General features: G+C 46.9%; 2 protein-coding genes across 3 annotated transcripts in view; one reads left to right on the forward strand and one right to left on the reverse strand.

Annotated features, from left to right (window-relative positions):
* Nucleotides 1-16,019: 16,019 nt before the first annotated feature.
* On the forward strand, nt 16,020-20,396 carry LOC143956563 (acyl-coenzyme A thioesterase THEM4-like). The gene is made up of 6 exons (XM_077466772.1): nt 16,020-16,056; nt 17,620-17,726; nt 19,386-19,524; nt 19,614-19,767; nt 19,904-20,014; nt 20,222-20,396. Exons 1-6 carry the CDS (start codon nt 16,035-16,037, stop codon nt 20,379-20,381), a joined length of 693 nt encoding a protein of 230 aa, XP_077322898.1. The 5' UTR covers nt 16,020-16,034; the 3' UTR covers nt 20,382-20,396.
* A 44,078-nt stretch (nt 20,397-64,474) lies between these two features.
* The window catches only part of MAP4K5 (mitogen-activated protein kinase kinase kinase kinase 5), a 211,938-nt gene continuing 204,323 nt past the window's right edge, over nt 64,475-72,089 (reverse strand). For both annotated transcript variants that reach the window (XM_077466776.1, XM_077466775.1), the window contains exons 28-32: nt 71,436-71,504; nt 71,236-71,328; nt 71,046-71,116; nt 68,326-68,381; nt 64,475-64,649 (exon numbers count right to left, since the gene is read on the reverse strand). In XM_077466776.1, coding sequence (XP_077322902.1) covers nt 64,562-64,649; nt 68,326-68,381; nt 71,046-71,116; nt 71,236-71,328; nt 71,436-71,504 — 377 coding nt within the window. In that variant the 3' untranslated portion in view covers nt 64,475-64,561. The remainder of the gene's footprint in view (nt 64,650-68,325; nt 68,382-71,045; nt 71,117-71,235; nt 71,329-71,435; nt 71,505-72,089) is intronic.

Genomic DNA, 72,089 nt, shown 5'->3' on the forward strand with positions numbered 1-72,089 from the left:
GCTTATCAGAATCTGGAAGCCCCCTTTAACAAGGGGACCCCCAGATCCCGGCCCCCCCCCTGTTTGAAATGGTAAGGGGGTACAAAAGTACCCCTACCATTTCACAAAGAAAGTGTAAAAAATGTTTAAATAAAACAAACACACTTTTTAAAAATTCCTTTATTAAAAATAAAAAAAAGATTCCAGCGGCGGTAATCCACTCTTGCTATCCAGCGACGGACGGTCAGCTCTCCATCGATGTCTAATGTCATCCAGCGCAGCGCAGCATCCTTCTTCTGTCTCCGTGGAGGAGACATTGCAGGCATTCCGGCGCTGACGTTTCTTATATACGGAGGGCGGGGCCACCCGTCACCTGACCCCGCCCCCCTCTGACGCAAGGGGAAACCCGGGGTTCCCCGTGACGTATGGGTGACCCCGCCCCCCTCTGATGTAACGGAAACCTGCCTGTGTTACATCAGAGGGGTGCGGGTCACCCCTACGTCACAGGGAACCCCGGGTTTCCCCTTGCGTCAGAGGGGGGCGGGGTCAGGTGACGGGTGGCCCCGCCCACCCTATATAAGAAACGTCAAGCCGCCGGAATGTCTGTAGTGTCTCCTCCACGGAGACAGAAGAAGGATGCTGCGCTGCGCTGGATGACATTAGACATCGATGGAGAGCTGACCGTCCGTCGCTGGATAGCAAGAGTGGATTACCGCCGCTGGAATCTTTTTTTTATTTTTAATAAAGGAATTTTTCAAAAGTGTGTTTGTTTTATTTAACCATTTTTTACACTTTCTTTGTGAAATGGTAGGGGTACTTTTGTACCCCCTTACCATTTCAAACAGGGGGAGGGCCGGGATCTGGGGGTCCCCTTGTTAAAGGGGGCTTCCAGATTCTGATAAGCCCCCCGCCCGCAGACCTCCACAACCACCGGCCAGGGTTGTGGGGATGAGGCCCTTGTCCTCATCAACATGGGGACAAGGTGCTTTGAGGGGTCACGGACCCCCAAAGCATCCTCCCAATGTTGAGGGCATGTGGCCTGGTACGGTTCAGGAGGGAGGGGGGGCCGCTCTCTCGTCCCCCCCTCTTTTCCTGCGGCCTGCCAGGTTGCGTGCTCGGATAAAGGGTCTGGTATGGATTTTTAGGGGGAACCCCATGTCAAATTTTTTTTAAATTTGATGCGGGGTTCCCCTTAATATCCATACCAGACCTGAAGGGTCTGGTTATGGATATTTAGGGGGAACCCCACGTCAAATTTTTTCTTAAATTTGAGGCAGGGTTCCCCTTAATATCCATACCAGATCTGAAGGGCCTGGAAATTGAATTTGGGGGACCCCCACGCTTTTTTTTTTATTTATTTATTTATTTTTTTATCAATGACTTTCAATGAGTGTTCTCTGCATTACGGGAGCCGACAATTCATAATAGCTGCGAGTGATTTTAAAGGACTTTTTTTCCTGCATAAATGACACTTTGTGCAGGGACAATTCTAAGCACGGGAAACATGCGCCCCTTCACAGGCATACTATAGACAATAGACATGTGCAGAGTAAAATATTTCGTTTCGGAATTTCGTTTTCGTCTGAAAACTTAATTTATTTAGTTACTCCCGAAATTCGTTTTTATTTATTTCGTTTTTCGTTCAAAAATTGCATTCGTCCGAAAATCCACATGAATTACGGTCGAATCTGTCTTGGAAGGCTTATGGTGTCTGTCGAATGTATAAAGAAGATTCGACGGAGCTAACTATATAGCATACTTTAGAACCCTATTAAAGTCTATGGGACTCCAACGTTCAAAATCTAAAGTGCTAATTTTAAAGGCTAATTTGCAAGTTACTGTCCTAAAAAGTGTTTGGGGACCTGGGTCCTGCCCCAGGGGACATGGATCAATGCAAAAAAAAGTTTTAAAAACGGCCGTTTTTTCGGGAGCACTGATTTTAATAATGATTAAAGTGAAACAATAAAAGTGTAATATTCCTTTAAATTTCGTAGGGGGGGGTTGTCTATAGTATGCCTGTGAAGGGGCGCATGTTTCCCGTGCTTAGAATTGTCCCTGCACAAAGTGTCATTTATGCAGGAAAAAAAGTCCTTTAAAATCACTGGCAGCTATAATGAATTGTCGGCTCCGTAATACAGAGAACACTCATTGAAAGTCATTGATAAAAAAATAAATAAATAAATAAATAAAAAAAAAGCGTGGGGGTCCCCCAAATTCAATTACCAGGCCCTTCAGGTCTGGTATGGATATTAAGGAGAACCCTGCCTCAAATTTAAGAAAAAATTTGACGTGGGGTTCCCCCTAAATATCCATAACCAGACCCTTCAGGTCTGGTATGGATATTAAGGGGAACCCCGCGCCAAATTTAAAAAAAAATTGACGTGGGGTTCCCCCTAAAAATCCATACCAGACCCTTTATCCGAGCACGCAACCTGGCAGGCCGCAGGAAAAGAGGGGGGGACGAGAGAGCGGCCCCCCCTCCCTCCTGAACCGTACCAGGCCACATGCCCTCAACATTGGGAGGATGCTTTGGGGGTCCGGGACCCCTCAAAGCACCTTGTCCCCATGTTGATGAGGACAAGGGCCTCATCCCCACAACCCTGGCCGGTGGTTGTGGAGGTCTGCGGGCGGGGGGCTTATCAGAATCTGGAAGCCCCCTTTAACAAGGGGACCCCCAGATCCCGGCCCCCCCCCTGTTTGAAATGGTAAGGGGGTACAAAAGTACCCCTACCATTTCACAAAGAAAGTGTAAAAAATGTTTAAATAAAACAAACACACTTTTTAAAAATTCCTTTATTAAAAATAAAAAAAAGATTCCAGCGGCGGTAATCCACTCTTGCTATCCAGCGACGGACGGTCATCTCTCCATCGATGTCTAATGTCATCCAGCGCAGCGCAGCATCCTTCTTCTGTCTCCGTGGAGGAGACATTGCAGGCATTCCGGCGCTGACGTTTCTTATATACGGAGGGCGGGGCCACCCGTCACCTGACCCCGCCCCCCTCTGACGCAAGGGGAAACCCGGGGTTCCCTGTGATGTATGGGTGACCCCGCCCCCCTCTGATGTAACGGAAACCTGCCTGTGTTACATCAGAGGGGTGCGGGTCACCCCTACGTCACAGGGAACCCCGGGTTTCCCCTTGCGTCAGAGGGGGGCGGGGTCAGGTGACGGGTGGCCCCGCCCACCCTATATAAGAAACGTCAAGCCGCCGGAATGTCTGTAGTGTCTCCTCCACGGAGACAGAAGAAAGATGCTGCGCTGCGCTGGATGACATTACACATCGATGGAGAGCTGACCGTCCGTCGCTGGATAGCAAGAGTGGATTACCGCCGCTGGAATCTTTTTTTTATTTTTAATAAAGGAATTTTTCAAAAGTGTGTTTGTTTTATTTAACAATTTTTTACACTTTCTTTGTGAAATGGTAGGGGTACTTTTGTACCCCCTTACCATTTCAAACAGGGGGGGGGGCCGGGATCTGGGGGTCCCCTTGTTAAAGGGGGCTTCCAGATTCTGATAAGCCCCCCGCCCGCAGACCTCCACAACCACCGGCCAGGGTTGTGGGGATGAGGCCCTTGTCCTCATCAACATGGGGACAAGGTGCTTTGAGGGGTCACAGACCCCCAAAGCATCCTCCCAATGTTGAGGGTATGTGGCCTGGTACGGTTCAGGAGGGAGGGGGGGCCGCTCTCTCGTCCCCCCCTCTTTTCCTGCGGCCTGCCAGGTTGCGTGCTCGGATAAAGGGTCTGGTATGGATTTTTAGGGGGAACCCCATGTCAAATTTTTTTTAAATTTGATGCGGGGTTCCCCTTAATATCCATACCAGACCTGAAGGGTCTGGTTATGGATATTTAGGGGGAACCCCACGTCAAATTTTTTCTTAAATTTGAGGCAGGGTTCCCCTTAATATCCATACCAGACCTGAAGGGCCTGGAAATTGAATTTGGGGGACCCCCACGCTTTTTTTTTAATTTATTTATTTATTTTTTTATCAATGACTTTCAATGAGTGTTCTCTGTATTACGGGAGCCGACAATTCATAATAGCTGCGAGTGATTTTAAAGGACTTTTTTTCCTGCATAAATGACACTTTGTGCAGGGACAGTTCTAAGCACGGGAAACATGCGCCCCTTCACAGGCATACTATAGACACCCCCCCCCTACGAAATTTAAAGGAATATTACACTTTTATTGTTTCACTTTAATCATTATTAAAATCACTGCTCCCGAAAAAACGGCCGTTTTTAAAACTTTTTTTTGCATTGATACATGTCCCCTGGGGCAGGACCCGGGTCCCCAAACACTTTTTAGGACAGTAACTTGCAGAATCTTTTCTCTCTGTCAAATCTTTTTTCTCTGTCGAATATTTTCTCTATATAATCTTGGACTAATAGAGGTAAGGTTAAGCACATTCGACCACAGGTTCTATAGACAGATTGTTATCGTCAGAGTCATGTCGAATCTCCTATTCTATATCGAACTGTTGTAACAATGAAAACGAAAATAAAGCATTTATTTATGTCGGATCTTTCGTTTTTCGGATTTTGTGCTTTCGTTATCGTTTGTCAAAACGAAAATAGCTGAAATTCGGACGAAAATGCATTCGGACGAAAACGAATGCACATGTCTAGTATCTGTTGGCCTTAGTCTAGGCGAAAGCTTTTGACTGGGTGAACCATGAGTATCTCTGGCTTCTCTTGGGGAGATACGGTCTGCCTGATCAATTCATCGATTGGCTCAGAGTTTTGTACAGGGGGACTGAAAGCTTCCCTCTTGTCAATGGTTGGGTGGGTCCTACCTTTCCGGTGGACTCTGGTGTTAGGCAGGGCTGCCCGCTGAGTCCCCTGCTCTACGTCTTTGCGGTTGACCCCTTCGTAAGGAGGCTAGACTGCGGACATCTGAGGGGGGTCCAGGCGGAGCCCTGCAGTGGCCCGGATAAGGCGGTAAGGGTGGTGGCCTATGTGGACGACGTCTCGGTAGTAGTGGCTAGCCGAAAGGAGGCCCAGTTTGTGGAAACACAGATTGGAGATTACTCCGAGGCGTCTGGTTCACTGGTCAACTGGACTAAGAGTGAAGTTCTCTGGTTGGGGAGGGAGGGTGAGCAGTTTGCCCTCCCGGACGTGTTCCCCACGCCCCGGCCAGAAATTAGAATTCTGGGCATCCTTTTTGGCCAGGGTGACTATCCCAAACTAAATTGGGAGCGCAGGCTGGTGAGTGCCACCCGAAAGGTTAATGCCTGGAAAGGCTGGAAGCTGTCACTGAGGGAAAGGGTGAGTCTGGTCAAAACCTATTTGCTTCCCGAATTCCTCTTTGTCAGCTAAGTTTTTCTTCTGCCAAGATCACTCTATGCGCGGTTCTGCGGTCTGTTCTTTCTGCTTTTGTGGGGAAACAGGCTGAATCTGATAAAGAGGGAGGTCACGTACCGACAGTGGAGGCAGGGTGGGTTGGACATGATTAATCCCACGGTTTTCTTTACCGTGGTGTTTCTTAAGTTCAACCTACAATCCAAGAGAATTCCGGCCAAGTTCTGGGATCTTGCATGGAGGGCGTTCCATGGACGGCTCTATGTGAGGTCGAACTTAAAGTACCGGAGTCTTGAGGACAGGGGCTGTCCTCGTCCCGAGTGTAGAGGGGCACTGGAGACCATGGACCACTTTTTGGTTGAGTGCCCTTTCAACTTGGAGGTTCTGGGGGAGGTTGGGGATGCCATTGGCTATCCCCGTCTCCGGGCCCTTACCTATTCTGAGAGGGTGTACGGCGACTTCAGGGTCCGGAGGGGTCATGAGTTATTGTCATGTTTTTAGTTAGTACAGTTTGCCTTTATTACACCTGGCACGCGCGGTGCTTAGTGTCCACTAGGGGCAAGTTCCTGCCCGTGCATGAGGTGGCGGGTGATATCTTTCGGGAATTGGTGAAGGTGAGGTATCTTGAAGGAGAAAGAACGGGCAGGGAAAAGTGTGCCAGATTGTGGAGAGGCTTTTCTTTCCGGCCACCTTGATGATCCTCCCCCTTCTTTTTCCCTAGGTGGTGGGTCTGTCTGTCCTGTCCCTCACGTTTAGTTTTTTGGGCAATCTAATTTTAAAAGCATGGTAGGCACTGATGGTTTCGTTACGTTCCTGTCTATAAAGGGTGTGTAGTGTATATAGATAGGTTGTTATTGTAGATAAACTGTTCTAATCCAAGTGACTTTTCTTTTAAGCTGGTGAAGAAAGCATGTTTTCTTTTCTATTTTATTAAGTCTGTCCAAGTTGGTTTTCCTTTCTTCTTTTCAAGAATGAGTATTTATGTCTTTGTTTTGTAAATACAACTGGCAGCAGTTTTTTCTTAATAAAAACCTCCACCTATATAGCTAGCGATCTTGCTCTTTTTAAATAGAGCTTGCAGTCAGCTGTAGGAGATTGTGCGTGCTGTCTGTGTGCCCTGACCGCAGAATACACCGTTATATCCACCTATATAGCTAGCTATCTTGCTCTTTTTAAATAGAGCTTACAGTCAGCTGTAGGAGATTGTGCGTGCTGTCTGCGTGTCCTGACCTCAGTATACACCGTTATATCCACCTACATAGCTCTTCTCTAATTGAGCCATCTGCCATCTGCAGGAGTGGGTGTTGTGTGTGCCTCCAGCACAATATACACTACCCAATTGCTGGTTTTCCCATCTCCCTTCAGGCCATTACCATGTCTGGAAGGCCAACAAGGAGAGGCAGACAGGCATGAGCCGATAAAAGATGGCAAGCAGGCTCCGTGTCTAGAGACAACAGTGCTGGTCGTGGACGCTGTGCATCGTCATCATCAGCACGTGGCCATGGGACACGCTTGTCCTTCTTTTCGGCAGCTGGACATGTTGAGTCGCAACATGCCGAAGACTTGGTAGAGTGGATGACCAAGCCCTCTTCATCCGCCTCATCCTCTCTCACCCAGGCTCAGGGTACTAGCAAAGCAGCTGCCAACGCATCGTCTTCCCTCCTCTCAATGTCATCATCAGTGACTCCTTCCCTAGACCCACCACGTCCTCCTGAGGAGTCTCCTAAACTCTTTGAGCACAGTATTGGGTACATGCTCCAGGAGGATGCCCAGTGTTTTGTAGGCTCTGATGATGATACTCAGCTAGAGGAAGGCAGTAGCGTGAGCGCAGAGAGAGGGGATGCTCAAGAAGGACAGCAATCTGGCAGTCATGTTCCACAAGCTGCAGCATACTGCCAGGTTTGCTCCAGCGATGAAGAGGGAGGGGATGATGAGGGCACTGACTCCACGTGAGTGCCTGGTAGGAGAGAGGAGGAGGCACATGTCCAACGAGGCAGGATGCCCTCCAGGGGCCAGCTTAGGGGCAGCACACCGACTGAATCATACCGCAGAGCTCCGCCTGTGCAGGGCGCTGCCTCTGCGCGTTATTCTAAAAGTTCTTTGGTGTGGGCCTTTTTTGAGATGAGTGCATCAGATCGCACTGCTTCTATTTGCAACATATGTCTCAAGCGTATCTCGCATAGCCAAAACATCAGCCGCTTGGGCACCACATGCTTGACCAGACATATGTTGACCTGCCATGCAGCTCGTTGGCAAGCGTACCTCAAAGACCCACACCAAAGAGCAAAGCAGACCTCTCCTTGCTCCTCATCAGCTGGGATCTCCAACCCCACTAGACCTTCAGTCCTCTCTGAAACCTGCTCTGAGAGGAATGAAGGTATAGAATTAGGTGTGTCACAGCCAAGTGCTTCCGGGCACTCTGCTAGCAGTACACCCACGTCCGATTATAGCAGGCAAATTTCCCTGCCCCAGCTGCTGGACCGCCGAAAGAAGTTCACTCCCAGCCATCCACATGTCCAGCGGTTGAATGCTAGCTTGGCTAAATTGCTAGCACTTCAACTGCTGCCTTTTCAGTTGGTAGACTCGGCCCCCTTCCGTGAGTTTGTACAATGTGCGGTTCCTCAGTGGCAGGTCCCCAAACGCCACTTTTTCTCACGGAAGGCGATTCCGGCTCTCTACCGGCATGTGGAAGGCAATGTCCCTGCCTCGCTGGACAGGGCGGTCAGCGGTAAGGTGCATATTACCGCTGACTCATGGTCCAGCAGGCATGGACAGGGACATTACCTGTCTTTCACGGCCCATTGGGTCAATCTTCTAGCAGCTGGGAAGGATGCAGGACAAGGTGCAGTAGTGTTGGAGGTTGTTCCACCACCATGTCTCCAAAATGCTACTATTGGTTGTGACACACCTCTCTCCTCCACCTCCTCTTCTTCTTCTTCCTCCATGGCCTCTTCCAGTGCTCTGTCCTCGGAGCCAGCGGTGCTTCGTAGGCATTCCAGGGGCTACGCAAGTACGCAGGCAAAACGATGCCATGCCATGCTTGCGCTGGTTTGTTTGGGGGACAGGAGCCACACTGGGGCAGATGTTTTGTCAGCTCTGCAGGGGCAGGCCGAGAGGTGGTTGACGCCACGCCAGCTTAAGCCAGGAATGGTGGTTTGCGACAATGGCACCAACCTCCTCTCCGCCCTCTGACAGGGACAACTGACCCATGTGCCCTGTGTGGCTCACGTCCTTAACCTGGCGGTGCAGCGGTTCTTGGGCAGGTACCCGGGCTTACAGGATGTCCCCGAAGCAGGCCAGGAAAGTCAGTGTGCATTTCCGCCGATCATTTAATGCCTGCGCTCGGCTGGCTGAGCCACAAAAGGAGTTGAACCTGCCCAAGAACCGCATTATATGTGACATGCCCACCAGGTGGAACTCAACGTTGGCCATGCTGCAGCGGCTGCACATGCAACAGAGGGCCATCAATGAGTACCTGTGCGACTACGGCACCAGGACAGGGTCAGGGGAGCTTGGTTTTTTTTCTCACCACGCCAGTGGGGCATGATCAGGGATGCATGCACTGTCCTGTCACCGTTTGAGGAGGCCACAAGGATGGTGAGCAGTGACAGTGCATGCATCAATGACACTGTACCTCTTGTCCACCTCTCGGAGCATACGCTGCGTGGAATAATGGACAGGGCACTTGAGGCAGAACAGAGGCAGGAAGAGGAGGACTTCCTTGCCTCTCAAGGCCCCCTTTATCCAGACAGTGTTCCTGCTGTGCCACCCATCACACAGGAAGAGGATGAGGAGGAGGAGGAGGATGATTGTGTCAGCATGGAGGTGGAGACTGGCACTCAGCATCAGCAGCAGCAGCAGTCTTGTAGGGATGATTTACAGTCCCAAGAAACCCGTGGACTTGTACGTGGCTGGGAGGAGGTAGCTGCGGATCATGTTGTCCTTAGTGACCCAGAGGACTCCGGACCGAATGCCTCAGCTAACCTACTCTGCATGGCCTCCCTGATCCTGCAAAGCCTGCGGAAGGATCCTCGTATTCTTCAGATCAAGGAGAGGGACCATTACTGGCTGGCCACTCTCCTTGATCCACGGTACAAGGGTAAGGTTGCGGACCTTATCTTGCCGTCGCAGAGGGAGCAGAGGATGAGACCTCTCCGGGAGGCCTTGCAGAAAGGTCTGTGCAACGCGTTCCCAGAGACTGGGAGGTTACAAACTCCTGGTCCTGGACAACGTGTTGCTGAGGCATCGGTCAGAAGAAGCGGTGGAGAAGGTGGCCGTCTGACCGATGCGTTCAGACAATTTTTTAGTCCGCAGCCCCAAGGTATGATCGGTTCCAGCAACCATCGCCAGCATCTGATTTACATGGTGCAGGAATACCTAGGGGCAAGGTCAGACTTGGACACCTTCCCCACCGAAAATCCTCTGGCTTACTGGGTCTTGAGGATGGATCACTGGCCAGAGCTTGCACAGTATGCAATTGAGCTACTGGCCTGTCCTGCATCCAGCGTTCTTTTGGAACGCACCTTCAGTGCTGCTGGTGGCTTTGTTACCGATCACAGGGTGCGCCTGTCCACCGACTCAGTTGATCGACTGACCTTCATCAAGATGAATCAGTCTTGGATCACCCACAGCTACCAAGCACCTGAAGCTGATGTAACCGAATATTTTTTTTTTTAAATATCACATCCCTTCAAGACTGCCTATGCTGATGCTGAGTGACTGTCCTGTTATGTTGATTATCTATCCTCCTCCGCTGATATGTTGGAAGAACATTTTTGGCTCTGGGAGATGCCACCAGCCCAATTTTTCAGGCCTTGTTTAACAGGGGCGTTTAAGTACAATTTTTGATGCAATGCTTTGTAGCAGGGCTCATTCCTGCACCACAACTAGAGTATATGGGAGAGGTTGCAGTGTCGTGGCACCAGCACCAGTGCCTAAGGCCCAATTTTTCAGCCCTTGTTTAACAGGGGCGTTTAATTACACTTTTTGATGCAATGCTTTGTAGCAGGGCTCATTCCTGCACCACAACTAGAGTATATGGGAGAGGTTGCAGTGTCGTGGCACCAGCACCAGTGCCTAAGGCCCAATTTTTCAGCCCTTGTTTAACAGGGGCATTTAATTACAATGTTTGCTGCAATGCTTTGTAGCAGGGCTCATTCCTGCACCACAACTAGAGTATATGGGAGAGGTTGCAGTGTCGTGTCACCAGCACCAGTGCCTAAGGCCCAATTTTTCAGCCCTTGTTTAACAGGGGCGTTTAATTAAAATTTTTGATGCAATGCTTTGTAGCAGGGCTCATTCCTACACCACAACTAGAGTATATGGGAGAGGTTGCAGTGTCGTGGCACCAGTACCAGTGCCTAAGGCCCAATTTTTCAGCCCCTGTTTAACAGGGGCATGTAATTACAATTCTTGATATAATATTTCACAGCAGGGCCCGTTCCTGTGCCCACCGAGAGTAACTGTGAGGACTTATAGTGTTCTGGCACCAGCACCACCACCACAACCACAAAAAGGCCCAATTTTTCTACCACTGTTCAACAATGGCATGTAATTACAATTCTTGATATAATCGTTCACAGCAGGGCGCTCCAGCACCCACCAAGAGAAAAAAGACGGACGGCAAAACAAATTATACAGGGGTGATAACCCTTCCCTATGTTTTCCAAAAAGCTTAAAAATAGATTTTTTTGACTGGAGCTACACTTTAAAAAATCTACCAGTTCAAAATTACAAACTGATTCTACTTAACACAACAAACCTACACAGTCCCTGTCTTGTTTGCACCGCCTGTATACTGCTGTTCTGAGTAGATAGGACCTGGGGGCCACACGTATTTCCTTTTTTAAATATGGGTACGGGGTTCCCCTTAATATCCGTACAAGACCCAAAGGGGCTGGTAATGGGCAGGGGGGGCTACCCATGCCATTTTTCTCAATGATTTTCCTCCATATTGCTGAAACCAGATATAACATTAAAACCGCAGGCAGTTTTAAATGACGTTATTTCCGTTAAATGTCATTTGTGCAGGGACTGTTCTAAACAAGGGAAACGCGTGGCACTTCACAGGCATACTATATACACCCCCCAGGCACAATATTTAAAGGAATATTTAACTTTTTTTTTTCACTTTAATCGTCATTAAAGCGGGAGTCCGCCGGGACTCCGCGTTTTTTTTTTTTTTAAAGCCAGCAGCTACAAATACTGCAGCTGCTGACTTTTAAAATAGTGACATTTACCTGTCCAGCGCGCCCGCGATGTCGGCACCCGAAGCCGATCTGTAGATCGTCTCTCGGGTGCTGCCGCCGCCATCTTGGGTATGGGAATCAGGAAATGGAGCCTTTCGGCTTCATTTCCCGGTTCTCTACTGCGCATGCGCGAGCCGCGCTGCGCAATAAGGACGGTCCCCGCTGCCTCTGGGATCTGTGTGTTTTCCCAGCAGGCAGCGGGCCACTTGCGGAAAGGGGCGGGCACTTGCGGAAAGGGGCGTAATATACGCCATTTTCCGCAGAGAGCTATCCCGGAAGTGGGTGCAGATACCTGTACTGTACAGGTATCTGCACCCCCCTCCCCCCTGAAAGGTGCCAATTGTGGCGCCGGAGGGGGGGAGGGTTCCGATGAGCAGAAGGTCCACTTTAGGGTGGACCTCCGCTTTAAAATCAGTGCTCCCGAAAAAAACATCACTTTTTAAAAACATTTTAGGCATTGACCCATGTCCCCTGGGGCAGGAGCCAGGTCCCCAAACCTTTTTTTAGGGCAGTATCTTGCATATTAGCCATTAAAATTAGCACTTTTAATTTCGAACGTTCGAGTCCCATAGACTTCAATGGGGTTCTAAAGTTCGTACGAATTTTGGGTCCGTTCGAAAGTTCTGGTGCGTACCGAACTGGGGGTGTTCGGCTACTGGGGAACCTTCCATACTGGTGTACCGTCGAATTGGGGGTGGAACCCCCACCTTGGCTCCCCCCCTAGGGGAGGTGCTGTGTGGGGGGGCATGCCAGGCAGATCTCTGGCCAGCTTGAAGCAAAATGTGATCAAAGTGACTGACTTTGAGCTCCGGTTTCTGGGGAACCACGTGGTGAAAACCCGCCAAAACTTTGCACACTTTTAGGGGAGACTCTTTAGTACCTATGGTGCAAATTTGGAGCCCCAATAACCTAAGGCTGACCTGTACTGACTCCCCAAAGATAGTAACCCTAGGACACCTAATTTTAACATTGGTGCCTATGTGAAAACTGGCCATGTTTGGGACCCGATTGCTCCCCCGTTTTAGGTCCAATGGGCCCCAGAAGAAAGTGAATCATTATCATCTATGGTTCGGGAAATATGGCCGTTTAAAGTTGAGCTCCAATTGAACCAACTTTGGAACTTTGAAATCCCATTACTGGGGAACCTTCCATACTGGTGTACCATCGAGTTGCGGGTGGACCCCCAACTTCGGCATCCCCCCTAAGGGGTATGTAGTATTGGTCCAGTGCTGCATCTGTCCCCTGCCAACTCTAAGACTGAGAACTGAGCGATGTTCATTTTGTTTGGGTGCCACGTGTCAGTTAAAGCGACACAGTGTTGAATAGCATAAAGTGCTCTGGTGAGGAAGGGGGTAAAATCTTCCGGGGCTGAAGTGGTTAAAGCCTTATGTGTTTTTTTTTTTTTAACAAACATGTTATACTTACCTTCCCTGTACAGTGGTTTTGCACAGAGCAGCGCCATCACGTGTTCACGTGTTCTAGGAGCATAAATTACACATGTAACTTGACTACCTATTACACTTTTGAAGGCCCTAGAGCACCAGGACAATGACACATGACACTGACGTGGCACTGATGACAGATAGCACTGATACGTGGCACTGATGACACGTGACACTGACGTGGCACTGATGACAGATAGCACTGATACGTGGCACTGATGACACGTGACACTGACGTGGCACTGATGACAGATGACACTGATACGTGGCACTGATGACACGTGACACTGATGTGGCACTGATGACAGATGGCACTAATATGTGTCACTGATGACACATGACACTGACTGAGCACTGATGACAGATGGCACTGATACGTGGCATTGATGACACATGACACTGATGTGGCAGTGATGACAGATGGGCACTTATACGTGACACTGATGACAGATGCACTAATAAGTGGCACTGATGACAGATGGCACTAATATGTGGCACTGATGACAAGTGACACTGATGACAGATTGCACTGATGACACGTGACACTGATAACAGATGGCACGTGACACTGACAGGTGGCACTGATGACAAATGGCACTGATACATGGCACTGATGACAGATGGCACTAATATGTGGCACTGATGACAGATGGCACTATGTGGCACTGACGACAAGTGCCAATTATGTGGCACTGATGACCCATGGCATTTATACGTGGCTCTGATGACAGATGGCACTGACAGGTGACACTGAGGACAGGTGGCACTGGGAACAGGTAGCACTGGGGACAGTTGGCACTGGGGACAGGTGGCACTGACAGGTGGCACTGGGGACAGGTGGCAGTGGGGACACAAGGCAGTGAGGACAGATGGCACTTTATTTTTGATTTTTTTTTTCACTTACCGCTGCAGCGGTTCATCTATCCCTCCTCACACGCTGTCTGTGTGAGGAGGGAGAGTCGGCGATGAGAGATGATCTCATATATTTACATATGAGATTATCTCTCATTGGACACGCCGATCGCGCTGTAAACGGCTGCTGCGATTGGCCATTTACAGCAATCTGTGCCTTGGACATGGCCAGCACAGAACTTCCCCGATGCGAGCTCGTGGGAGCGCACATATCGGAAGTAAACAGGAGGACGTCCAGGGACGCCCTCCCGGCAGTTAGTGTCCGCACTGTAGCTGTCTTTTGGCTTAAAAACGCTGGCGCAAAGTGGTTAAATATGTTTCAAAAAATAAATAATGGTACCTAAACACAAAAAAAAAGAAAAAAGATTAAATATAAAAAAATAAGGGTTTGTAAATAAAACAATCACATTAAAATAATAATAAATATAAAAATAAAAAATTTAAATAAAAGGGTATAAAATAATAAATAAAAATCATAAATATAATATATATAATATAAAATATACATAATAAATAATAAAAAAATAGAGATAAATAATTATTGAATTTCTCCCTCATAAATAACTGCAATTATTACAACACAATTATTCCAACATGTTTTTACATATATTATGCTGCAATCATTTTTTTTACAAAATCTGCAAATAAATAATTATACTATAAATAATTATCCTATAAATGTGATAAAATCAAGCAGAAAAGATTGTGAATATGTGATGTAACTTTTTGTTTATTGTCAATGTTATCATTTTCTTTTTGTGTGTTTATTTAAAAAACTTAAACACATTTCAAAAAATAAAAATAAATAAAGGTGTCTAAACACAAAAAAAGAAAAAGGATTAAATATAAAAAAAAAATATATATATATATATATATATATATATATATATATATATATATATATATATATATATATATATATATATAAATAAGATTACATAAAAATAAAAAATATAATAATTAGTAAATATAAAAATAAAAATGTAAATAAAGGGGTATAAAATAATAAATAAAAACCTTAAATATACATTTTTATTTTATTTTATATATATTATATTTAGGTTTTTTATTGCCAATGATAACATTGGCATATAAAATAACATTGACATATAAAATAATAAAAACCTTAAATATAATATTTTTTATTTTCTATTTATTTTCTATTATATATATTATATTTATATTTTTTATTTATTGTTATATTTTATATTTATATATTATTATATTTTTTAATTTTTTAATTTTTATTATTTATTATTATTCAGGCTGCTCTACAATAAAAATGTAAATAAAGGGGTATAAAATAATAAATCAAAACCTTAAACATAATTTTTTCTGTTTTCTATTATATTTCTGTTTTTTATTTTATAAAAAATATATATATATATTTTTTTTTTTAAAGAAGGAAAAAAAAAAAAAGCAGGCTGTGTGGATATTCCCCCACGAGGCTTGAACTCATGGACAACACGACCAATCCAACAGCCTCGCCGAGACGGCTTCTACCATGAGGCGCCACCGCTTCCGGCACCTGTATTGTGTTACTCTTTAAATCTTGAAGCATATATTCTCAGTGACGTCACTGGCTCAACACTGCCATCTACAGGTATTACTGAGAATTACACCCGCACGCTGTTGAGTAGAAGGGACGCTCTTTGCTCAGACCTGCGTATGTAGTGTCACATTTTGCTGCCTATCACAGGATGCTGCGGAAGTGACGTTGTTGCGTACTGCGCATGCGCGATGCGTTCCAAACACTCGCGCCGTGCGTTCCAATATAGTTTCGGCAATACAGTTCAGCGAAACCATCACATAATGTTACGGTGTTGTAAAATTTCATGCGACCCGTGATTTTCGCTCACCCCGTCACTTCCGGTGAGGCTACGTCATTCGCACAGCTGACGGCGGGCCTTTACTGCGCATGTGTCAATCCCCTGCCCTTAACAGCGCATGCGCTGTAGATTTATTCTCACGGTGGAGAAAAATTATAGCCTCGAGTGGGCGGAGACTTGCGGGTGGGCGGGCGGAGCTGAACAGATGCTCAGGACGTCAGCAGCAGCCCCGCCCACCCTAATAACATGCCTCTGAATATTAAGTGGTGGTGAAAAATCACACTCAAGTGGGCGGAGATTTTCTCCAGGCGGAGGCTTCAGGAAAATGTCTCCGGAATCAGGGACAGGTGTGAATAGAGACGAGTCCTGGAAGATGCTGATAAAAGGGACATTGGTGGAATGGAAGGGGTTTGGAGAGGAGGTGGGCAGGGGAGCTGTTTTGGTCTAAAGCAGCAAAAGAATCACAACTCCCAGCAGGTGAGGGGGGGCTGAGTTCTGGAGCTTGTGGGCTTTGCTGGGACTTTGTAGTTCAGTTCTAGGTGGAGGAAGGATACACAGAGCATGCTGGGATATGTAGTGCTCCGGTGTGGGGGAGGGGACATGGTGGGATATGTAGTGCTCCGGTGTGGGGGGACGGGACATGCTGCGATATGTAGTGCTCTGGTGTGGGGGAGGGGGACATGCTGGGATATGTAGTGCTCTGGTGTGGGGGAGGGGACATGCTGGGATATGTAGTGCTCCGGTGTGGGGGAGGGGACATGCTGGGATATGTAGTGCTCCGGTGTGGGGGGACGGGACATGCTGCGATATGTAGTGCTCCGGTGTGGGGGAGGGGACATGCTGGGATATGTAGTGCTCTGGTTTAGGGGAGGGGACATGCTGGGATATGTAGTGCTCCGGTGTGGGGGAGGGGACATGCTGGGATATGTAGTGCTCCGGTGTGGGGGGACGGGACATGCTGCGATATGTAGTGCTCCGGTGTGGGGGAGGGGACATGCTGGGATATGTAGTGCTCTGGTGTGGGGGAGGGGACATGCTGGGATATGTAGTGCTCCGGTGTGGGGGAGGGGACATGCTGGGATATGTAGTGCTCCGGTGTGGGGGGATGGGACATGCTGCGATATGTAGTACTCCGGTGTGGGGGGACGGGACATGCTGGGATATGTAGTGCTCCGGTGTGGGGGACGGGACATGCTGGGATATGTAGTGCTCCGGTGTGGGGGACGGGACATGCTGGGATATGTAGTGCTCCGGTGTGGGGGACGGGACATGCTGGGATATGTAGTGCTCCGGTGTGGGGGACGGGACATGCTGGGATATGTAGTGCTCCGGTGTGGGGGACGGGACATGCTGGGATATGTAGTGCTCCGGTGTGGGGGGATGGGACATGCTGCGATATGTAGTGCTCCGGTGTGGGGGGACGGGACATGCTGCGATATGTAGTGCTCCGGTGTGGGGGACGGGACATGCTGGGATATGTAGTGCTCCGGTGTGGGGGACGGGACATGCTGGGATATGTAGTGCTCCGGTGTGGGGGACGGGACATGCTGGGATATGTAGTGCTCCGGTGTGGGGGACGGGACATGCTGGGATATGTAGTGCTCTGGTGTGGGGGCGGGGACATGCTGGGATATGTAGTGCTCTGGTGTGGGGGTGGGGGGACATGCTGGGATATGTAGTTCCCCGGTGTGGGGGTGGGGACATGCTGGGATATGTAGTGCTCTGGTGTGGGGGAGGGGATATGCTGGGATAGGTAGTGCTCTGGTGTGTGTGTGTGTGTGTGTGTGTGTGTGTGTGTGTGTGGGGGGGGGGACACATGCTGGGATATGTAGTACTCCTCCAGTGTGGGGGATAATGTATAGATTGATGTCGGTGTCCCCGTCTCATCTCCTTCCTGTCTCCTCTCTCAGGCACCATGCTGTACGAAATCTCCAGGATCATCCAGGGCGGCGCTGCCGTCTGCCGCCACGCCTCCACCGCCGCCGCCGCCAGGGTAGAGCATGAACACCTATTCCCTGTGAGTACTGATTGGTTGGGGGAGGGGTTAACCGCCTGGAGTGTCCCCAGTGGGGGAGGGGCATGCCACCTAATGTGCGCGCTCTGCTGCCGGACGGAGCCCCATAGACACTATGCCTCTCTGGATATAAATTTGGATACATTTGTAGCCATTCGGATGTATCTGAATCTCGGAGATGAAATGGTAACACATTTTTGTTGAAATTTAATTTACGTTCATCGTTTTCTCACCCATTCCAAATTATTTATGTACGACTTGGATTCGGATCGTTTGGGGGGAGGGGGAGAAACAAAAAGGTCAACCGATTCGAATCCTGTGTCAAGAAATAGCTGGTTGCTAAAGGGGGGGGTGGCCGCCGCCGCCTCCTTAACAACCAATGAGTCATCAGCTGTCAGCGGGCTTCCCTACTGGCTGAAATGTAAAACACCCCACCCCCTTTGTGACATCAACAGCCCAGCGTTACCTGGTTGGTGATGTCACAGGGGCGGGGCCACCCCTTAGCCATGTAAGAACCGTCGGACATTCAACAGCGTGGAGCGTTCGAAAGGGGTTTTTATTTATTTTTAAATTTTTTGGGGTGGAAAGGGTAGGGGTACTACGTACCTCATACTCATTCACATAGTTGGAGGTAGTGTGGGATCTGGGGGGGACTCCTTTGTTTTTTTGCTAATACCCCCCCCCCCTTTCCTTGCCTGCCCCTCGGTCTGCATCGGATAAGGGCCTGGGGGGGACTTTTTATTTACTATTTTTGATCTATGTACACCATACTCATTCACATAGGTGGGTAGGGCGGGATCTGGGGTCCCCCCCCCACAACCACCAGCCAGGGTTGTTGGAAAGAGGCCCTTGTCCCCATCAGCATGGTGCTTAGGGCAGGGCCCTGGTATGGTGACCTGGTATGGTTTGGGGTGCGGGGGCACTTGCTCATACACCCCCCCTTCCCCCTTTCCTGGGTTGCATGCTTGGATAAAGGTCCGGACCCCTATGCTTTTTTTTTTTTTTTTTTTTTTTTTTATTCCTCTTCCCCATCGGGGGGGGGGGGGGGGGCTGGTGCCCATGCAGGGTTGGTTGTTGGGGGGGGGGGGGGGTTTGTTTGTTTTTTCCAGGATTTTCTATTGCCAGCACTCATTTGTTTTTACGTTTCAGCTGTCAGTGGGGAATCCCGCTGACAGCCAACGAGTCGTCGGTTGCTAAGGACGTGGCGGACGGCGCCCCCAGCCCGATCCTTAGCAACCAGCTATTTCTTCACACAGAATTTGAATCATTGATCGTGTGGTGTTTGTGTTTTGTTTTGGGTTTTGTTTTGTTTTGTTTTTTGTTTTTTTATTTTTTACGAGTTCAAATTGTTTTTCAAAAAATTGTGGAATCCGTCAGAAAATGAATAAACAAAATTAAAATTTTTAACTAAAATTCTGAAACCAAAATTTGGTAACGTAAGAAATTTGAATGTTCTGCACACACCTCTAGTGCCGCTCACACCCTGACCGCGGGACGGTGATCGCTGTCAGTGGGAGGTGATCCCAAACATCTGCTTCCTATAGGCTGAATATCCACCAAAGACTCCACCCAGAATGTCTTCTTTTTAACCCTCCCAATCATAGAAAAGCCAAAGCGAAGGGCACAGGTCTGACATCTGTTCATTTATTTTTAAATCTGCAGGCCGCCCTCCAACCGCGGGACTACGCCGTGCCCAACCCCACCTGGAACCCCGAAACCAAGAGGCTGTACGAGGAGCTGAGCCGAGACCCGAGCTGGAGGAGACTTCCCTCCTACGAGGAGTTCGCTGGCAGCAGATCGAGTACAAGAATAAGAATAGTGTTTGGCTGTGGTGGGGGATGACATTAGAGTGTAAGCTCCTCTGGTGACCTCTGACCTCCTCCTGTACAGGTATGAGCCTGGAGGCCGACGGGGAAACTCGTTTCTTCACCAGGAACCTGGACCAGGAAGGAATCGGCTTTGAGTATTGTATGTTCTATAACGAGGCGGAGAAGAGGACAGTCTGCATATTCCAGCCCGGGCCCTATCTGGGGGGCCTCGCAGGGTGAGCGTTATTTTCTTTTTTTTTTTTTTTCTTTTTTTTTTTTCTTCGCAGAGCCTACCCTAACCAGAATCCTTTGGTTCCTCGGGCTCTCCTTGTTCTCCTTCCACCTCTCGCGTCCCCTCTTGCCTTCTTCTAGGTACACACACGGGGGCTGCATCGCCACCATCGTAGACTCCACCGTGGGGGCGGGAATTGTAAACAGCATCGGACCGGCTATGACCGCCAACCTGAACCTCGACTATCGGAGGTAAGCGCCCAGGGGGGAGAAGAGGACCTACCTGACACTACATGGTTGTCAGGAGATTGTACAATCGATGGCCGGCGGTGATGATGTGGTAGTGACAGGGGAAGAATAATATTGGGGAGACTCTCGCGGGGGGGGGGGGTAGGAGTTGTTGATGTTCTGAAGCTGTGATAGCAGAGAGGTGTAATGAGGTTCTCTTTGTGTCTGTAGTCCGATTCCTCTGGGATCCACAGTTCTCATAGACAGCCGAGTGGAGAAGGTCGACGGTCAGAAAGTCTACACCAGATGCCAGGTCCGCAGTCATGACAGCGCTGTGCTTCACAGCGAGGCCACCGGTGAGGACTACTGCTGGGAAATCTTCATTCTGTAACTCCATTCCTTCCTCTCTTGTCTCTCCTGTCACTCATCTGTGGTTTCTGATCTGTCGCTCCTGTCATTGCTCTTCTGTCCCTCCTCCTCCTCTGCCATTCCTGTTTCTTGTCTGCTGTTCCTGACTCTGCTCCTTTGTTGCTCCTCTGCCGGTGCTGGCGTTGCTCCGCTGCCATTCCTGTTTCTTGTCTGCTGTTCCTGTTGCTGCCCCTCTGCCATTCCTGACATTGCTCCTCTGTCCCTTCTTGTTGCTGCTCCTCTCTCCTTCTTGTCTGCCGTTCCTCTGTTGCTGCTCCTCCTCTGTCTCTCCTGTCATTGCTCCCGACGTTGCTCCTCTGCTGTTCCTCTTCATTGTCTGCTGTTCCTGACGTTGCTTCTCTGCCGTTTCTGTTATTGCTCCTCTCTTCCTCTGTCATTCCTGGTGTTGCTCCTCTGTTGTTGCTCCTCTGTCCCTGCTGTTGCTGCTCCTCTCTCCCTCCTTCTCTGCCGTTCCTAGCATTGCTCCTCTGCCATTCCTCTTGTTTCTTGTCTGTTGTTCCTGTCGCTGCTCGTCTGCCGTTCCGGTCGTTGCCAATCCTGTCATTGCTCCTCTGCCATTCCTTTTTGTTTGTTTCTTGTCTGCTGGTCCTGACACTGCTCCTTTGTTGCTCCTCTGCTGTTCCTGTTGCTGCTCCTCTGCCATTCCTGACATTGCTCCTCTGTCCCTCCTTGTTGCTGCTCCTCTCCTTCTTCTCTGCCGTTCCTCTGTTGCTGCTCCGCCTCTGTCTCTCCTGTCATTGCTCCCGACGTTGCTCCTCTGCTGTTCCTCTTCATTGTCTGCTGTTCCTGACGTTGCTTCTCTGCCGTTTCTGTCATTGCTCCTCTCTCTCCCTCCTCTGCCATTCCTGGTGCTGCTCCTCTCTCCCTCTTTCCCGTTCCTGGCTTTGCTCCTCTGCCATTCCTCTTGTTTCTTGTCTGCTGTTCCTGTCGCTGCTCCTCTGCCGTTCCTGTTGCTGCTCCTCTTTCCTTCTCTGCCATTCCTAGCGTTGCTCCTCTGCCACTCCTGTTTCTTTGTCTGCTGTTCCTGTCACTGCTCCTCTCTCCCTCCTCTGTCATCCCTGTTGTCTGCTGATCCTGTTGCTGCTCCTCTCTCCCTCCTTCTCTGCCATTCCGGTTTCTTGTCTGCTGTTTCTGTTGCTGCTCCTCTCTCATTCCTCCTCCTCCTCCTCCCTCCTCTGCCTTTTCTGTTGCTCTTGTTGTTGTTCTGACAATTTACACTTTTTTTTTTTTCTCTCCTCCAGCTTTGTACGTTATGTTGAAGTCAGGAGAATCTGAAGCCCGACTATAATTTGCACATCTCAGACCTCAAGAAATGTTACAGATTCTGTTGGTTGGCAGCTGCACTTTGTACTGTAATGTATCCTGTCTGTCACTAGAGGGCAGCAGATCCCGTACCATAGAAACCCTCCTGGGAGAACTTTTTTATAATGTACTCACCGCTCTCTTGGATTGATCTTTTGTAGCGGTCCCTTTTTTCTAGGTGCAATGACCTCAAACCCGCCCCCACCATGTACCCGTTTTTGTACAGCCCTGTTCTTTGCCTCCTCCCAACCAAATGTAATTAATAATCGTTCATAATTATTGTATGTGACGTTTATTTAAACTGAATAAATACAGAAAATATTTTCACAGCATTTCAAGTGTTGCAAATACCTTCATTGTATCTTCTTCATCCTGGGGACCGTTCCTCCTCTCGCTTCATCCTGGGGACCGTTCCTCCTCTCGCTTCATCCTGGGGACCGTTCCTCCTCTCCTCATCCTGGGGAACATAACTCCTTTTGCCTCTTCGAGGGAACCATTCATCCTCTCTCCTCATGCTGGGAACCATTCCTCCTCTCTTCTCACCCTGAGGACCATTCCTACTCCTCATGCTGGGGACCATTCCTCCTCTCCTCTTCTCACCCTGAGGACCATTCCTACTCCTCATCCTGGACACCATTCCTCATCTCTCCTCATCCTGGACACCATTCCTCATCTCTCCTCATCCTGGACACCATTCCTCATCTCTCCTCATCCTGGACACCATTCCTCATCTCTCCTCATCCTGGACACCATTCCTCATCTATCCTCATCCTGGACACCATTCCTCCTCTCTCCTCATCCTGGAGACAATTCCTCCTCTCTCCTCATCCTGGAGACAATTCCTCCTCTCTCCTCATCCTGGAGACAATTCCTCCTCTCTCCTCATCCTGGAGACAATTCCTCCTCTCTCCTCATCCTGGAGACAATTCCTCCTCTCTCCTCATCCTGGAGACAATTCCTCCTCTCTCCTCATCCTGGAGACAATTCCTCCTCTCTCCTCATCCTGGAGACAATTCCTCCTCTCTCCTCATCCTGGAGACAATTCCTCCTCTCTCCTCATCCTGGAGACAATTCCTCCTCTCTCCTCATCCTGGAGACAATTCCTCCTCTCTCCTCATTCTGGAGACAATTCCTCCTCTCTCCTCATTCTGGAGACAATTCCTCCTCTCTCCTCATCCTGGAGACAATTCCTCCTCTCTCCTCATCCTGGAGACAATTCCTCCTCTCTCCTCATCCTGGAGACAATTCCTCCTCTCTCCTCATCCTGGAGACAATTCCTCCTCTCTCCTCATCCTGGAGACAATTCCTCCTCTCTCCTCATCCTGGAGACAATTCCTCCTCTCTCCTCATCCTGGAGACAATTCCTCCTCTCTCCTCATCCTGGAGACAATTCCTCCTCTCTCCTCATCCTGGAGACAATTCCTCCTCTCTCCTCATCCTGGAGACAATTCCTCCTCTCTCTCTCTCCTCATCCTGGAGACAATTCCTCCTCCTCTCTCTCTCCTCATCCTGGAGACAATTCCTCCTCTCTCTCCTCATCCTGGAGACAAGGATCCTGGATGAGGAGAGAGGAGGAATTGCCCCCAGGATGAGGAGAGAGGAGGAAGGTTCTCCAGGATGAAGAGACACAAGAAAGGGTCTCCAGGATGAGGAGAGAGGAGGAATGATATCCAGGATGAGGAGAGAAGAGGAAGGTTCTCCAGGATGAGGAGAGAGAGGAGGGATGGTCCCCAGGATTAAGAGAGGTATCTCCCCAGCTGGACACAGACACCAGTTCAACCTAACAATGGTTATCCCCATCTTGTCCATGCCATGTACAATCACCCCCCATCCTCTCCATGCCATGTGCCATCTGTTATCCCCCATCCTCTTCATGCCATGTGTCATCATCCCCCATCCTCTCCATGCCATGTGTCATCACCCCCCATCCTTTTCTTTGTTCTTCTCCTGTTAGACACATCCTGAGCCCGGAAGTCCCATCTTCTCCCCCATACCTGAAACTAGACAAGAGAAGTTGGCATTGTCCTCCACCTGAGGCTGGGGACCCCTGAGTTGGTGGACACTTTGGGGGGGGGGGGGGCAGCCTTGTATATGGGGATTCCACCATTCTATGGATCGGGGGCCCCTGTATATTGTTCTCTGCAGCCTTGTCAGCCGGTCCCAGCCACATTGCTACCCATTAATAGACGCTCACAGACCAGCACCTGGTAGAGACGTGGCAGGAGGGACTCCTAAGGGTGAGTGATGGCATGTAAACCTGCAAGACCTAGTGAACCCCTAGAAGAGTGAGTGTGGCTCCACCCACCATATTCTGGGGTCACCGATGAGTCCGGACTCCATATTCTGGGGTGTGGGGTCACCAGTGAGATCAGCCTCCATATTCCAGGATCACCAGTAAGCCCGGCCTCCATATTCTGGAATGTGGGGTCACCAGTGAGATCAGCCTGCATATTTTGGGGTCACTGATGAGTCCGGACTCCATATTCTGCACTGTGGGGTCACCGCTGGAGCCAGCCTCCATATTCTGGGGTGTGGGGTCACTGGCCTCCATATTCTGGGGTGTGGGGTCACCGGTGGAGCCGGCCCCCATATTCTGCACTATGGGGTCACCGCTGGAGCCGGCCTCCATATTCTGGGGTGTGGGGTCACTGGCCTCCATATTCTGGTGTGTGGGGGTCACCGGTGTAGCCGGCCTCCATATTCTGGGGTGTGGGGTCACTGGCCTCCATATTCTGGTGTGTGGGGTCACCGGTGTAGCCGGCCTCCATATTCTGGGGTGTGGGGTCACCGGCCTCCATATTCTGCACTGTGGGGTCACCGGCCCCCATATTGTGCACTGTGGGGTCACCGCTGGAGCCGGCCTCCATATTCTGGGGTATGGGGTCACTGGCCTCCATATTCTGGGGTGTGGGGTCACCGGTGGAGCTGGCCTCCATATTCTGGGGTGTGGGGTCACTGGCCTCCATATTCTGGGGTGTGGGGTCACCGGTGGAGCTGGCCTCCATATTCTGGGGTGTGGGGTCACTGGCCTCCATATTCTGGGGTGTGGGGTCACCGGCCTCCATATTCTGGGGTGTGGGGTCACCGGCCTCCATATTCTGCACTGTGGGGTCACCGGCCCCCATATTCTGCACTGTGGGGTCACCGCTGGAGCCGGCCTCCATATTCTGGGGTATGGGGTCACTGGCCTCCATATTCTGGGGTGTGGGGTCACCGGTGGAGCTGGCCCATATTCTGGGGTGTGGGGTCACTGGCCTCCATATTCTGGGGTGTGGGGTCACTGGCCTCCATATTCTGCACTGTGGGGTCACCGGCCCCCATATTCTGCACTATGGGGTCACCGCTGGAGCCGGCCTCCATATTCTGGGGTGTGGGGTCACCGGCCCCCATATTGTGCACTGTGGGGTCACCGCTGGAGCCAGCCTCCATATTCTGGGGTGTGGGGTCACTGGCCTCCATATTCTGGGGTGTGGGGTCACCGGTGGAGCTGGCCTCCATATTCTGGGGTGTGGGGTCACCGGCCCCCATATTGTGCACTGTGGGGTCACCGCTGGAGCCAGCCTCCATATTCTGGGGTGTGGGGTCACTGGCCTCCATATTCTGGGGTGTGGGGTCACCGGTGGAGCTGGCCTCCATATTCTGGGGTGTGGGGTCACTGGCCTCCATATTCTGGGGTGTGGGGTCACTGGCCTCCATATTCTGGGGTGTGGGGTCACCGGCCTCCATATTCTGCACTGTGGGGTCACCGGCCCCCATATTCTGCACTGTGGGGTCACCGCTGGAGCCGGCCTCCATATTCTGGGGTATGGGGTCACTGGCCTCCATATTCTGGGGTGTGGGGTCACCGGTGGAGCCGGCCTCCATATTCTGGGGTGTGGGGTCACCGGCCCCCATATTGTGCACTGTGGGGTCACAAATTATAAGATCAAAAACAGGCAGTGGTAAAAAAAAATAAAAAAAAATCTTATAGTAAGTGCATATAGTGGCTCTCCTACTCCTAATATATTCATTGTGGCCAAAATTGGTGTGTTTCTTGCGTAGGACCGCTGAGCCTTGTTGTTCACAGCTTGAAGCCATGATTTTTCTTCACCAGTGAAGAAAATCTTGGGGTGGGCGGGGACGTTCTCACCATCTGTTCAGCTCCGCCCGCCCACCCGCAAGTCTCCGCCCACTCGAGGCTATAATTTTTCTCCACCGTGAGAATAAATCTACAGCGCATGCGCTGTTAAGGGCAGGGGATTGACACATGCGCAGTAAAGGCCCGCCGTCAGCTGTGCGAATGACGTAGCCTCACCGGAAGTGACGGGGTGAGCGAAAATCACGGGTCGCATGAAATTTTACAACAACGGAAGTGATGTTACACACAACACAAACACTGGGCCACGTTGTTGCGTACTGCGCATGCGCGATGCGTTCCAAACACTCGCGCCGTGCGTTCCAACATAGTTTCGGCAATACAGTTCAGCGAAACCATCACATAAACACTCGCGCCGTGCGTTCCAACATAGTTTCGGCAATACAGTTCAGCGAAACCATCACATAATGTTACGGAAGTGATGTTACACACAACACAAACACTGGGCCGTTCGTTACAACACTAATACTTCCCTTGTTACCTAGTAGGTTTTGCATTGCTGGGACTTGTAGTGCCTATCCTGAGCTACATGCTTCAATGTTCAGTGTCCTCATCCTTATCCCCGAGCTTCAATGTTCAGTGTCCATCCTTATCCCCGAGCTTCAATGTTCAGTGTCCATCCTTATCCCCGTGCTTCAATGTTCAGTGTCCTCATCCCTATCCGCGAGCTTCAATGTTCAGTGTCCTCATCCCTATCCCCCTGCTTCAATGTTTAGTGTCCTCATCCCTATCCCCATGCTTCAATGTTCAGTGTCCTCATCCCTATCCGCAAGCTTCAATGTTCAGTGTCCTCATCCTTATCCCTGTGCTTCAATGTTCAGTGTCCTCATCCTTATCCCCGAGCTTCAATGTTCAGTGTCCTCATCCTTATCCCTGTGCTTCAATATTCAGTGTCCTCATCCCTATCCGCAAGCTTCAATGTTCAGTGTCCTCATCCCTATCCCCGAGCTTCAATGTTCAGTGTCCTCATCCTTATCCCCGAGCTTCAATGTTCAGTGTCCTCATGCTTATCCCCGAGCTTCAATGTTCAGTGTCCTCATCCTTATCCCTGTGCTTCAATGTTCAGTGTCCTCATCCTTATCCCCGAGCTTCAATGTTCAGTGTCCTCATGCTTATCCCCGAGCTTCAATGTTCAGTGTCCTCATCCCTATCCGCAAGCTTCAATGTTCAGTGTCCTCATCCTTATCCCCGAGCTTCAATGTTCAGTGTCCTCATCCCTATCCCCCTGCTTCAATGTTCAGTGTCCTCATCCCTATCCGCGAGCTTCAATGTTCGGTGTCCTCCTCCTTATCCCCCTGCTTCGATGAGGACACTGAACATCGAAGCATGGGGATAAGGATGAGGACACTGAACATTGAAGCACGGGGATAAGGGTGAGGACACTGAACATTGAAGATCGGGGATAGGGATGAGGACACTGAACATTGAAGCATGGGGATAGGGATGAGGACACTGAACATTGAAGCACAGGGATAAGGATGAGGACACTGAACATTGAAGCTCGCAGATAGGGATGAGGACACTGAACATTGAAGCACGGGGATAAGGATGGACACTGAACATTGAAGCTCGGGGATAAGGATGAGGACACTGAACATTGAAGCATGGGGATAGGGATGAGGACACTGAACATTGAAGATCGGAGATAAGGATGAGGACACTGAACATTGAAGATCGGGGATAAGGATGAGGACACTGAACATTGAAGCACAGGGATAAGGATGAGGACACTGAACATTGAAGCTCGAGGATAGGGATGGGGACACTGAACATTGAAGCACGGGGATAAGGATGGACACTGAACATTGAAGCTCGGGGATAAGGATGAGGACACTGAACATTGAAACATGGGGATAGGGATGAGGACACTGAACATTGAAGCATGTAGCTCAGGATAGGCACTACAAGTCCCAGCAATGCAAAACCTACTAGGTAACAAGGGAAGTATTAGTGTTGTAACAAACGGCCCAGTGTTTGTGTTGTGTGTAACATCACTTCCGTAACATTATGTGATGGTTTCGCTGAACTGTATTGCCGAAACTATGTTGGAACGCACGGCGCGAGTGTTTGGAACGCATCGCGCATGCGCAGTACGCAACAACGTCACTTCCGCAGCATCCTGTGATAGGCAGCAAAATGTGACACTACACGTACAAGCTGTAACTCGGAAGGACCCTAGCGTCGCTTAGCAACCACCCGTCCTTGGCAACCGGAGTGCGACCATAGTAACCCACAGACTGCAACATGGCTGAGGGAGGGGAGCCGATCGTCAGACCCAGAAGGATCTTTATGAATAACCTGGATACGTACGCTGCCAGGAATATAGGAAAGGTGAGGGGGGTGGGTCGGCATGTACAAAGCAGGCGCAAGTCAGGCGCTAATAGGAGTAAAGTAGGCGCAATCCGGGGCGTTAATATAGATGAAGTAGGCGCAATTCTTTTTTCTTTATTGAGTGGCATTTAGTTTACACCAGAATGCCGGCTTGGAAGCCGCACGTTTCCTGCACCACAAGCTTGTCATTAACATTATTACAATAGACATGCTACCAAAGTACAGCACGAATGAAAAACTACAAATTCTATAAACACGTTGGGGTGAGGGAGGGTGGGGTAGAGGGGGCTGAGTGGGGATTCACATGGAGGTGAAATAATTGTGTAATCCTGAAAAGAAGGGAAAAAAAGAAGGAGAGCTAATACAATGTCTGTAATTTCACCCTGGGACTGTCTACAAGTCAAAATTGTATAACCCCTAAGTGTAAAAAATAAGGTATAAATAGTACAACAGAGTACCATCATCAAAATCGATTGAAATAGATAAATAAAGGGGCCTGTCCCCAACTGGTCCCTCAGAACAAAAACGGAGTATGGACTATTGCGGTACAGATAGAATTGATCAGGGGCGTTGCTAGGTTGCAGAAAGACCAGGGGCTTCAGCCTGAAGTCCGAGTCTGGCACCGGGGGGTTATGTTACACACACTGACCTACATTGAACCACCTGACACCCACTGACCTACCGTCAAATGAAGCCACTGTGCCCATCAAATGCAGCCATAGAGTGAGAGAGAGGAAGGAAGCGAGAGAGAATGAGAAAGAGGGGAGGAAGAGAGAGAGGGGGAGGAAGAGAGAGAGAATGAGAGAGAGGGGAGGACGAGAGAGAGGGGGGAGGAAGAGAGAATGAGAGAGAGGGGAGGAAGAGAGAGAGGGGGAGGAAGAGAGAGAGAATGAGAGAGAGGGGGGAGGAAGAGAGAGGTGGGAGGGAGAGAGAGGGGGGAGGAGAGAGGGGGGAGGAAGAGAGAGAGGGGGAGGAAGAGAGAGAGGGAGAGAGAGAGAGGGGAGGAAGAGAGAGAGAGAGGGGGAGGGAAAAGAGAGAGGGGTGGAGGGGAGGAAGGGGGAGAGGGGGTGGAGGGAGAGCAAGGGGAGGGAGACAGAGAGGGGGAGGGAGAGAGGGGGGTAGGAAGAGAGGGGGGAAGAAAGGAGGAAGAGAGGGGGAGGAGGAGGGAGGGAGAGAGAGAGAGGGGGAGGAAGAGAGAGAGAATGAGAGGTGGGGGAAGAGAGAGGGGGAGAGAAGGAGAGGAAGAGAGAGAGAAAGGGAGGAAGAGAGAAGGGGAGGGAGGGAGAGAGAGAGAAGGGGAGGAAGAGAGAGAGAGGGGGGAGGGAGGGGGAGGGAGGGAGAGAGAGAGAAGGGGAGGAAGAGAGAGAGGGGGGAGGAAGAGAGAGAGGGGGGAGGGAGGGAGAGAGAGGTGGAGGAAGAGAGAGGGGGAGGGAGAGAGGGGGGGAAGGAAGAGAGAGGGGGAGGGAGAGAGGGGGGAAGAGAGAGAGAGGGGGAGGAAGAGAGAGAGAGGGGAGAGGGGAGGAAGAGAGAAAGAGAAGGGGAGGAAGAGAGAGCGAGAGAGTAGGGGAGGAAGAGAGAGAGAAGGGAAAGAGAGAGAAGGGGAAGAGAGAGAGAGGGGAAGGAGGAGAGAGAGAGGGGGAGGGACAGAGAGGGAGGAGATAGAAAGGGGGGAGGAAGAGAGAGAGAGGGGGAGGAAGAAAGAGAGAGAAGGGGGAAGAGAGAGAGAGGGGGAGGAAGAAAGAGAGAGAAGGGGAGGAAGAGAGAGAAGGGGAAGAGAGAGAGAGGGGGGAGGAAGAGAGAGAGGGGGAGGAAGAGAGAGAGGGGGATGGAGAGAGAGAGGGGGTGGAAGATAGAGGGGGAGGGAAAGAGAGGGGGAGAGAGAGGGAGGAGAGAGAGGGGGAAGGAGAGAGAGAAGGGGAGGAAGAGAGAGAGAGAGAGGGAGGGAGAGAGAGGGAGGAAGAGAGAGAGAGGGGAGGGAGACACCAGAAGCTCCTTAATTTAATTATCTTCTCTTCTATCCGTCCCACTCCATGCCACCCCGGCCGTTACGCCTGCTGGCTGCGTGAGCGAGGAGGGGGCTTTGCCACACCGTCTCCATTCATGGAGAATCCAGAGCCGCCGTTCTCGTAAAACTCCTACAGTCATTCTCAGGCTGCAGCAGCATATCACTCCGCAATTTATAGTGCAGTGGGCGGGGCCCAATCGCCTGATTACACAGCTGGAAAAATGCGGCTGCCGCCACCGCTGCTAACACTCCAGCTATTGAGCCCACATTTGGGGCTCCAGCCTCAATAGCCCCGTATTAACGACGCCTATGTAATTGATGTAGATTGACGTGGGTAAAAATGATATAGAATTTTATTAATATAAAACCAATATAAGATCAAGCAAGACATATATTATTGGATACATAAAAATGCATGGGGAACAATCAGGAAGTATCACAAGTATAATGGTCCCCAAGGGGGAAAGATCACATTGGGATAACTGTCCACAGATGACATATCTGTTCTTCATGCTGCCAGCTTCCACTTCTGCACTCACTACAGCCGGCCTTACACTTCCTGCATCACATGGCACAGCGAACCATAGGGATCAATTCTGTAAGATCGTTCAGAAAACTGAGCGACATCTAGTGGCGGTAGATGGAACAGCGTGCAGGCTTTAGATGCATTAATAAATTTTCTCCAGCAGAGGTCAGTGCTGTGCCCAGAGAATTCCATACTAATATAAAGTATACACTATCAAAAATTCCTCTAGGCTTTATACTCACCCATAAGTTAACCACTGCAATACCAGTGCCCGTTCCTTCCCAGGACAATTTTCAGCTTTCAGCACTGTCGCCCTTTGAATGACAACTGCGCGGTCATACAACACTGTACTCAAACTAAAGTTTTATCATTTTCTTCCCACAAATAGAGCTTTCATTTGGTGGTATTTGATCACCACTGGGGTTTTTTATTTTTTGCTAAACAAACTAAAAAGTGGGAAAAAAAATAGGTTAATAAATATAAACAAATAAAAGTAATATAAAAATAAATAAATATATATATAAAATAATAATAAATATAATGAATAAAAAAGTATATACATTTTTTTAAAAGGGATACATTTATGAATAAATTTAAAGAATAAAGATTAAAGAAGTGTATAAAAATAATAAATAATAAGGATAAATATAATAATGAATAAATATAAAAAATAAGTACAAATGAGGGTGTAAAAAAGTAAAATAAATGCATATAAAAAATAAAAAGGGTGTATAGAAATAAATAAATATAATAATGGATAAATGTAAAAATAAATAACGGTGTATAAAATAAAAATGGGTGCGTGATGACACGAATAATGAATAAATGTAAATAAAGGGGTATAAAAATAATAAATAAAAGCCTTTGTAAATAAAATAAAATAAAATTTGTAAAAAAAACAAAAAAAAAAGAGAGACTGTGTTTCACTGTATTGTCCAGGCTGCTCTACACCGACTATTCACAGGCGCGATCCCACTACTGATCAGCACGGGGGTTTTGACCTGCTCCGTTTCCGGCCTGGGCCGATTCACCCCTCCTTAGAGCAACCTGGTGGCTCTGAGCTCCCCTGGGGCCACCATATTGATACCGAACTTAGCGTGGACACCCGATCGACATAGCGCAGGGTAGACCAGAACTCCTGGACTCAAGCAGAAGCAGGATTGTCAGTGACATCATCGGCTCAGCACTACCATCTAGAGGCAGCATTGGGAATCACACCCACATTTTACTGGGCTGAATATAGCACAAGCTGTAAACTATCTAAATCAAGGCAGCAGCAACTGAGCCGCTAATAGGGGTCAAGTAGGCGCAATCCGGGCGCCCATAAAGGTAAAGTAGGCATAATCCAGGCTCTAATAGGGGACAACCCAGGCGCTAGTAAATACTAGGGGACAAAAAAGGGTGTAGAAAAAAATAAATAAATAAATACAATAATGAGTAAATATAAATAGTGGTGTAGAAAAATAAAAAATGGGTGCGTGATGACATTAATAATGAATAAATCTAAATAAAAGATTGTGAATGAAAAAAAAAATAGGTTAAATACAAACAAATAAAAGTAATATAAAAATAAATAAATAAGTGAGTATAAATATACATAAAACAATAATAAAGATAATGAATAAAAATGAATCTAAAAAAATAAAAAGGATACATTTATGAATAAATTGAAAGAATAAAGATAAAAAAAGGGTGTATAAAATAATAAATAATAATGATAAATATAATAATCAATAAATGTAAAAATAACTACAAATAAGGGTGTATAAAATAATAAATGCAAAAATAAAAAAGGGTGTAGAAAAAAAGGAAAAAAAATAATAAATATAAAAATGAGTAAATCTAAAAATCTAAAAATAAATAAAGGTGTATAAAAATATAAATGGTGCTAAAGTAAATTAAGGTTTAAATCAGGCGCATCAGGGGTAATAGTGGCAAATCAGGAGCTAATAGGTGCAACAATATAATATATATATATATATATATATATATATAATAGTTGTGGAAGAATGGGGGGCTGGAGAGGTGCTGCAATGCATGCTATTGAGGATGTCTTATACATGAACGTGTACTTTGGTGCATTCACCTGCGTCACAGCGTGCAGCTCAGTGCACGTGTTGAGAAGTGATTTCATGGATTCCCATCAATTTCATTGGCAAACACATCAAGCAAAAAAAAACAAACAAACATGTTAATATGGAAAAACAACACATGCGTGTGCAATGAGGATGCTCAGAATTTTGCAGTTGCTCTGCTTTATGAGAAATGAGGCGTTCCTGTTTTTCTGTGCATTTGTATGTGCCGTGATGGCCAATAGAATAATGAGAACCCATGTGAATATGATACAACGGCCAAAAAAAAAAAAAAAAGACAAAAGTGAAAAATTATTCCAATTGGTCCAACAGATCTGGGGGTGGGCGGATATAGTTGGGTGCAAGTCCAATTACATCCGCCCACTTATAGGGATGTATTCCTGCCAGTATTGAGCCATGTAATTCCATGGGAAGAGGCCTGAAAATGAATGGAATCCCTTGGGAGACCCCCCCAGGTCACCAGAACTAATGCCCCATTGGAAGATATCCCCCTCTATTACTTCTCAGGTGACAATCCAAAATGTGGGATCTTCTTTATTTTGGCTTTCAATGATAATAGCGAACAGGACAAATAGAGGGAGAATCTCTATAACAGGGGCACAGACAGCAATAAAAATCTTTAGGTGTTCTAATCCCTCTGCTCTCTATCTAAAAAAAAAAAAAAAAAAATGTACCTTTAGTTACACTTTAACCACTTCAGCCCCGGAAGATTTGGCTGCTGAATGACCGGGACATTTTTTGCGATAATATTGGCGGCTGCTGGTCGGCAAGCAGTTAAATAAACGCCACCCGAAACACAGGTCAGAGTTGAAGTGCATTTGCCGGCACCGGATCACATGTTACAGAAGTACCATGCGATCCGGTTGCTGTGCGTTTTTTAGAGTAGTGCATGCACTACTTTTGGTGCAGTCCAGTGTGATTCAGCTCATTCAAAATAAATGGGTAAAAATCGCACTGCATGTGAATCACACAGGAATGCTCAGTTTGGCCCCCGTGCGATTCCTGGTGTGAACTGGCCCTTCACTCATTTGTATGCGGAGCTGCAATGAATGGCGACTTCATGTGAGCTCTGGTGCATTGCGGGAAAATGCTGCAAGTCTGCGTTTTATATGCAGTGCACTACAACCCAGCTCATGCCAGCTTTGTAGTATGAACAGGGCACAGAGAAAACAATTGTTTTCTCTATGACCTTGTAGTGCCCGGTGTTGATAAAGTGCAGAAAAATGCATACAGTGTGAATGATCTCTTGGGCTTCATTCCCAGGGGCGTACCTATCCACACATCTGTGCTTACATCTATTCATAGCAATTGGGATACAGTGGCTGCATGGATATAGCCACAGGTTCCAGCTTGGCAGCAGTTCAAGGGGCAGGTGTATGTCACCAAACGTCTTTTCAGCCATTGGGGCTGATTTATTATAACTGGAGCATGCAAAATCTGGTGCAGCTCTGCATAGAAACCAGTCAGCTTCCAGGATTTTTTTTTTTGTCAAAGCTTAAAGCGGAGCTCCACGGAAAAGGGGAAGCGCCTCTTGTCTGCCCCCTTTCCGGTGTCACATTTGGCACCTTGTGGTGGTGGTGGTGGGGGGGGGGGGGATGTGGTTATCTGGCTTTGACAGGTACCTACTCCCATTCCTGCCATCCACGCAAGCGAAGTAGGAGACCAGCTGTGAACCCATAAGACTTCACTGCCGTTTCCCTTACCCAAGATGGCGGCTTGGTTGAGGATACCGCGGCATCCCTGGACAGGTAAGAGTCCTAGTAGTAAAAGTCAGTAGCTACAGTATTTGTAGCTGCTGACTTATATTTTTTTGGTGGGGAGCTGGAGCTTCTCTTTAAAGTGGATGTGAACCCCAGGACAAAAAAAAACCCTGCAAGATAAAGGCATAATGAGCTAGTATTCATAGCATACTAGCTCATTATGAATGACTTACCCGAGAACAAAGCCCTCACAGCCGTCCTCGTACACTGCTCTGGCGGTTGGCATCGCTCCCGGAGTTACTTCCGGGTATCACGGGCCCCAGCGCTGTGATTGGCCGGAGCTACGATGAAGTCATTCCCATGCATGCACGCAGGAGCCGCCAGTAACGGTACACTCACTAAAGCAACAGCACGGACGTACCGTTGCTTCAATTTGCTTCAGTGTGCATGTAACGATGACGTCGACACATACATGCAAATACAGAGATATCTCCTAAACCGTTAAGGTTCAGGAGATATCTGGGGTAGCTACAGGTAAAAGCCTTATTATAGGGTTACCTGTAGCAAAAGTGTGCTATAAGAGATTACAAACGCTTTCATTGAACAAGCTGAAGTTAGAAGCTGATTGGCACGCACTGTGATCACCCGAGTCAATGAGACTCGAGTGATCACAGATCCAAGTAAGAGGCCGATACCGGCCCTTTACCACGTGATCAACTGTCGGCCAATGACAGCTGATCATGTGATGTAAACAGAAGTTCGGTAATCTTTTTTTTTTCTTCTCACACTGACAACGTGAGAAGAAAAAAAGCCTGTTTGAAGGGACATCGGTCCCGAAGAGGAAGAGGAAAAGCTGCCTCATATATGCCCACAAGTACCGCCTGCCAGTGCCACCTGCCAGTGCCACAAATCAGTGCCCACAGTGCCCCCAATCAGTGCCACCAATCATTTCCACCTTTCAGTGGCCACAAGTGCATCCTATCAATGCCCACCAGTGGTGCCAATCAGTGCCTCTTCAGTGCCACCTAGCAGTGCTGCCTATCAGTGTCACCTACCAGTGCCGATCAGTGTCCATCACTGCCACCCATAAGTGCCAGCTATCAGTGCCACCTATTAGTGCCCAACAGTGCAGTCTATCAGTGCCCACCAGTGCAGCCTATCAACGCCCATCAGTGTAGCCTCATTAGCATACATCAATGAAGGAGAAAAGTTACCCGTTTGCAAAATTTATTAAAAAATATAAAAAGTTTTTGTATTTTTTTTTTAATCGGTCCTTTTTAATTTTTTTAACAAAATATAAAAAATTGCAGAGGTGATCAAATACCACCAAAAGAAAGCTCTATTTGTGGGAAAAAAATGATAAAATTTTCATTGACACATCAACTGGTTCCCGACTAGCGCACACCGATGTACATCGGCAGAATGGCACGGGCAGGCATATTGGCGTACAGGTACGTCCAATCTTTAATGCCACCCTGCCATCGCGATTGGCGCGCTCGTGTTCTGGTTAGGACCCCCATGAGTCTGGTCGTGGGCCCCGCAGCCTTGATCGCTGCGGGCATACCCACGATCGTCTCACGGGGCGGCTGAACGAGGAAATGCTGTTGTAAACAGCATCTCCCCGTTCTGCCTAGCAACTAGTGATGCTGATCTCTGATTGGAGCAAAGATCAGTGTTCACTAAATTAAAGCCCAGCCCCCAACAATTAGTAACACACCCCTAGGAACACTTAACCCCTACACTGCCACCCACTGGTTAACCCCTTCACTGCCAGTGTCATTTACACAGGAATCACTGCATTTATATAGCAGTGATTGCTGTATAAATGACAATGGTCCCAAAAATGTGTCAAAAATGTCAGATGTGTCCGCCATAATGTCGCAGTCACAATAAAAATCACTGATCGCCGCCATTACTAGTAAAAATAAAAAATATTAATAAAAATGCAATAAAACTATCCCCTATTTTGTAAATGCTATAACTTTTGCGCAAACCAATCAACAATCACTTATTGTGATTTTTTTTACCAAAAATGTGCAGAATAATACGTATCGGCCTAAACTGAAGGAAAAAAAAATGTTTTTTTTATATATTTTTGGGGGATATTTATTATAACAAAAAGTAAAAAAGAATGCGTTTTTTTAAATTGTCGCTCTATTTTTGTTTATAGCGCAAAAAATAAAAACCGCAGGGGTGATCAAATACCACCAAAAGAAAGCTCTATTTGTGGGAAAAAAAGGAAGTCAATTTTGTTTGGGAGCCACATCGTACGACTGCGCAATTGTCAGTTAAACCGAAGCAGTGCCGAATCGCAAAAAGTGGTCTGGTCTTTGACCAGCAAAATGGTCTGGGGCTGAAGTGGTTAAGTGATTGGATATGGTATAGAACATTAGCGCAACATATTTGTTTAATGTTATTTCTTTTGCACATTTATATTGGGAGTGTGCAGGGGAGGGCTGGCAGCATTAGGCCTGGGGGGGGAAGTCCAGTCAAGTGGCCCATAGAACCGGTGGTGGCAAAGTGATGGATTGGGAAAACAGTCTCTAAGGTTTTTCATGATCACAAAAGGTGGGGGGGGGGGCAGGGAGGACAATGTGGCCCTCCAGGGCCTGTGGGGGACTTGTACTACCATGGCCACCAGGAAATAAACCACAAGCAAGTCCCTGTATGAATCCCTCAGAGCTGAGGACCTGACCCCCCCCCCCCACTCCACAACTAGACAAACTACAAGTCCCAACATTAACCCCTGAGATATAAGGATGTGTCCCCCTAGATCCCACGGGTTCATGCTGTGCCCTGTAGTCCTTCACTAGTTGGGGGGGGGGGCAGAGGTGTGTGGCACATCCTGAGCTCTGAGGGGTTTATGTTGGGACCTTTTGTCCTTCACTTTTGGGGCTCACACTGGTGTGCTGCAGTTTTGCCGCAGTGCTTACGTACAGTTTTCCTTAGCCACAGTCCCATAGGCTTATTTTAGGTTGTGTGTTTTTCCTGCAGTTTTTTTTTTATAGCGCACCAAAGATGCAGCCGTTTTTGTGCACTCTCAGAAAATGCAGCAAAAATGTGCAACTAATAGAAGTCTATGGGACATGCAGGAAGACCATGAGATCACCAACACTGCAGCAGTCCAGTGTGAGCCCAGCACATAGTACATAGGACCAGGTACTGCACAGGGTGCTGAAAGAAAGCTTCTTATCTGCAGACGGGAGTTAGTGAAATTTGGGAGAGAGAAGGGAGAGGCCGGTCACAGCTCACTCACTTGAAAGGAAGGACCAGCATGCAGATCACCGATGGATCCCATTTTGAATGTTCCCGCCCCCACACGCAGGGCCGTCTTTAATATTGATTGGACCCTGGGCAAAAAACTTTTCTTGGGCCGGCCCCCCCCATACTGTTTCGCTCTCCACCTGCTTTGAGACATATAATAAGCAGCTAGACTCAAAATCAGTTCAGGCAGCTATTGCGATTGGTTGCCAGAGGTTACAGTGTATCATTACCGCTCACTGACTGGTTGCTAGAGGTTACAGAACACATTACAGCTCACTGGTCAGTTGCTATAAGTTACAGCACATGATTTATGCTTGTTAATTGGTTGCTAGAGATTACTGTGACTATGACCTCAGGGGGACATGATATACATATGAATGCTGCTGACCGCTGCTATTTACATATGAATGCCACCGCTATTTACATGTAAACACAGGGTCTGCAGGTGAGTCATCTGTACACAACAATAGGGCAGAGCTGGGCAGCATTAGTAGCAGCACTTCACACTGAGATATTGGGACACAGCACAGGGCTAAAACCTCAAGCGTCAAGGGAATTTAAACCAGGATAGTTGGGAAGTATAAGGCAGCTGCTTTGGGCCCCACAACAATGACAGGGCCCAGGGCAGCTGCCCCTTTTGCCCTGCCTTAAAAACGGCCCTGCCCACACATCCTATTCAAACATGCAGCACACAGGCTGCCCAGTGTGGGCTGGCACAGTGAGAGAGGGGGCTGGAGGAGGCAGAGCGGATCCACTCTCTTCCATTCGGCTGTGCTCAGTCTAAATGGAATGGACACAGACTGTCAGCTAAGAAGCAGGGAACAGCACTGTGACATGACAGATGTCCGCTCACAGCGCTAACGTTCCTGCACGCTTCTGGGCTGTTATACAGCCCTGCCAGCCTCTCTAGCAGTAACACTAAGCCAACTGTGCATGCTTAGTTCTCAGCTGGCAGCACATCAGTCTTTTTACAGGGATTTAGAGAGCAGCCTGGGGGGAAATTGCATCCCTGCCCCCCTGCCCAGCCCACCCCTGGGAGTGTGTTACTTGCTGCCCGCTCAAGATAGTACATTTACACCCTAGTTGCTCACAAGACTTCTACTTGAATTGACACTTCACATCCTCTGTATGCTGGGTGTAATTGTCAGTATCTGTTCTTATTCTGCAGGTATGGACACCGCACTTCTCTTGCTCGGTATGCTGGGTGTAATCCTCAGTACATGGCTCTTACTGTTCCTATTCTGTATGCTGAGAGTCAGGGACATAAGTAGGAATTTGAAAGATCTGGTGAACCCCCTGGGCACCATAATGAGTGCAACAATGCAATGTGCATAGCACGTTGGAATAAAGGGTGGGTGTGGTCAAATTGTGCTTACAATGGGAGGGGCTTAAAGTGGTATGGTTAAGCCCTTCACGGCCAAGGTCAAAACAAACCTTAAAGTGGAACTAAAGTTTCATTGCCACAAACAGAGAGCAGGCAGGCTCTTTATTGCAGAAGAGACGTGCAATGCACATATGCAGCTCAGCTTACAGCTCTGGCCTGGTCCCTGTGTTCTGGAATGACTGTTTCCTGTGCATGCGCAGGAGTGATGTCATAATACGCTGGCCCATGAAGAAGATTGAAGACTGGCACACAGCTGAAGATGCTGGCACCGTTGAGGAGCGGTACAGCTAAAGCAAAAGTAAGTTTAGTTCTGTTTTAAAGTGGTTATAAAGTCTGGAAATCTTTTATCTTAATGCATTCCCTACATTAAGCTAAAAAATGTCCCAGTGTTTGTATCGCTCAATCACCCCATTCTATACTGACCTATGTCCTCTCTCAATCCAGCGATGTGCTCGTGAGCTGAGAGCAGGTTTAGGATCGAGCCTGCAGGTGCGCCCCCAGAGCAAAAGTAAAGGGCCAACTGGGGACCATAGAAGAGGTGCAAAGAGCAGGTAAGTGTAATATGTTTGTTTTTTTAATTAAAAAAAAATACTTTTACAAACACTTTATTAACACCCAAACCCAATTTTTCAATTTTTGTTAGTAAACCTGACCCACAAAAAAAACCTGCAAAACTAATTCTCCTACTCCTGACAATTGCGCCGACACCACATATACCACCGTGTTTTGTTGTTTGTATCTGTAGCAGGGATTAGAAACAACTTTATGCTTTTTTTTGCCCTACACAAACTGACACTAAATATAATATAGTCCAAATTAAAGTTGCACTATAATAAGTTCCTACCTAAGACACATACCGTAGATGAATGGGATACAAAGTTATTCTTATATACAGTGCCTTGCGAAAGTATTCGGCCCCCTTGAACTTTTCAACCTTTTGCCACATTTCAGGCTTCAAACATAAAGATATAACATTTTTATTTTTTGTGAAGAATCACCAACAAGTGGGACACAATTGTGAAGTGGAACGAAATCTATTGGATTTTTGAAACTTTTTTAACTAATAAAAAAATGAAAAGTGGGGCGTGCAAAATTATTCGGCCCCCTTGCGTTAATACTTTGTAGAGCCACCTTTTGCTGCGATTACAGCTGAAAGTCGCTTGGGGTATGTCTCTATCAGTTTTGCACATCGAGAGACTGAAATTCTTGCCCATTCTTCCTTGCAAAACAGCTCGAGCTCAGTGAGGTTGGATGGAGAGCGTTTGTGAACAGCAGTTTTCAGCTCTTTCCACAGATTCTCGATTGGATTCAGGTCTGAACTTTGACTTGGCCATTCTAACACCTGGATACGTTTATTTGTGAACCATTCCTTTGTAGATTTTGCTGTATGTTTGGGATCATTGTCTTGTTGGAAGATAAATCTCCGTCCCAGTTTCAGGTCTTTTGCAGACTCCAACAGGTTTTCATCCAGAATGGTCCTGTATTTGGCTGCATCCATCTTCCCCTCAATTTTAACCATCTTCCCTGTCCCTGCTGAAGAAAAGCAGGCCCAAACCATGATGCTGCCACCACCATGTTTGACAGTGGGGATGGTGTGTTGAGGGTGATGAGCTGTGTTGCTTTTACGCCAAACATATCGTTTTGCATTGTGGGCAAAAAGTTGGATTTTGGTTTCATCTGACCAGAGCACCTTCTTCCACATGTTTGGTGTGTCTCCCAGGTGGCTTGTGGCAAACTTTAGACAAGACTTTTTATGGATATCTTTGAGTAATGGCTTTCTTCTTGCCACTCTTCCATAAAGGCCAGATTTGTGCAGTGTACAACTGATTGTTGTCCTATGGACAGACTCTCCCACCTCAGCTGTAGTTCTCTGCAGTTCATCCAGAGTGATCATGGGCCTCTTGGCTGCATCTCTGATCAGTCTTCTCCTTGTCTGAGCTGAAAGTTTAGAGGGACGGCCAGGTCTTGGTAGATTTGCAGTGGTCTGATACTCCTTCCATTTCAAAATGATCGCTTGCACAGTGCTCCTTGGGATGTTTAAAGCTTGGGAAATCTTTTTGTATCCAAATCCGGCTTTAAACTTCTCCACAACAGTATTACGGACCTGTCTGGTGTGTTCCTTGGTCTTCATGATGCTCTCTGAGCTTTCAACAGAACCCTGAGACTATCACAGAGCAGGTGCATTTATACAGAGACTTGATTACACACAGGTGGATTCTATTTATCGCCATCAGACATTTAGGACAACATTGGATCATTCAGAGATCCTCGCTGAACTTCTGGAGTGAGTTTGCTGCACTGAAAGTAAAGGGGCCGAATAATTTTGCACGCACCACTTTTCAGTTTTTTATTTGCTAAAAAAGTTTAAAATATCCAATAGATTTCGTTCCACTTCACAATTGTGTCCCACTTGTTGGTGATTCTTCACAAAAAAATTAAAATTTTATATCTTAATGTTTGAAGCCTGAAATGTGGCAAAAGGTTGAAAAGTTCAAGGGGGCCGAATACTTTCGCAAGGCACTGTATATAAGAATAACTTTGTATCCCATTCATCTCAATAGTTCTCTGTTTGTGATCTTCAAGTGCTTACACAAACATCCAGGCGGGACTGCATTTAACTGGTTCATTGCTGAGGCTGCTATCTCCAGCAGAAGAAATGACTATTTAGTGCTGTCTATAGATTTTTAGTTATTGACGGTCTTTTCTCATGCTTTATATTGCAAGCTGACTATCTGAGGATACTGTATGAGTGTGGGGTATGTCCAGAGGCGGACTGACAACTCATGGGGCCCCCAGTATAAACACACACATACAGTATACACATACAGACACACAATATACATACACACACTGAAAAGGTACTGGAGAGGCAGGGCAGCTATAATCTTGGGATTTAAAAAAAAAAAAAACACAAAAATGATTTTTACATACTGTCCCTGGTTTTATTGAGGCTGGAAACCCGGATGGGGCCCCTTAGTTTCATGGGGCCCTCGGGCGGTGCCCGAGTGCCCAAATGGTCAGTCCGCCCCTGGGTATGTCTGTGGTGATCACCTGCTTAATGATATTGTTATCATTAGTTTAGAATTTTAGGTGGAGGTATAGTGTTCTTATTTATACTTTGTGGGTTGAATTGTTTATAATAAAGAATTCTATTCAATTGTAAAATGCCTGGGCGTTCCTTGTAGAAGAATCCTTTCCAGACCCTTGTGGGTTCCTTTCCAGTCTTCCCCCTTTTCCCTGGCTATTTTTTAGTGATAGCCAGAAAGTGGTTTCATTATCCTGACTAGGGATGAGCCGAACACCCCCGGTTCGGTTCGCACCAGAACTTTCGAACGGACCGCAAATTCATGCGAACTTTAGAACCCCATTAAAGTCTATGGGACTCGAACGTTCGAAATAAAAAGTGCTAATTTTAATGGCTAATATGCAAGATGTTGTCCTAAAAAGGGTTTGGGGACCTGCCTCCTCAATGCCTAAAATGTTTTTAAAAACTGCCATTTTTTCAGGAGCACTGATTTTAATGACGATTAAAGTGAAAAAAAAAAAAAAAAAAGTGAAATAGTAATTTAAATATCATGCCTGGGGGGTGTCTGTAGTATGCCTGTGAAGTGCCACGTGTTTCCCGTGTTTAGAACAGTACCTGCACAAAATGACATCTAACGGAAAAAAAGCTATACTTGGAAGCTACAGCCCCATTCCGTCAGTCGGATTTCCTGTTCGTTCTGTTGGAAGAACAAGGGCACTAGGGCATCAAGTCAGATCAATTGTGGCATGGATAGTTCAAGCAATCCAATGGGCATACAGAGAAAAGGGCTTGGCTCCTCCTCAGGCAGTAACGGCGCATTCAACCAGATGTCTTTCTACCTCATGGGGTGGCCTCTCGCCATGTGGCTCCTGACGTTATATTCAGGGCGGCTTCGTGGTCTTCAATACACACATTTATGTCTCATTATTGTGTTGAGCCGGCGGCTCTATCCTCGGTTGACTTTGGTGTTAAAGTTTTGTCGGTTGACGGTGTCAAATAAATCTTTGTTTATTCAGCATTTTGCCCACCCGGGTGTGTTTTGGCGAGTTATTTCCCCACACATTGGCTGCCATGGAGTCTGTCAGGAAAACTGAAAATTTATGTCAAAATACTTACCGTAATTTTCCTTTCCTGATGGACTCCATGGCAGCAGGAGTTCCCTCCCAAATGGCTGGAGTAAGATAGTTACTGAACACGGCCTCTGGCAAGGAGAAAAGATTTATGGGAGTATCGTCCTATAGGGTAATGGAGGCGGGACTAAACCCACACGTTGGCTGCCATGGAGTCCATCAGGAAAGGAAAATTACGGTAAGTATTTTGACATAAATTTTCAGTTTTTTAAGCTTTTTGGAAAACATAGGGAAGGGTTATCACCCCTGTATAATTTGTTTTGCCGTCCGTCTTTTTTCATCTCACTTCCTGTTGTCTCCTTCCGTTTGCAAGTAGGAGACGTTTATAAGTTGGATGTTTGAAAGTAGGGGCCTGCCCTATATGCTCTGCAGAAATGACGGAACAAGGTGTTGGTGTTGCCACAACATTGTAAGCCCTCAAAGTGACTCTTGGTGGGCGCTGGAACGCCTTGCTGTGAACGATTATATCAAGAATTGTAATTACATTCCATTGTTGAACAGTGGTAGAAAAATTGGGCCTTTGGTGGTGGTGCCACAACACTATAAGTCCTCACAGTTACTCGCGGTGGGCACAGGAATGGGTCCTGCTGTGAAATATTATATCAAGAATTGTAATTACATGCCCCTGTTAAACAGGGGCTGAAAAATTGGGCTGCTGGCACTGGAGCCACGACACTGCAACCTCTCCCATTTACTCTAGTTGTAGTGCAGGAATGAGCCCTGCTGCAAAGCATTGCATCAAATACTGTAATTACACGCCCCTGTTAAACAGGGGCTGAAAAATTGGGCCTTAGGCACTAGTTCTGGTGCCACGACACTGCAACCTTTCCCATATACTCGAGTTGTAGTGCAGGAATGAGCCCTGCAGCAAAGCATTGCATCAAAAATTGTAATTAAACGCCCCCCGTTAAACAGGGGCAGAAAAATTGGGCTGGTGGCATCACCCAGAACCACAAATGTTCTTCCAGGATATCAGCGGAGGAGGAAGAGGATAGACAATCAACTTAACAGGACAGTCACACAGCATCAGCATAGGCAGTCTTGAAGGGATGTGATATTTAAAAAAAAATTATTCGGTTACATCAGCTTCTGGTGCTTGGTACCTGTGGGTGATCCAAGACTGATTCATCTTTATGAAGGTCAGTCGATCAACCGAGTCGGTGGACAGGCGCACCCTGTGATCGGTAACAAAGCCACCAGCAGCACTGAAGGTGCGTTCCGAAAGAACGATGGATGCAGGACAGGCCAGTAGCTCAATTGCATACTGTGCAAACTCTGGCCAGTGATCCATCCTCAAGACCCAGTAAGCCAGAGGATTTTCGGTGGGAAAGGTGTCCAAGTCTGAACTTGCCCCTAGGTATTCCTGCACCATGTAAATCGTACGCTGGCGATGGTTGCTGGAACCGATCATACCTTGGGTCTGCGGACTAAAAAATTGTCTGAACGCATCAGTCAGAAGGCCACCTTCTCCACCGCTCCTTCTGACCGATGCCTCAGCAACACGTTGTCCAGGACCAGGAGTTTGTAACCTCCCAGTCTCTGGGAACGCGTTGCACAGACCTTTCTGCAAGGCCTCCCGGAGATGTCTCATCCTCTGCTCCCTCTGCGACAGCAAGATAAGGTCGGCAACCTTACCCTTGTACCGTGGATCAAGGAGAGTGGCCAGCCAGTAATGGTCCCTCTCCTTGATCCGAAGAATACAAGGATCCTTCCGCAGGCTTTGCAGGATCAGGGAGGCCATGCAGCGTAGGTTAGCTGAGGCATTCGGTCCGGAGTCCTCTGGGTCACTAAGGACAACATGATCCGCAGCTACCTCCTCCCAGCCATGCACAAATCCACGGGTTTCTTGGGACTCTAAATCATCCCAACAAGACTGCTGCTGCTGAGTGCCAGCCTCCACCTCCATGCTGACACAATCATCCTCCTCCTCCTCCTCCTCCTCTTCCTGTATGATGGGTGGGACAGCAGGAACACTGTCTGGATAAAAGGGGGCCTTGAGAGGCAAGGAAGTCCTCCTCTTCCTGCCTCTGTTCTGCCTCAAGGGCCCTGTCCATTATTCCATGCAGCGTATGCTCCAACAAGGCGGACAAGAGGTACAGTGTCACTGATGCATGCACTGTCACTGCTCACCATCCTTGTGGCCTCCTCAAACGGTGACAGGACAGTGCATGCATCCCTGATCATGCCCCACTGGCGTGGTGAGAAAAAACTGAGCTTCTTTGACCCGGTCCTGGTGCCGTAGTCGCACAGGTACTCATTGATGGCCCTCTGCTGCGTGTGCAGCCGCTGCAGCATGGCCAACGTTGAGTTCCACCTGGTGGGCATGTCACATATAAGGCGGTTCTTGGGCAGGTTTAACTCCTTTTGGAGCTCAGCCAGCCGAGCACAGGCATTAAATGATCGGCGGAAATGCACACAGACTTTTCTGGCCTGCTTCAGAACATCCTGTAAGCCCAGGTACCTGCTCAAGAACCGCTGCACCACCAGGTTAAGGACGTGAGCCACACAGGGCACATGGGTCAGTTGTCCCTGTCGGAGGGCGGAGAGGAGGTTGGTGCCATTGTCGCAAACCACCAATCCTGGCTTAAGCTGGCGTGGCGTCAACCACCTCTCGGCCTGCCCCTGCAGAGCTGACAAAATATCTGCCCCAGTGTGGCTCCTGTCCCCCAAACAAACCAGCGTAAGCACGGCATGGCATTGCTTTGCCTGCGTACTTGCGTAGCCCCTTGAACGCCTACGGAGCACCGCTGGTTCCGAGGACAGAGCACTAGAAGAGGCCATGGAGGAAGAAGAAGAGGAGGGGGTGGAGGAGAGAGGTGTGTCACAACCAGTAGTAGCATTTTGGAGGTGTGGTGGCGGAACAACCTCCAACACTACTGCACCTTGTCCTGCATCCTTCCCAGCTGCCAGAAGAGTGACCCGAAGGGCCGTGAAAGACAGGTAACGTCAAAGTCTATGCCTGCTAGACCATGAGTCAGTGGTAATATGCACCTTACCGCTGACCGCCCTGTCCAGCGAGGCAAGGACATTGCCTTCCACATGCCGGTAGAGAGCCAGAATCGCCTTCCGTGAGAAAAAGTGGCGTTTGGGGACCTGCCACTGAGGAACCGCACATTGTACAAACTCACGGAAGGGGACCGAGTCCACCAACTGAAAAGGCAGCAGTTTAAGTGCTAGGAATTTAGCCAAGCTAGCATTCAACCGCTGGCCATGTGGATGGCTGGGAGTGAACTTCTTTCGACGGTCCAGTAGGTGGGGCAGGGAGATTTGCCTGCTATAATCGGACGTGGGTGTACTGCTAGCAGAGTGCCTGCAAAAACTTGGCTGTGACACACCTAATTCTACACCTTCATTCCTCTCAGCGCAGGTTTCAGAGAGGACTGAAGGTCTAGTGGGGTTGGAGATGCCAGCTGATGAGGAGCAAGGAGAGGTCCGCTTTGTTCTTTGGTGTGGGTCTTTGAGGTACGCTTGCCAACGAGTTGCATGGCAGGTCAACATATGTCTGGTCAAGCATGTGGTGCCCAATAGGGATGAGCCGAACACCCCCCGGTTCGGTTCGCACCAGAACTTGCGAACGACCCCCGCGTTCGGTACGAACGTTAGAACCCCATTGAAGTCTATGGGACTCGAACGTTCGAATTGGAAAGTGCTAATTTTAACGGCTAATATGCAAGATAGTGTCCTAAAAAGGGTTTGGGGACCTGCCTCCTGCCTCAGGGGACATGGGTCACTGCAAAAAAAAGTTTTAAAAACGGCCGTTTTGGCGGGAGCACTGATTTTAATGACGATTAAAGTGAAAAAAAAAAAGTGAAATATTCCTTTAAATATGGTGCCTGGGGGGTGTCTGTAGTATGCCTGTGAAGTGCCACGTGTTTCCCGTGTTTAGAACAGTCCCTGCACAAAATGACATTAAACGGAAATAACACCATTTAAAACTGCTTGCGGTTTTAATGTTATATCTGGTTCCTGCAATATGGTTGAAAATCATTGAGAAACATGGCATGGGTAGCCCTCCCTGCCCATTACCAGCCTATTTGGGTCTTGTACGCATATTAAGGGGAACCCCGTACCCATATTAAAAAAAGGAAATGCGTGTGGCCCCCAGGCCCTATATACTCAGAACAGCAGTATACAGGCGGTGCAAACAAGACAGGGACTGTGTAGGTTTGTTGTGTTAAGTTGAATCTGTTTGTCATTTTCAACCGGTACATTTTTAAAGTGTAGCTCCAGTCAAAAAAACTATCTTTAAGCTTTTTGGAAAACATAGGGAAGGGTTATCACCCCTGTATAATTTGTTTTGTCGTCCATCTTTTTTCATCTCACTTGCTGCTGTCTCCTTGCGTTTGCAAGTAGGAGATGTTTGTAAGTTGGATGTTTGAAAGTAGGGGCCTGCCCTATATTATAGCGGTATGTACTGGGTACAGAGCACGCAGACAGCACGCACTATCTCCTAACACTACTGACTGCAAGCTCTATTATTAACCACTTGTTAGCCCAATGTTTGCATAAAGTGAAAGATGAAGTTATGCTGAGTAAATAGATATCAAACATGTCACTCTTCAAAATTGCACATGCCCGTGGAATGGCGCCAAACGTCGCTACTTAAAAAATCCCCATAGGCGATGCTTTAATTTTTTTTTTACTGGTTACATGTTTTGAGTTGCAGAGGAGGTCTAGGACTAGAATTATTGCTCTCGCTCTAACATTCTCGGCGATACCTCACATGTGTGGCACATGCGAGCACATGGGGACATTTTTTATTTTATTTTTTTATTTTTATTTTTTTTTATTTTTTTATTGTTCATTTTACTTTATTTATTTTAGTTTGACATTTTTTTCCCCAAAAATATATTTTTGATCACTTTTATTCCTATTACAAGAAATGTAAACATCCCTTGTAATAGGAATATGGGGTGACAGGTCCTCTTTACAGTGAAATCTGGGGGTCAATATGACCCCACATCTCACCTCTAGGCTGGGAAGCCTGAAATAAAAAATAAAAAAAAAAGATTCTGGCTTTGATCGTACTGGCGAGTTGGTAGAAGCACCGGAGGGCGGTGAGGGGTGGGGGGCGTCTATGGCTGGGTATTTCAGGGTATCACCGAGTATGGCTGGGTATCTCTGAGTATGGCTGGGTATGGCAATTTATGGCAGGGTATTACAGAGTATTGGCGGGGTACTACAGAGTAATAGCAGGGTACTGCAGAGTATTGGGGGGTACTACAGAGTAATGGCAGGGTACTGCAGAGTATTGGGGGTACTGCAGAGTAATGGCGGGTACTGCAGAGTAATGGGGGTTACTGCAGAGTAATGGGGGTTACTGCAGAGTAATGGGGGGTTACTGCAGAGTAATGGCAGGGTACTGCAGAGTAATGGGGGTTACTGCAGAGTAATGGGGGTTACTGCAGAGTAATGGGGGGTACTGCAGAGTAATGGCGGGGTACTGCAGAGTAATGGCGGGGTACTGCAGAGTAATGGCAGGGTACTGCAGAGTATGCACTGGTATTGCAGAGTATTGGCAGGGAATTGAGGGGTTAAATTCGGTGAGCAGCGATGTGGGCACTGCAGATGCAGCCCACATCGCTGCTGACACCGATCTCTTTCCCCTCCGCTGTACCGATCGGTACAGAGAGGGGAGGGAGGAACCGGCGTCATAACATGACGCCGGTTTGTTTCCAAGTGATCACTCCGTCATTTGACGGAGCAATCACGTGGTAAACGCCCGCTATGAGCGGCCGTTTACCGTGATGCGACCCGGCGGTCACGGATGCTCTCGAGTGCGCACACCTCGGGGCGCGCGAGAGCAGAATTCTGGGAGGCCGTTAATTAACGGCCTCTCAGAGTTAAACAACCGCCCTGAAGCCGTTAATTGGCAATGGGCAGTTGTTAAGTGGTTAAAGCTAGATCACTAGCTATATAGGCGAGGTGAATATAGTGGTGTATACTGCAGTCAGGGCACAGACAACAACCACTACACAGCAGCAAGATAGGAAATCAGCCAAAAACAATTGGTGTGTACTGTGTTGAAGGTACACAGAACACCCACTGCTTCAGATGCTAAGTAACACACTACACGAGGCCGCCTCAAAGGCGGCCTTATATAGTGTGGGGCGTGCACTACACAGCCTGAGCTATGATTGGCGACAGGCAGGATGCCTGTGGCCAATCATGGCTCTCCTCGCTGCCGGCGCTGCGATTGGCCAAGCATGCGGGGTCACAGTGCATGCTTGGCCAATCATCGGGCAGCAATGCACTGCGCCAACGCAGTGCATTATGGTCCACGCGCGCGTCACTCGAATTTTGACGCGAACGGCCAAAACGTTCGGAATTCGCCGAACGCACGAACAGCCAATGTTCGAGTCGAACGTACGTTCGACTCGAACACAAAGCTCATCCCTAGTGCCCAAGCGGCTGATATTTTGGCCACGCGAGATACGCTTGAGACATATGTTGCAAATAGCAGCGGTGTGATCTGATGCACTCGTCTCAAAAAAGGCCCACACCAAAGACCTTTTAGAATAACACGCAGAGGCAGCGCCCTGCACAGGCGGAGCTCTGCGGTGTGATTCAGTTGGTGTGTTGCCCCTAAGCTGGCCCCCGGAGGGCATCCTGCCTCGGAGGTGTGCCTCCTCCTCTCTCCTACCAGGCACCCACGTGGAGTCAGTGCCCTCATCATCCCCTCCCTCTTCATCGCTAGAGCAAACCTGGCAGTATGCTGCAGCATCCTGCCTGTAGCCAATCATGGCTCTTCTCGTGCCGGCGCTGTGATTGGCCAAGCATGCGGGGTCACAGTGCATGCTTGGCCAATCATGAGCCAGCAATTCACTGCGATGGCGCAGTGCATTGTGGGCTGTGAGCGCCACATGAATTTGGCGCGAACAGCCCACAGAGTTCTGGCTTCGCCGAACGGGTGAACAGCCGATGTTCGAGTCGAACATGCAAAAAAAAAAAGGCCACACCCAATTTTCAGCAACCAAGCCCCCATTGACATTGACTTCATGTGATTTCAGATGATCTCAAAGCCGCATGTCAGTGCGCCTTGGAAGAAATCTGTGCAGCTTCATGCACAAAGTCCTAAGCAAGTCGCATCCTAAATCGCCAAAAGAAGTGCAGGAACTACTTTTTTTTTTCAAATTGGTGCGGCACCGCGCAGTCGGTGTTGCGCCGATTTGAACAGAGCGATTGCTGGCAATAGGCTGCAACCTGTCAAATCGCAAGACAAAGTCGCTCCAATGTGAACGAGAGCAAGTTGGCAGCTCATTTATTCATTTCTTTCATAGAGGCTGCCCTAGGGCTGGTTCACGCCACAAAAAAAAAACCCGCAGTCCCGATCTTGTCTGGATGCGTTTCTGCATGTGTGTTTTTACCGCGTTTCTGGGTGCATTCAGGTTGCTTTTTTTTCATTGTACTGGGGTCCGGTGTGTTTTTCTGTGCTCCAGTACAGGAAAAATGCAGCATGTTCTAATTTTTTTTTTTTTTCTGGAACTGGAAATCCCTGGAACAAATCACACTGGTGTGAACTATGCCATTGGAAACCATATAATCTACTTTTCATACATTTTTGATGCAGGAAAAAAAAAAAAAAAAAAACGCAATGGACTGTGTGTGGTATGAACTGTCCTTAAATACAATACAGGATAACCTGTATTTTCAATGCATTACTGGCTCTTTTTTTTTTTTTTTTTTACTTTCAGTGATAGGGGGTTCACCAGGATAAATAAAAAGGGCGAAATTACCCAGCAGGCAAGACAGATAAAAATATGAAGTTGATAAATTTAAGCTACCAATAGGGAGTGGTAGAAACAGGCAGTTGATCCACTTTTTACCCCCCCCCCCCCCCCCCACACCTACATCCAGGGCTGGACTTATGCAGGCCATACACGGTCGAATTTCGAACTAATTTTCTTTTCAAAATCAGAAAATTCGTTTTTTTTGTGATCCGATGGCACCACCATTGATTTTCGAAATTCGGCCGACCAAGCCTTCAATTTCACCTCATATTGCTACAGAAAACAATTTTCTTGGCTGGGAATTTTCTTTTCTCTCTTGTAAATTTTCTTTTATCTCCGTACATTTTCTTTTCTTATTACGTTTCTCGCACGATTCTCCCATCATTGATTAGAAAATAGTTTGTTTTTCTAAAAATTTCCAACATGTCCGATTCCTCAAATTTTATTTCCGCACGAAAATCGGCTGTTGCTGCAGCCCAGTAATGGTGCGAAATTCATACGAAAATTCTTAGATACGATTTTCGAAAGAAAATTCTTTCGAAATTCGAACCGTGTATGGCCGGCATTAGGGTGGTGGGAGTAAGTTATTGAAAAGAAGGTGCAATCAATGCACCTGCTGACCAGTGGCTGCACAGGCTGGGTAGTGACGCATCAACCAAAAATCAGGTCTGGATGGTTGAATCAATTGGGCAATTGGAGGATGAACTGCTGAACAGGCTACTTCACAACAGGTGTCTCTGTACACATACTGATCGCGTTTATTTCAATAAGTCATCTGGCAACATTGCTGGCATTTCCGCATACTGGTCATTTGTAACCAGTCTGCAATCCTATTGATTCAACCACCCAGACCTGATTTTTGGTTGATGCGTCACTGGTCAGCAGGTGCATTGATTGCACCTTCTTTTCAATTCCTTACTTACTCATTATTAATGGCAAATATATGCATAGACCTGCGGCGACTCTGATGCAATTGCTATGATCTTCTGCTGCGCCAATTCCCGATGAAGCTCGAGTTACGAGCGAAACTTGTTGAATAATCGCAGCGTAGCGTTCTTGTTTTTATGCATCAATGTGGGGGAATTTTGGAGATGATCTACACCTAATCCAGCCTCACCATTGATTTTTATGATTGTACCGTATATACTCGAGTATAAGCCGAGATTTTCAGCCTCTTTTTTGAGGCTGAAAGTGCCCCCCTCGGCTTATACTCGAGTCATCGCTGTCTGTCTGCCCGATCAGCGTGTCGAGCAGACAGACAGCGGCCATTCTAGGATTCAAAGGCCGCGCCTCCGTCTCCGCCTTCGCCTGTGATAGGCGGAACACTGAATTTCCCAGCAGTCTGTGTTCCGCCTATCACGGACGTCCTCTCATCCTCGTCCGTAGTATGAGGATGAGCGGACGTCCATGATAGGCGGACCACTGACTGCTGGGAAATTGAGTGTTCCGCCTATCACGGACATCCGATAGGCGGAACACTCAATTTCCCAGCAGTCAGTGGGAAATTGAGTGTTCCGCCTATCACCGACGGAGGCGCGGCTTTTGAATCCTAGAATGGCCACCGACGAAGAGCTGCGGGACGGGCCGGGCCGGGACGCAGGCCGGGACGGGACGCAGGCCGGGACGGACACAGGCTGGACGGACACAGGCTGGACGGACACAGGCAGGCTGGACACAGGTAGGCTGCACGGACACACACACACACACACACACACACACACACACACACACACGGATGCATGCACACACAGGGATGGATGGACACACACGGATGCATGGACACACACACACACACACACACACGGATGCATGCACACACACAGGGATGGATGGACACACACACACACGGATGCATGGACACACACACACACACACACGGATGCATGGACACACACACACACGGATGCATGGACACACACAGGGATGGACGACACACAGGGATGGACGACACACAGGGATGGACAGGCATGTCTCACCCTCGGCTTATACACGAGTCAATAATTTTTTCCAGTTTTTTGGGGGTAAATTGGGGACCTCGGCTTATATTCGGGTCGGCCTATACTCGAGTATATACGGTATATTGTTTGTTTTGCACATCTTTGATGGATGTTGATTGAATAGTAATATAAAATATTTTTGTAATTGATTGCATACTTTGTTGATCTGATACCGTTAAAAATCCCGGGGTTGACGTTTTTCAAACAGTTTTTGCCCCTTCTTTTGTCCTCTATATAGAATTTTGGGATGTGGTATCCTTCTCTCTTCAATCCTTCCTTCTTAATTTTTCTAGATTGTCGTATTGAACAGAAGTGACATTTTACATTTCTTGACAATTAAAAACAAGACAAAAAAACCCTGAAAACTGCAGACTTGAAAGGTAATTTTTAATAACATTAAAATACAAAAGGTCTTTTGCAGCAATTACATAAATTATCTGTGTAGCAAAAGTGGGAGTATTTTTTTTTAAGTGGGCTCGGTTTCTTTAGATCTGTGAAATAATAATAGGTAAAGATTATGATGATCAACAGAACTTTATCAAGGAGAAGGATCCAGCACCCATACCCTCATAATGCTGCTGTTACCTGTCCCCTGCATTCTTCATAGGAATGTATAGGAAAACGACTCAATGCATGCACCAAGCTGGGAAAGGATGAAGTCTCCAGGGTCAGCAATCATTGACAACTGTGGGGGGATCAACCCAACTCACTCCATCAGTCATAAAATATGGGTTTTATTTAGAGTAATATAAAATACTAATTGTTCTTTGAAGATAGTGCCGAATACATAATTTAGGTGGAGACCACCCCCTGCTGGTTGAATAAATTGATGCACGTTGCATGTTGGTCACTCCAGGACAGTCAGAACATCTGAGCCTAGGTTCAACCACAAGAATTTGAGCCCATTTTTTACCCGCACTAGAAATGGATCGCTTGGGTGTTTGTACCCATCTGTTTCAGGAAAACGCACTGTGTTTACGACCTACTTTTAACTGAAACCAGCTGCAGATTGCAGAACACAGTGCGATCGATTAGGGGCATTGCATCTTTGCAGAGGTTATGATTGACAACGTAAAAACTAAGATAAAAACAAAAACTGGAATAAGATATTTAAAGCCCAGAGACCTGTTTAAAAAAAAAAAAACAATGGGGAGAAGTTAAAGAGGGGCACAAGCAGTGCGGCAACCCGAATTCCTGTTTAAATTGGATGCGATTCTTTTGTAGTGTGATTTGCATCTATTCTTTATGAGCGCAAAATACACCCCAGAGTTTCGGGTAACGGGAGCATTTTCACGAGTACGAGTACTTGTGAAAATACTCGGTATTTGTGCATCCCTAACTTTTAATAAAGCCTGCACCGCTCTTCTAAACTGAGTAAAGGGAGATTTCTCATTGACAAAGGAGCACAAGTGCTTTTGTAATTAGGAGCAATTTGCTTTGTTTGCTATGCAGTATCTGCACCTGGCACAGCTAAGAGAGCAGGAGAGCTGGAGCTGTTCTGCTTGCCCTGCCCCTAGCCATTCAGCTGAGTGAGATCGAGAAGAAAGGCTGTTAACCCTGCAGGTTAACAACCAGGTATATAGGAAGGGAAAACAGCTTTCTTTGTCTATATATTAAGGGCTCTGCTCAAGTAGTGTTCACTGCACGAGCAGAGAAAGGCATGGAAGCTATACCAGATCACCTGCAGACAGTTTACATCCTATTCCTCAGATCCAATCTTAATGGGATCTGTGAAGGTTTTCTATATTAAAAGTTATGGATGCACGAACAGAGAGTATTTTCAATTACTCATACTCGTGAAAATGCTCCTGTTACCCAAAACTCTGCGGTGTATTTTGTGCTCATACAAAAAGAATAGACGCAAATCACACTACAAAAGAATTGCATCCAATTTAAACAGGAATTCAGGTTGTCGCACTGCTCCTGTGTGAACCCAAGCTGAAATCACTAACAAGCCTGGGTTCACACAGGAGCGGTGGGGAAACAGAATGCGATTTTCGGACAGGAATCGAACCGCAATCCTGTTCAAAGTGCATGCAATTCTTTGCACTGTGATTTGAGCCTATTCATTTTGCATGGGTGCAAATTGCACCACAAAGTATTGGCACTAGATATCAGCGAGTACTTAACCAAAAGTATCGATACTCACTATTATATATATATATATATATATATATATATATATATATATATATATATATATAAAGCGCTGCGTAAATTGATGGTGCTATATAAGTAACTGAAAAAATAAATAAAAAATATATATATACAAGTACCAGTGCAACCCTAATAAAAACTGCTGTGATGTCCTTGATGAAAAACAAAGACAGAACATACCACGGCTCAACTTACCAACCAGTCTGCTAACTGACCAAATTAACCTGTCCAACAGTCTGCGTTAAAAACAGGGGTTTAGTTAGCACACATTTGCAAACGCATGCATAAGCTGCAAGGCCTCTTCACGGCACCCTGTGTATGCTTTCAGTCCTAACGCTAATGAATTTAGGTTCATAAGCGTCTCCACAATGGAAGCACATGCATTAATGGATAGATGAGGGGCAGGTGGACCATGGAGGAAGCCCAATCCCCCTTAAAGGACCAGGAGCACACTGCACACCCAGAAAGAGCACAGTGGCAGCAAAGGCGTTTGCAAATGTGTGCTAACTAAACCCCTGCTTTTAACGCAGACTGTTGGACAGGTTAATTTGGTCAGTTAGCAGACTGGTGGTTAAGTTGAGCCGTGGTATGTTCTGTCTTTGTTTTTCATGCGTCTGCCCTTCCATGTGCTCCTTGCTGTGAAGGCCAGTTATAGGTGGGGGCAGGGACCTTTTGGCTGGTGTATAATATGGTCCGGGAACGCACTATACACCTTTGCTGCCACTGTGCTCTTGCTGGGTGTGCAGTGTGCTCCTGGTCCTTTAAGGGGGATTGGGCTTCCTCCATGGTCCACCTGCCCCTCATCTATCCATTAAAGTGGTTGTAAACCCTTACAACACACTTTGACCTACAGGTAAGCCTAGATTAAGGCTTACCAGTAGGTCCAAGAAATATCTCCTAAACCTACACGGTTTAGGAGATATTTGCCGAAAGGCAGGCACCGCTGTCTACGGCGCATGCGCCATAGACAGCGGCGCGCAGGCACACTGAGCGCGCCGCGGTCAACGGTGATATGCCGTGAGTAGCGGCTCCCGTGCACATGCGCAGGAGTGACGTCATCGCGGCTTTGCAGAATGACAGCGGCGGAGCAGCGAGACCCACCGAGAAGATGGATGCGCCGGACTACAGGGGACAGCGGTGACTTCGCTGGCTCCTGTGTCAGGTAAGTGACACATAATGGAATACTATGCGATGCGATGCATAGTAGTACATTATGCTTTACCTTTGCAGGGAATGAAAGAGGAAGTAAACTCATCAGGGTTTACTTCCTCTTTAATGCATGTGCTTCCATTGTGGAGACGCTTATAAACATAAATTCATTATCATTAGGACTGCAACCATACACAGGGTGCCGTGAAGAGGCCTTGCAGCTAATGCATATGTTTGCAAATGTGTGCTAACTAAACCCCTCTTTTTAACGCAGACTGTTGGACAGGTTAATTTGGTCAGTTAGCAGACTGGTTGGTAAGTTGAGCCGTGGTATGTTCTGTCTTTGTTTTTCATGCGTCTGCCCTTCCATGTGCTCCTTGCTGTGAAGGCCAGTTATAGGCGAGGGCAGGGACCTTTTGGTTGTTACCGATGTCCTTGGTGATTAGGCATGGAACTCGCACCACTTTCTATTTCACTCTGAAATAAACTGGCATAGGCACAGAAAGACCTGAGACACTTCTATCTGCTTTGTTAAAGTGCAGCATGCCACTGATGCGTTCCCTGCACCATTATAATGGGACAGGAAGCTTTGTTAATTCCCCCAATGTTTTGAACTTATGCTGCTATATGGCATTAGAGGCAACTAATTCTTTGTGCAACCCAGTTAAGATATTTTCTAAGATTTACTTAAAGGGGGGGGGGGGGAAAAAAGGCACTCAAGACAGATAACATTAGCATTGTTTAATTCAGTCTCTCATTTAATAAAACCTAAGTACACAAGAAAAAAAAATCCTTGGCATTAAACAGTCAGTTGAAGATACTGCTATGGATATAAAACTTTGGTGATTTTTATACATAAAGGGAAAAGAACCCCATTGAATATCAAACAAGTTGTGTCATAAAATGACAGGCACTGAGAAACCAGACAATATTAATGGGATATCACAGGATAACCAGCTCTTTGGTTACGACGTACTGTGCTATTCTCTTGTCTGGATAAGGAGGCCACATCTTCTACTTGACACACCTGGGCTTATTCCACAAGGCAGTGCAAAGAGAGCCATACCACAGATCCCAAGTTACTATAATCAGATCCATAAAACAAATATGAATAATTCTGATTGGTTGTTCTGGGTCACCGATTTGCACACATAAAACAAGCCAGAATAAACTCAACGATAAACAATTCTTAAAGACTAACGCCACCTGAAACAGAAAATTTTGTATGGCTTTAAACAAGCTTAGCCACGCCTTGCCTTGTTCAGTTGGTTTGGAGTGGATACGTACGCTAAGAATCCAGTTCTACCAAACTGATGTGGCCGATAATAAAGCTAAAAGTTGGTGACACGCTTCCTTGATAAGAGTCTCCAAAAAATAATTAGGGGGACACAGCGGGGGAAACCTTTGATTTGGACCTTTAGGCTTCATGCACACTGGGGCATTTGTAAACGCTTTTCTCCTAACAGCTTCAAAAACGCTCCTAAGGCCGGAAATGCATGCAGCAAATTTCTTTCCTGCAACCATAGGTTGCAGAAAAAAAAAATGTGCATGATTCCCCACCAACAAACAGTGCTGACAGGAGAATCCCTCCTGCCGAGCGATTGTCTGCTCCCAGCCGAGGGGCAGGGGAAGCTGTTCCTTCTGGGAAAAGACAGTGATTATTGCTAGTGGCTATAGCAGCCGCTAGAGGTAAATCGCAAGAGAATCCATCAGGCTGGTTGCACCCAAGTTGATCGACTGATCAACTTGGTACATTCAGCCTGCCCATTTAACGGACTGAATCTCAGCCGGTTCAACAGGATTCGAACCATGCACGACTTTTGCAAACGCATTTGGGCCCCTCAAATGCTTGGCGTTTGACAGCTGCAGTGTGCGATAGGTGAGGGGGGGGGGGGGGGTAGACACTGGATACCTTCGCTGCCATTGTGCTATTGCTGGGTGTCCAGTGCATTCCTTTACATTTAGGGAGAGATGGGCTCTGTCCAGGCATACCTGCCCTTAATCTATTATATATGTGTTCCAACTTTGAAGGCTCTCAAAATTTATAGTGTTAGGACTGCAGTACACTTGAGTGCCTCTGCAGCTTACGCATAGATTTGCAAATGAATCCCATTGTTTTAACGCGAACTGTTAGGACAAATCTGTTTGTTGCAGGCTGGTTGATAAGTGAGCTGCGAGATTTCTTTTTTTTTGAAGCGTGCACAAGGTCTTAGCCCTTGTACACACGGTCGGAGATTCCGACGGAATGTGTCCGATCGGACCGTTTTGTCGGATATTCCGACTGTGTGTGGTCTCCATCGGACTGTTTCCGTCTGAGTATCCGACGGACCAACTTTTCTAACTTGCCGGTAAAATTTTCGGACATACTCCGATCATGTGTAGAGAATTCCGATCGGACAAAGTGCCACGCATGCTCAGATCAAATTCCTACACCAAAGCTATTGGCTACTAGCGTGAACGTAGTCCCGTCGTAATGAAATAACGTCACCACGTCGAATTTTCCGACAACTTTGTCCGACCGTGTGTATGCAACAGTTTCGGACAAAATCTGACGGATTTGGTTGTCAGAATCTCCGACCGTGTGTACAAAGGCTAAGAAGTAGCTGGAGACACAAACTAAGGCATACCTAAAGCCTCTTTCACATGGGTTTTCCAATCAGGTCTGCCTGTCCATTTTTCAAGCAGACCCGATTGGAAGTTCTATGTGGGTCTATTGGTAGGCTGATGTAAATGGACTTGTACCTCCAAGCCCGCCCAGGTTCAGAAGAGAGAGAAAAAAAAAAAAAAAAAAAAAAGGACTGCATCTTTTTCCGTTTTTCTGGACCTAAATGTGACGGATTAGAGGTAGTCTTATGTAAATGGACACAAGTCCGTTAACATCCAGCTGCCCATAGAGCCATCACGGGTCCACCATTGTCCACTATGTAAAGGGGACACAAACTGAATGGGCACAGAAGCCAAAAAACTGACATCAGCTCCAATCAGCTCACGGAACCCCCTGCCAAACTGAGCAGACCAACTCCATGTGAATAGGCCCCAAGGAAAGTCACGAACAAAAGAGAGACTAATGGGTGTTCAATGAGACCAACAAATGTTTCAACTCATCAATGCCCACCCAAAATTGTGTAGGTCAATATTCAAAGATTACGCGGCCTAATCATTGTTGTGCACAGGAGGACACTTCAACAAAAAAAAAAAAAAAGTATATTAATACTTGTGTGTGCGCAAAGATTAGGAAGATCAAAAACCTCTAAATTACACATTACATTATCCCTTCTCTCCCTCGTTAAGTTGCATTTTAATTATTTACAGTTTGTAAAAATTATCTCTTATCCTCATTGTGAATTCTGATTGGTACTACACAGACCAGCTCAATGGCGGCATAGGTGAAGCCTGTCGGGCTGTCGGGTGCTGCTTCTTTTAGGCTTTACTGGGAAAAATCAAATTATAGGCGAGTTAATTCAAAGAAAAACAAATTCCTTTTGATAAGTATTGGAAAACTAAGTGTTTTGTCCATCAAACCTCATCGCAACGCGGCTCCAGTTTGGCCTTGACGAAAAAGAGCACCTTTGGCAAGAAGCCTTGGCCTATGTCCACGTCTGTTTCGGCTGTGCAAATGTAAATTTTCAGACTTAAAATAAGCTTAATAAGGCACTAGCGCTATAACAGATTACACATCAGAGTTCCCCTATACAAACAGTAAAAAATACAAAAACGGAATCTGCTGCAAACATGTCCTAAGGATTAGCAGATATATTACCCATAAATAAGGATATAAGGATCTATATTACAGGAGGCAGAGGAAAGACTTGGCTTCTAAGACTCTATGAATACCTACGAAAATAGGAACTGACCTGTAGTGTCAAAGCAAAGCAGGGAAAAAAAAAAAAAAAAAAAGAAGATAAAAAAAAAACATCCTGTGGCATTATAAATGTACCTGTCATCACACAGCAGAAGCAGCCATTTTATCCCCATTAGCCAAAACGTAACAGCGCCTAGTCACCTCAATTAGACTCAAGACAGCAATCTTACTATTTCTAGTTAACTTTTTTCCTGAGTATCGAGTCAACTCGTAATATTGCTGCTGCATTCAGGAAATGTTTATATGCGAATGCGATCGTTAATAAAAGATTATTTTATCAATGTATTCAGAAAAACACAAAGTTATGGCCTGCCAAATGCCTGAGCTCACACCCTGTCCTTCCATCATCTGAGTGTGCATAACAGTGTGTGAGGTCTTCCAGCTTAAAGAGGTTGTAAAGGTAAAATGTTTTTTCACCTTAATGCATTCTATGCATTAAGGTGAAAAAACATCTCACAGTGCCGGCGCCCCCAGCCCCCCCCCCCCCGTTTTACTTACCCTGACCCCTCGAAAGTCCTGCGCTCGCCCCCGCCGTCCTCTTCACCGCTCAGCCTGGCCGCTGTTTGGCTGGAGTGGATGGATGGAAAGCAGCGCAGCCATTGGCTTGCGCTGCTGTCAATCACATCCAATGACGCGCCGCGCCGGGGGGCGGGGCTGTGTGATACAGCGAGCGGCTATAGCCGCCGGCTGTATCACGGGAGCGCACCCGCAGGTGCTTCTCACCACGCGAGGGAGCTCGCATGAACGTGAGAAGTACCTGAGGGAAGAAGCAGAGACAGCCGCCGAGGGACCCCAGAAGAGCAGGTTCGGGGCAACTCTGTGCAAAATGAGCTGCACAGTGGAGGGAAGTATAACATGTTATTTAAAAAAAAAAAAAAAAATATTTACTTTACAATCCCTTTAAACAATCTTTAGCTTAAACGTCAGGGTCAAAGTAAAAGCTAAATAAGGAGGAAATCTACATCTTTAAAGTGGTTCTAAAGCCTTAAGGTTTTTCACCTTAATGCATTAAGGTGAGAAACCTTCTGTGCTGCAGCCCCCCCCCCCCCCCATCTCCCCTTTTCCTTACCCAAGTCCAATCCAGCGATGCGCAGGACTGTCAGTCTCCTTATTGGGCAGCTTAATAGCAGTGGGAGCCATTGGATCCCGCTGCTGTCTATAAAATGCTGTTACTTAGGAGCGGGGGGGCTGTGTCAATTGACGCAGAAGCTTTCTACGAGGGCACCCATCAAAGAGGAGGGGCCTGAAGCGCCATCAGGGGAACCCAGAAGAGAATGAAAAAACATGATTATTTTAATTTAAACAAAAAAAAGGTTTACAACCACTTTAAATAGGAAGTAAACCCTGATGAGTTTACTTCCTCTTTGATTCCCTGCAAAGGTAAAGCATAATGGACCCTGTAGTCCGGAGCATCCATCTTCTCGGTGGGTCTTGCTGCTCCGCCGCTGTCATTCGGCAAAGTCGCAATGACGTCACTCCCGCACATGCGCACGGGAGCTGGCACTCGCGGCATATCGCCGTTGACAGCGGCTCGATCGGTGCGCCTGCGCACCGCTGTCTACGGCGCATGCGCCGTAGACAGCGGTGCCTGTCTTTAGGAAAATATCTCCTAAACTGTGTAGGTTTAAAAGATATTTCTTGGACCTACAGGTAAGCCTTAATCTAGGCTTACCTGTAGGTCAAAGTTGGTTGTAAGGGTTTACAACCACTAAGTATTGTGGGACAGTCATATTTACTTATTACAAATGCTGTGTTTCCTGTCCAGCAATACAGAAAAACGAGTAGCTCATCCTCATTTTGCTGCCAGTCTAGCAGCCACCACAGACTTCGTGGAAGCAAGCCAGTATGTGGTTTATCCTGTTATCTCAACAGCTGTCCATCAAGGATGCCCCCGGAAGCAGGCTGACAAGACTGTCCAATAGAAGGAGGACCTAAATATCTGCATAATAGCAAATATAATCATCTGTACAAGACAGTAACAATGTGAATGTTACTTAAACAATTACTTTCAGGTAACATTAATGATAATTCAAAATGTGTACTTCATAAAAAAACACAAATAGTTTTCCTTTAAAGAGTAAGTTCACCTTTTCATGAAAAAAAAAGAAAAAAGAAGAACACTGTACACGCCCCAACCCAAGTCCCCGCTGTACTTCCCTCTGAGGGTGATGAGCTGGCAGTGCCCATGCAGCAGTCGGGGGATTTGAAATCTCTGCTCCTCTTTTTTGCAGGGCTTCCAGGGCAGATCAGAGCAATTCTGACTGGCCAGCGTCATCACAGAATGTCACTTTGATCTGTCCTAGAAGTAGTGCACAGAGAAGAGCAGGGATCTCTGGACCACGGCGTGGGCCCTGACAGCTCAGCACCCACAGAGCTAAGTAGAGGAGCTGCGGTGGGTGAAGAGCCAGTGCAGTGTTAGTTCACCTTTTCATTTCTTTCAGTAAAAGGTGAACACTCAGACTGGAGAGTAGCAAGAGGCTATAATAGAGAAGGGATATGCAATCAGCGGACCTCCCGGTCATGCTTGTGGCTATCAGAGTCTTGCTATGCCTCATGGGACTTGTAGTTCTGCAACAGCTGGAGGTCCGCTAATTGCATATCCCTGCTATAGTGTATAATCCCATGAATGGATATTAAACCCACAATGCATTGCATAATGTAGTGGGTAAGTGTTCTCCAGTTCACAGACAATAACTGGTAAGGGCTCATGCACACAGGCCTTTTGTACAGCTGCTGTTAGTTAACGCCCCTCCATGTTAGCCTATGTGTCCATGCACACATGAACTATCAGAGGCGTTTGTAGCCATGAGCGTTTAGAGGCAGTAGAAAAAAACGACAGTCTGTGCTTCCAGGAGCAGTAAAAACTGAAAATGCCGCTAAACGCTGTAACAAGCCGTTAGGCGTTTGGCGTTTTTACATTATAGGGAGTGTTTTTAATGAAAAAGAGCCAAAAATGCCAACGCCAAAAAACACGAAAATACGGCCATAAACACTATCCAAAAGAGCAGCTAACAGTGCATTTTCAACGCTGCTTTTTCCTGGCAGCAGCGCTGGCATTGTTAAAGTGGTTGTAAACCCTTTACAACCAACTTTGACCTACAGGTAAGCCTAGATTAAGGCTTACCTGTAGGTCCAAGAAATATCTCCTAAACCTACACGGTTTAGGAGATATTTACCAAGAGACAGCCACTGCAGGCGCACTGGGCAGGCCGCAAATAGCGGCGATATGCCGCTCGTGTCGGCTCCCGTGTGCGAAAGTGACATCATCGCGGCTCCGGCGAATCACAGCGCCGGAGCCGCGAGACCCGGAATTCGCTCCGGGATACATGGCAGCGGCGAAGAGGAAGACTGAGGACCGCTTCGGGGGCTTCGTTCTCAGGTAAGTTATTCATAATGCGCTAGTATGCTATGCATACTAGCTCATTATGCCTTTGCCTTACAGGGTGCGTTTAAAAAAAAAAAAAAAAATTTAATTTGCCTTTACTTCCTCTTTAAACGTCCTGTGTGCATGAGCCCTAAGAGTTGATAACATTCTTTAAAATGTAATTTTAGCGTGCAGAAGGTTAGAAGCACACTGGATTTCTATTAGAATCAACATTTTTTTTTTCTGTTCTTTCAGAAAATGTACTTAGCCTGAAAAAAAAAAGAAAACAAATGCAGCCATCACATCTTAGGACTGATAGGCTGCAATATATAAAACATTTATAGTTGGGGGTTAAAAATACTTTAATTTCTTTCTATGTTGCTTGAGTAAAAACTTGAGGAGTTGAAGCTAAACGAGCCGTTAATGAAAGTTAAAGAGATAGCTTAATAAGGTCAAAGCTTGGTGCTGCAGCCACTGGGCGAGAATTGACAATTCTACGATGTCCTGCCAAGTAAAATCTACTCAATTAAGTGGCACTGTGGTAAGAAACAGATCATGCCAAATAAAGAAGAATAAAAAAAAAAAATTAAAAAAAAAGAAGCAAAAGCCAGCTGGGCTACCGCCAAAAGGTAACAGAAAAATAAAAATTAAGGCACCCCTTATTTTCCTCTATAAGAACATAATGCTTCGAATCTCCCACCCCCTTCCCAACTTATCATAAAAGGGCTGTATGTCACAGCTTTTCGTTAAGCAATCAATTAAAAACCAACACCACACGGTGGTGAAAAGTGCAGCTGTTTCCAGCATCACAAAAAGGGTTAAAAACAGTCCTACCAAATAATACAGATACCATCAATAAAATACAGGTTGAGTTGCTGTCAGCTTGTAAAAGTCCAAAAAAAAAAAAAAATAAAATAAAAAAAGAAGGCGTTTATGATGGAATTTATATTCCTATGTCATATTTGTTAAACACTGGTCTGCGATTGGTTTAGTAGCTGTTCTCGTGGCCGGCCAAGATGTACAGGTTGCTGTGAGCTGTCGGGTTGGATGTAGGTCTGCTCTCCAAAACCACCACCCTGTGAGAGAGAGAGAGATAAGGAAGGAGCGTCAGTACTGAAAAGTCTAGCTACGTTCTACACTCATTAAAAATAAATAAAAAAACTTGCTCTAGATATACATAGTGATCACGTTAGGGAACTACTCTGATAAAATAGGTGAAAAATAAAAGAATTGCGCTAGCCTATGAAAATATATCTAAATCATGGGCGGCACAGTGGTGTAGTGGTTAGCACTCTCACCTAGCAGTAAGAAGGGTCCCTGGTTCGAATCCCAACCACGACACTACCTGCCTGAAGTTTGCATGTTCTCCCTGTGCCTGCGTGGGTTTCCTCCGGGTACTCCGCTTTCCTCCCACAATCCAAAGACATGCAGGTAGGTTAATTGGCTTCTGTCCAAAATCGGCCCTAGTATATGAATGGGGACCTTGGATTGTGGGCTCCTTGAGGGTAGGGACCGATGCGAGTGTGCGATGTACATGGATAGGGGTAGACACTCACTCAGGTTAAACTGGATGGACTGGTGTCTTTATTCAACCTTACTAACTATGAAACTATATGTATTGATGGTGTGAAATAAACCCCAAGGATTGTGTGTGACACAATCCCAACACTAAATCATCATAATAGTGACCTAAGTAAATCTAACACCATTTGACATTAAATCACATATACATGAACCATAGAGATCATACACTAATCGTATGACCAATCCCATGTAATAAACAATAAAGTGAATAACAATAAAGTGAGAGACGCTAGATCGCCTCTCAATATATCCCAAAAAATATAAAAAGTGAAAAATAAATAGTCTCTAAACATATAAAAAGTTCTTATCCACCCATGTGGGACTAAGGGTTAAACATTAGACTTCAACCACCAGAGTTCAGAAAGCATCCAACAGCAACCAAAGCAATCTTCAAGTGATTTACTGTTTGTGATGTTCCGCCACCGGTGTGAGTAGAATTGCTCCTTACCAGAGGTCTATGACGTCCCCTTACAGGATGTCAGAGATTTGATGGATATGTGTCACTCTCGGCACTCAGACCTTCCTGTAGGTGTCCCCCGAAAAGCAATCTCCATGGTATGATAACCCCATACTCCTCAATCTGCCTCCAATAGACTCAAGTCCGATGGTGTTTTACATAAAAGAGATGAGAGGCTCCAATATGCCCTCACGCCTTCCATGTCATCCTTTTGAAATCCTCCGGCATCGCTGTCTCGCCTCCAGCCCCGGCTCGCTCCCGGACATCTGCTTCCCGCACAGACTAACATAATCTTTCCAGCTGCTTCTACATCCCGATCCAGCCACAACCCGGTCTAGCTCTGCAGTTCTACCATTTGGATATACACACGTTTTTTTTTTTTTTTTTTTTTTAACTCTTCTATAAAATGTGCAAATTTTAGTTCTTGGTTTACTACTAACAATCTAAACTTAGATGGTGGCACTTCCAATACCTTTCTCTTTACACAGATTCAGGAGCATTATAGAAATCCTCTTTTGGGACAGCTGCAGCCATGATCTGTGTCTGGCATTATTCTTTTTATTGTCGTGACCTTTTATTTAGCATTTATTAAAGGAAACACATACAGCACTCTCATCAAGAACTTCTTTCTGCTTAGCACCAGAATCACCTTTTTCCTTGACAGCTAGAAGCAGTGCAAAGTTTGAAGGCTAGGTTCACACTTGTGCCGGTGGTCAGCGTATTAATCGCACCCGTTCCCGCACCTGCAACTACCCGCAGCCAAGATGCGCTGCTCTTTTGCAGACGCGTGAAGCTGCCATCCATTCTTAAGGGCACCCCCCACGTATCTGAAAACGCAGCCTGTTTTCTAGTGTGGGAAATCGCGTAGTGGTTTACAGCTGCATTTAAAAAAAGTACAGGGACCCTTTTCCCGCAGGTACATCAGCCCATTCAACCGAATGTCGCGCTGTGCCCACACAAACACGGGATGCACTAAATGCATAGGTTAACTGGTAGCCATCAAAGCAATGATGATTATCAATGTAGCATGGGCTTTGTGGTGAAGGACATATACATAGAGATTGCAGACAGAAAAGCGGTCAACAGCGGGCTCTTGGCAAAAGTAGACTTCTTATAATATATGGTGGTTGTTTTTTTGAACTGTTGTAGTATCTACATTGAAAGTTACAAAACAAATTCCAACGGGTACTAGGAAGTTTCTAGTCCAAACATTTTGTGAACAGTTTTGGTCGGTGGACACAAAAAGTCATCATTTGAAGTGAAGATGTATTTTCTGGTTAAAACTGAATTCTAGGGTCAGCGGGTACCTAGTTTTGGTATGTACCCGGTCCCACTTTCGGTTAGATCACCACCAAAAGTTCGCCTTCCTACAATCTCTTGGGACAAGTCACAGGTCCCAAAAGGCTGCGGGACATTCGCACAGCACGGCTCGCCGATGTGCACTGAGCAACTGGTTGTGAAGCAGCAAGGGGTCACAGACCGCTTCCCACACTAAAGGTGCCAGAGATGGGGATCCAAAGAATACTGAAGAACCATATTGCGCGAGGATAGCAATGGATCCCTGGACCGGTAGATGCACAATAAACTCACCCAAGCCCTACCGCAATGTTGAGATACATATGAAGTGAGTGTCAGTGCTGTCCCATCCAATGTAGATCCATAAAGTCAAGGAGCCGGCAACATGAATGCTTTTCAACTTTCAACTTTTTTTTCAAGCACTACAGCAATTGTAACGTTGTAAAATCTAACGCATTTTGGGCAAAGCCTTGCGCGTATGCTATGAGGAAGGCTTCCAACGAAATGCGTTTAAGATGTTACAATTGCTGTAGTGCTTGAATAAAGTTGAAAGATAAGAAGCATTTGTGTTGCCTGGTGCTTGACTTTATGGATCCCTGGACAGTAAAGTGTAATTTTTTTGCAAAATGGCTGAAGATCCTCTTTAACACAAAGTGGTCTCAAAGGCACCTTATGCCTCGTTTCCACTGAGTGGATTGGATTGGTACAGTTTGGAAGGGTTAGAATGGTCCGGCGTATTCAGGTGAGCGTTTCCACTACAAGTCAGACCACCAGGGGCCATACGGGGTTTCGAAAAAATGCCTAGCGTGGCTAGGCACTATTTGGCAGACGTTTTTCTGTCTGCCAATCAGTGGAATGTATCGTAGCTCCGCCCTAACTGTACCGAACCATTTTCTACGGCCCCAAATCTGAAGCAGGACCCTGAATGGTGCGGTATGGTTCGGTTGTATGGGCCGCTTTCATAATGGAAACACTCAAAATAGCGCACCGTACCAAACCGATCCGCTCAGTGGAAACGAAGCATTAGTGAACTTTGTAAAGTGAAAAAGAATAAGAGTATTTATTTCAATACAGAAGTCCAAAGACAACAAGCAAATGCGTTTCAGGGGCTACAAGGTTCTTAAACTGCTGGTTTAAATGTAATGCTGGACTTGGGTTAACAGAGGGTTAGCTGAACTCTGCAATAAACTGGCTCTGGTAATGCCAAAATCACGCCTCAACAGTGGGTAAAGTATGCTATTGGCATAAAAAAGAGCTAAGTTTACTTTTAAGTAAACAGCACAACAATGAAATGCATTCTTTTTTTTTATTTTTTCTATGAAATGGAAGATAGAACAGTGTAAAATAAAGTCCACTATATCCATTTGAGTACTGTATATAGTCCGTTTTTCCAATATTTGGTTCTAGAACATTACCTGTCCGATCCCAGCAGGCGAAAGACTCTCGATTCATCTGAAATTTCTTGTGTAACCTAAAACAAAGGAGAGAACTTATTTTTATTTTCTGAAGTTAAAAAGTGTACATAAAAGGTTTTTTTTTTTTTTTTCTAAAATAACACATGTCATACTTACCTGGTCTGAGAAATGGTTTTGCAGAGAGCAGTTCCGATGATCCTCCTTCTCTGGGGTAACCCGGCTGTGCTCCTGGCTCCTCTTGCCCTCCGCTTGCCCCCATAGAAAGTTACTTGCTATGGAGGCAGGCACTAGTGCAGGCTCAATCTCGAGCTGCACTCTGAGCATCTATTAACATACACACAGTGCGGCTCAACCCTGCCCCCCCATTCCCTGCTCACAGTAGTTGACTGACAGCAGCACAGGAGACAATGGCTTCCATGGCTGCTGACCCTCCTGTAAGAGGGGGAGAGAAGATCAGCGCTGCTGCAGACGTGCACAGTTCTGGATCGAGATCAGGCTCAGGTATTTCAGGAGGAGCTGAACATTGAAAAAAATTCTTACCTTAAAGTGGAGTTCCACCCCTAAATTTTTTCAGCTGTATTAAAAACGATTAATAAAATTTGGAAAAAAAAAACACATTTTTTTACTCCCCTCTTAATGCCTGTTGCTAGGGGGTCCCTTGTAATCTGCCTCCTTACGTCACTTCCCTCGGCGCCAGTAGGGAGATCCCCTCTCCCCCTCCCTCTAGGCAATCATCTGGGACACTGCACAGGAACACAACGGAGCTCATCCTTACTCCCTGCCTGAGCTCTTTAGTACAGGGACTGCAAGAGGTTGATACCTAGTCAAATAATGTACTCATACTGCTTGCATTTACAAAAATACAGTTCTTAAGATATTAACGAACAGAACTGAATAAGATGCATCTTTTATATTTTCCTGAAGTTTGGCTTTAAAGACTAAGGAACTTTCTCACAAAGTCTTCTTACCCTTTTGCTTCCACCCTCTAAAGCAGATGCAGCCTACCCTTCCTGCTCAAACCACTTTACTTACCTGGAGTGCCTATGTCGCTGTTTTACAATGCTTCTATCAGCCCCACAGAAGTCCACAGAGCTGAATTGCACATGTGCAGACATCACCGTGGGCCTAGGACTGAGATCTAAGTATAGTGATTTTAAGAGGGAGCTTGGGCTACAACTGCTTTAGGGGATAAGAGCAAAAGGGTAGGTAAACTTTGCTTGAAAGTTTCCTTAATCTTTATAAAGAGGACAAGTTTGCTTTAAAGCAGAATTATATACAAAGCAAGAAAAAGGTTTGTTAGGGCAGTTTGCATTGCCGCTGTCACCTGAAGTTTGGTTAAAGGAGAAGTATGGCCAAAGCTTTTTTGGCCCCACTTCTCCCATGGATCAAAGGAGGGCAGTTTGTTCTTCCCAGTGACCTGTGTTCAGTCAGTCAGCTGACCTCGCTCAGCTGGTCCAGGCTCTGAATTGATTCCGACTTTACACTCAGATGCCTGGACCTGCAGCTGGCTCAGCCTCTCAGCAGCCTGCTGAGAACCTGAGCCGGCAGCTCCCACCCCCTCTACAACCCAGCACTCCAGTGAGCGCTGGAGGGGTAGAGTAGAGGGCCAGTAACTAACAGTGACTGGCTCAATGGATTTAGAACTGAGCGATCGGTGGTCTTTGATTGCTCAGTACTCAGTCTTAGAAGCAGTGCGGGACACATCCAGCATCGGAGTGATGCTGCAGTCACCTGGGTAAGTATTATGGTTTGTTTTGTAAACCCCATAAGTTCTCTTTTAAAAGGGAGTAGTACAACCAAAGCTTGTTTGGCTATACTTCTTTTATGGATCCCAGGAGTGCAGTTCATTCTGCACTCCTGTGACCCGTTTTTAGCAGACAGTGTGCTGAAGTCTGCTGACATCACAGAGCCGATCCAGGCTCGGGCAAGATCACAGCAGTGAAGTTGAGATCTGCCCACATGCCTGGACAAGCATCCGAGACCCTGAGTCAGCTGCTCCCGCCCCCTCCACAGCCCATCGAACCAGTGAGGTAGTGTGGGGGGGGGGGGGGGGGCACAGATCAGAGAGCGGTGACAAACAGTCACCAGCTCTCTGCTCACGGTGCCAATGGGGAACCAATGCTGCATCCACCTAGGCAAGTATCAGAACAAAAAAAAAAAAACTCCATACTTTTTTTTTATGCATAAAGCAATAAATTTAAAGAGGAAGTAAACCCTGATGAGTTTACATCCTCTTTGATTCCCTGCAAAGGTAAAGCATAATGGACTACTATGCATCGCATAGTAGTCCATTATGTGTCACTTACCTGACACAGGAGCCAGCAAAGTCACCGCTGTCCCCTGTAGTTCCGAGCGTCCATCTTCTTGGTGGGTCTCGCTGCTCCGCCGCTGTCATTCGACGAAGCCACGATGACATCACTCCCGCGCATGCGCACGGGAGTCCCCACACGCGGCATATCGCCGTTGACAGTGGTGTGCTCAGTGCTCCAGCGCGCCGCTGTCTACGGCGCATGCGGTGCCTGTCTTTCGGCAAATATCTCCTAAACCGTGTAGGTTTAGGAGATATTTCTTGGACCTACAGGTAAGCCTTAATCTAGGCTTACCTGTAGGTCAAATTTGGTTGTAAGGGTTTACAACCACTTTAAGGATAATAATAATAATTTAAGAAAGCTACACAATGCCAACACACAAATTTAGGTGGGAATCTATCTTAAACTCACCTCATTGGATCTGAAGTTCTTTCCTTGCATGCCATGCTTCCAGAAGGCCAGCACACTGTCCTGCAGGCATACTGAAAAAAACATACAAGTCATTATATTAAGGGAGGTGCCAGAAAACCTCCACTTGTTCCAAACTATATGCATAGAGCGCAGATTAAACCGCGCTGAAGGACGCCATTTACACACTCACCAACTGACTCGATGTGGAAGTCAAAGCTGAGCTCTGAGGCCAATTTTCGACTAGACTTCAGCCTTCCATGGAGGTTTACTATTTTCACATAACCTAAAAACAGATCCATTATAGGATCATTATAAAGCACAGCAGTGATAAAAAATCTAAATCGGGCAGAAACATTAGCAAGCTGATGAAGCAAAGGCTGAATGACTTACGGTCCAGGCAGACCAGCACGGTGTCTCTCTCCAGCTGCGTCACATGTATTGAATCGATCTGGTGACCCTCTGCCGAGAGATGTAAACATTGAGCAAATCATCAGGTTTAGAAGTGGAGAGCTAGAGTATAATGTTAGCTTTTCTAGGGGCTGTGAAAGAAAAGGTTAGGAAAACATTGCGCTATGTAGTGCATATGACTAGGCTACTGTATATAAACTATTATTAAATAGTAAATATGGGATTTCTTTTTTTTTTTAAAGGCTTGTTCCCACTGTCAACTCTAATCCTTCATTCACAGTGTATAAGGACACATTATGGATCAATAGCCATCCAAGTACATGGCATTATCAGGCGTTAAAGTGAACCTGTCCTTTACTGTTGCTCCTCCCTACCCCTTTTCTCCCTCAAGCCAAAGTGATTTGTTGGAGCTTACAAGGGGCTATGGGCTCCTTTCCTGGCACCATGTGACAGTGGTAAGTGAATCATGGGGAACCTACTACTATTTCATGGGAGAGAGAAAGTAGATCACACGCTCAACCATACCCAGGCGTTCCTAGTATTCCTCCACAATCCTAACAGCCGTTCTAAAGCCGACCATAGATGGATCGAATCTCGTCTGGTTCAGCAGAGACTGGCCAAGATTTGACCCATCTA

Source organism: Lithobates pipiens, unplaced genomic scaffold (assembly GCF_037356315.1).
Source record: "Lithobates pipiens isolate NorthernLeopardFrog02 unplaced genomic scaffold, aLitPip1_a1.2 Scaffold_37, whole genome shotgun sequence".
In the NCBI taxonomy this organism is placed as follows: domain Eukaryota; kingdom Metazoa; phylum Chordata; class Amphibia; order Anura; family Ranidae; genus Lithobates; species Lithobates pipiens.

Excerpts from the sequence above, each read along its gene's own strand:
- LOC143956563 (XM_077466772.1), top strand. The coding sequence starts at position 16,035 with ATGTCTCCGGAATCAGGGACAG. Across the intron at positions 19,768-19,903 it reads TATCTGGGGGGCCTCGCAGG|GTACACACACGGGGGCTGCA; the intron begins GTGAGCGTTATT and ends GCCTTCTTCTAG. Across the intron at positions 20,015-20,221 it reads CTGAACCTCGACTATCGGAG|TCCGATTCCTCTGGGATCCA; the intron begins GTAAGCGCCCAG and ends TTGTGTCTGTAG.